The sequence below is a fragment of the Nyctereutes procyonoides genome, unplaced genomic scaffold, assembly GCF_905146905.1.
Source record: "Nyctereutes procyonoides isolate TBG_1078 unplaced genomic scaffold, NYPRO_anot_genome, whole genome shotgun sequence".
Classification (NCBI taxonomy): Eukaryota; Metazoa; Chordata; class Mammalia; order Carnivora; family Canidae; genus Nyctereutes; species Nyctereutes procyonoides.
This window is the reverse complement of record NW_026575048.1, coordinates 36,633,608-36,705,232: the sequence shown is the minus strand read 5'-3', so window position 1 is coordinate 36,705,232 and position 71,625 is coordinate 36,633,608. Positions and strand designations below refer to the sequence as shown.

Here is a 71,625-nt window from a genome sequence, read left to right as displayed (position 1 = left end):
TATGGAGTGCCAAGTGGGACTAAGGAGTAAATTACTGACACATGCAAGACCCTGAGTGGATCTCAGGGGAATTGCACTGAGTAGAAAAGGACAATTTCAAAAGATCACATACTGTATGATTCCATTTATATAGTATTCTTGAAACAACAAAAATTATAAAGATGGAGAACAGATTAGTGGTTCCCAGGGGTTAAAGATGGTGGATAGGGTTGGGGAAGCTATAAAGGGAAAACATGGCAGAGCCCTGTGGTGTGGAGTAGCTGTGCATCTTGATTATGTTGGTTACATCAATCTGCACATGTGATACAACTGAGCAGAACTATACACACATATACAAATGAGTGCATGTAAAAATGGTGAAATAGGACTAAACTCTGAATTGTCCCAATATCAAGTTTGCGAATCTGTAAATTTTAAAAAGCAAATGATTTCACTCATATGGGGAATATAAGAAATAAAACAGATGAACATGGGGGGGTGGGAGGAAGAGAGGCAAACCATAAAACAGACTTTTAACTATAGAAAAAAACTAAAGGTTGCTAGAGAGGAGGCAGGCAGGCAGGATCATTAAATGGATGATGGCTATTAAGGAGGGCACTTGTGATGAGCACTAGGTGTTATATGTAAGTGATGAATCTCTAAATTCTACTTGTGAAACTAATACTATACTGTATGTTAACTGGAATTTAAGTTAAAACTTGAAACAAAGTTAAATTTTATTACCATTTTTAGTGATCCTAAAAAAATTGGGAGACTTGGAACAACATACCTCCACTATGGGATTGTGATATAGGCAGAGACTGGAATGGGGTAAGTTCACCTGGGATTCTACTAACAGCAGGTGGAAGTATCAACCAAGAGACTCAAAGTATTTTTCCTTTTTTTTCCCCCCACGTTTCATGAAGCAAAGCCAGGATATACTTTTTCCCAGTCTACCCCTATCTGCCTTATATTTAGTAATAGACACCTAAACCCAGACTCAAGAATTATCTTTGTAAAGTTTAATATCAAAAGGCACGTATTCACGAGTGAAGACAATAAGTTTATCTACTGCCAACACTGTTTATAATAGCCAAAGAATGGAACTGCCCAAATATGCATCAGTAGGGAACAGTACAACCATACAATGAAATATTGTACATGAGTAAAATAGCCACTGGATTTTAGAGATTAGTATGAAAAAAAGAATATAAAACATCTCCATAAATTGTTAGTATTTATTACATGTGAAAATGGCATTTTGGCTATATTACATTAAATAAAATATAGTATATGAATATTGTCTCTAAGATACGGAACAAGAAATGAACAAATAGGGATACCTGGATGGCTCACTTGGTTGAGCGTCTGCCATTGGTTCCGGTCATGATCCCAGGGTCTTGGGATAGAGCCACCCTGCTCAACTTTTTTTTTTTTTTTTTAAGAATTTTATCTTATTTTAGTTAAAAAAATAATTGTACCACCAAATGAAGAAGTAGCTTTCTTTAGGGGAAGGTGAGAAGGGAGGAGGAAAAAAAAAGCAATAAGCCAAAGAAAAAGAATTTTTTATATTCATCTGTATGAACATATCTGCCAAGGCAAACAATCCTGGGCCAAGGCTGCTGCACTGGGGTCAGTACCTCCTAATTTCTGCAGGTTCTAAGGCCAAAAAATAAAACCTCTGCAAATCTGAGTTTTGTGGACTCTGGGGGCATTTTACTAAAATAAAGAGTTATCAAGTTTAAAAAGCAGTGGCAGGGATCCCTGGGTGGTGCAGCGGTTTGGCGCCTGCCTTTGGCCCGGGGCGCGATCCTGGAGACCCAGGATCGAATCCCACGTCGGGCTCCCGGTGCATGGAGCCTGCTTCTCCCTCTGCCTGTGTCTCTGCCTCTCTCTCTCTCTGTTACTATCATAAATAAAAAAAAAAAAAAATTAAAAAAAAAAAAGCAGTGACATTGTCATGACACACATGGGAAGTTGCCTAACTGCAGCCTCGACGGCCATTCACTGGGAGCCTGTTTCTCCCCAAACCCCTCCTGCTGGTGCTTTCTCTTGCTATCTCTCTCTCATAAAATCTTTTTAAAAAGAGGGAGAGATGAATAAAGAAGATCTACACACACACACACACACACACAAAATGGACTATTATTCAGCCTTAAGAAAGAGTGAAATTCTACCATATGCAACAACATGGGAAGGACACTGTGCTAAGTGAATAAGCCAGTCACAGAAGCACAAATACTGCATGATCTCATTTATATGGGATATCTAAAATAGTCAAACACCTAGACTAGTATGATGACTAGCAGGAGCTGGTGGAGAGGAATGGGAGTTGCTGCTGGAAAAGTTCTAAGTTACAAGGTGAGTAAATGCTGCCTGTAGCTAACCATGCTCTATCGTACATCCAAACATTTGTTATGAAGCTAGATTGTCATATTCAGTGTTCTTACCAAACACACACTCATAAAGGGCACAAGGAATCTTTTGGAGGTGATGTTTATTACCTTGATTGTGGTGATCACTTTTGACAAGTGTATGCGTATGTTCAAACCCATCAAATTGTATGTTAACTATATGCAGTTTTATGTAATAATTACACTTCGATAGAGCTACCTTCTGTTTTTACTTTAATGTGGATATAAGCAAATATAAAATTACATAAACGGCCTGCATTGTATTTGTATTGGATTGCTCTGTTCTAGACAGGGAAATGTTCGACACTCACTGCCCACTGAAAGTGGGATTCAAAGACCCTGGGGTTGGAAAGACTTCCCTATATATCCTTCTACTTACCAGTAGAATCATTTAAGATATTCATGGAATTTTTGAACAAGTGTACTGAAAATCAACTTTAGTAGTTACTCTACTGGTCAGACTCAGAAATCTTGAATTCTTAGTTGCCAAGTCTTGGTGGAAAACTAACATGCTTGAAAATAACTCCAGAGTAACCAAGTAATATCTTCACTGAGCTAAAGTCACATTTTGTTTTAATCTGATAGTTCTCCTAACCCAAAAAGCCACATCAAGTTAAACGACATCCAATTTCACTTTGATGTTCATAGCTGCTAGTTCAGCTACAAAATACCTGAAAACATAAGGCACAGAAACAGTGTCGATAGTATCACTGCGGTCACACAAAGTACAGTTGTATTTTCTGTTGCGCATGGCAGACCAAGAAGGAGGTGGCTTCTCCAACAGTGGAGAGAGTAAACTACCACACTTGACACAGACATGGGCTACCGATCGATCTGAGCAGTTGAAGAGGCGGTCGTGAAGGAGAAATGATGTACCATGAGCTAAGAGAGCATCCCGCTCCATTTCCCCAAAACGGATTCCACCCTGTACGTTTCTTCCCCCAATGGGCTGGTTAGTGACTTTGTCTCTGGCTCCTGTGGTTCTAACCTGGAATTTGTCTGAGACCATGTGGCGTAAACGTTGATAATAAACCACACCTATGAAAATGTCTGCTTCCAGTTCTATCCCACTGATGCCACTATACAACCTCTCAGTGCCATAGAAGTTGTAGCCAGCAGCTTTTAACAGCTCACCAAAGTATTCTAAGGCCGAGTTCTCTTCTGAAAAGGTGAAGGGTGTAGCATCATGGCAGAGACCGTGCAAAGCAGCAGACTTCCCTGCCATACTTTCAATTAACATACCAATAGTCATGCGGGAGGGAAAACCATGAGGATTGAACAGAATGTCTGGGACCATCCCACTCTCAGTAAATGGCATGTCCTCAACTGGCCACAACCTGCTCAAGATGCCCTTTTGCCCATGACGGCTAGCAAATTTATCTCCAATGGTTGGGTTCCGAGGGACTCTCATCGTGATGCAAACACATTTGAATTTCCCATTGCCAGTGTCATTACTACACACTTTGATGTTATCCACAATGCAATTTTCTTTACTCCTGGGGAAAAAAGGAGACAGAAGGTCAAACTATTATTTTTAAACTTACAAAGACACCTCAGTTTTACTGACATAAAGGATATTTGCAAAATTTATTTTTTCATCTATTCTCCAGTACAAATAGATTTGATATCCCTGAAAGTATTTATGAACAGGGCTACTGATTCGATTTGCTACAGAACTCTGCTCATCTGAAAGAATAGTCACAGAGACTACCAAAACACCATAACAAAGACCTATTGCTAAAACCATTTAACAGATGTAAAATAAGCTAGACAATTTTTTTTTTTACATTTTCAATTTTAATGAGAGGCACAATGAACTTGACATTTTTAGCTAGGAACCCAAAAAAAACCAAAAAAACATTCATGAGAGAGATAGCAAGTTTGAATAACCCAGTTTTCAAAGAAGTCACAGATAACTTATCAAATTGTGTAACAGACTGACAAGAGAAATAGAAAAAGACAGACACAGAACTGTGTCTCATTTAAGAAATACCAATTCAGTTATGACTGAGTAACCGAGCTACCACTTACATTTTTTCCACAACTCTCCTGTTACAAGATAACTTTCACTGACCTTGGCAATTTCACTGAGAAAACCACCTTTAAAAAACAGTACTGGGGCAGGGGGTGGGTACATCTGGGTGGCTCAGAGGTTGAGTGCCTTTGGCTCTGGTCAAGTTCTGCATCGGGCTCCCTGCAGGGAGCCTGCTTTTTCCTCTGCCTATGTCTCTGTGTCTCTCATAAATAAATAAATAAAATCTTAAAAAAAAAAAACAAAAAACCAGCACTGGATACCCAAACTTACTTATAGTACGTCACAAAGCTTTCCCCGGTGTTGAGGTTCAGGTAACTATAATATGGATCTCCATATTGCAGCCGTGCTCCAATAAATGGCAATCCATCATCATCTAACTTCTGCAAACTCCGTGGGTCCCCAGGCTTGACACCAAACACCAGATTATCATCTCCTTGTTTAATTTTTTCAGAGAGATCTATGAACTCGGACTTGTAGACACTTCCATGGGCAAAGCCTCGTTCCCAGGAGGCTTTATTCACAATCTACAAAGTCAAAGAATCGTTAAGAGACTGAGGCCAAATGGGGATTTTCACAATAAAGATGGCTAGAATTAAAATACTTGGTTTAGGATAACTGGCATTCTAATTTAAAAACTCCAGGGAGGGATCCCTGCGTGGCGCAGCGGTTTAGTTCCTGCCTTTGGCCCAGGGCGCGATCCTGGAGACCCGGGATCGAATCCCACGTCGGGCTCCCGGTGCATGGAGCCTGCTTCTCCCTCTGCGTGTGTCTCTGCCTCTCTCTCTCTCTCTCACTGTGTGACTATCATAAAAAAAAAAAAAAATAAAAATAAAAACTCCAGGGATCCCTGGGTGGCTCAGCAGTTTAGCGCCTGCCTTCAGCCCAGGCCATGGTCCTGGGATCGAGTCCCGCATTGGGCTCCCTGAGTGGAGCCTGCTTCTCCCTCTGCCTATGTATCTGCCTCTCTCTCTCTCATGAATAAATAAAATCTTTAAAAAAAATATAAAGACTCTAAATTTCAGGGGCACCTGGGTAGTTCAGTTGGTTAAGGATCTGCCTTCAGCTCAGGTCCTGATCCCAGGACCCTGGGATCGTGCCCTTCATTGGGCTCCTTGCCCAGCAGGAAGCCTGCCTCTCCCTCTCCTTTTGCCTCTCTCCCTTGCTTGTGTGCACACACTTTCTCAAATAAATAAAAAAAATTTTTTTTGATGACAGAAGGATGTTTAAGTTTGATTTCTTGATATTGTCATATGTGTAAAAATATATAATTTAAAGTCAGGGAAATAATCAGCTTGGTGTTGCCTCTTTCCACCCCTTCGGTACAGCTTTTCCAACTGGCCTCCATTTCAGCCATTCCCTTCAAAATCCTGGCATGTGGAAGACAGGGTCACTTCTTGGTAGCTTTTGCCTGGGCTGCCAAATCTGCCTCTTTCTGGGCAGCCAAGAATGTGGCTTGCTCCTTCTGGTAAGCTGCCAGCTCTTCTGAATGGAGGTCCTTCACCACACGAATGCCCAGGGAATGGGCAGAGCCAATGATGGAGTGAACCACAGAGGACAGAGTGAACCACATCCTGCAGGGCGAAGGACTCATCCTGAGCTTTAATTTGGTCGATTTCATACACATGCTTCAAGGTCACCAGGCTGGCCACCTCCTTCCCTGTCTGCCAGGCCCCCTTCTCAATACCAGCAGCTGCTTTCAGGAAGTAGGCAACAGTGGGCTGTCCAATTTGATTTCAGATGTCCTATCAGGCTTCACAAAAATCTTGTGGGCAAAGGAATGCCTTCTTTGATGTCTTTTGTCTTCTTGTTGAACTCCTTGCATAGAACTGGTTGATGGAAACGCCTCTCTGACCCAGGATGGGACCTAGTGGAGGCCCAGATGTGGCCTGGCCTGCCCGCATGATGGTCCGGATCATGCCTCTGGCCTCGGGCTTCCTGAGGGCCTGAGTCGCTCGGTTCAGCATCGACATGATGTGGGGTTGCCAGCCTCAGTTCACCTCAGGGTTACAGAAAGAGTGTTCACCTCAGGGTTACAGAAAGAGTGATGGCCACAGGTATCGCCATCCTGGGACAGTGGTCAAGCGTCTTCACCACAAATAAATAAAATCTTAAAAAAAAAAAAAAAAAAAAAAACCTCCAAATTTTCCAAGCTTTCTATACTATTAAAACCCACTGATAGGGGCACCTGGGTGGCTCAGTGGTTGAATGTCTGCCTTTGGCTCAGGTCATGGTCCCAGGGTCCTAGGATTGATTCCTTTCATCAGGCTCCCTGCGGGGAGCCTGCTTCTCCCTCTGCCCATGTCTCTCCCTCTCTCTGTGTGTTTCTCATGAATAAATACATAAATAAATATTTTTTTAAAAAATAAATAAAAAACAAAACCCACTTATAAAGGGCTTAAAGCCTAATCATGCATAATGAATATAAAAGGTATATATATCCAAAACTACATTCATTCAACATCTACTCATACTATGCACTCAAATATGCACAATATATGCATATCTGAATATTTAGTGAATATCCCTCAGGGCTTACCACTTTCAATGGAGACTAGGAACTAATCATTTAACAGAATACTCATGTGCAGGGATACAGAAAAACAGTAAATGAAAAAGTTAAAAATTAAAAGGAATGGAACTACATCTCTTAGTAGAACTTACCATGGCATCTTCCATATCATACCCAGTGTAAGAAATAACAGCAACGATGGCATTTGTCCCAATTGGATAGTTATCCATGTCATAATAATCATACATGTATGGTCTCACTAAAGGGCTTTGTGGGGTCTGAAGACGATACAGTTTATTATCTGATCGGGCTTGGTAAGTGAGAAGTGGAAAGCCCATAGTTTGCTTCCCTACAAAGGGAAAAAAAAAAACCAAGCCTGTAGCATCTTGTTTTTTCCCCTTGATTATAAAGGTCATATATAAAATTGGAAACAATAAAATATACATCACAGAGAAATAAATCAATACACAGCATGAAAATGAAGCAGACTCACATGTATCTATGCAATCAGACCCTGAAAACAATGCTGAGTGGGGGAAAAAAAGCACAGAATGTCATTTAATGTATGATTTATGTACATTTGTAACACATCCCAGACAATTCTATACCTAGTTTATGGGGACATGTATATTATGTAAAAAAGCATAAAAAAGGAGATAATAAAGGATATATATATATATATAAAAACTACAGGGTATTACTAGTGGAAGAGAAGGGGTGAAAAGGGGACAGTAACTATTATCGAATTAGATTATTTTCTTACACAGCAAAATGCCAGTGTTTGTTAATTCTGGGTGTGGGGTACAGAGGGTAGGGAAGTAAGACTTCTTTGTACTACTTTACATTATAGAGTATCGATTTGAAACAATGTTAAGACTAAATATATATATGCATACATACATAGTGGAATTTTAAAAGACAGAAAAGGAGACTTCCAGTTTCCAGTAATAAAATGCTGCTCCTACAAGACCACTCTCAGCACATAAAATCCAGAACAATATAAAACAGAAAATCACCTCTTATGCACACACAGACACACACACACAAAATCTGAAACCACTGGAAAATAACCAAGAGCTATCAGGTACTGGAGACGAATTTACACTTGAACAAAAGAAGTGGAACAGAGTGAACTACTAGCTTTTTTAGTTTTTAATGTTTTTGCTTTTGCCTGATGGTCCAGTCAGTATAGTGGCTACAACTTAGAGACCTACAGTCTTGCTGGCTTGAAGAACCAAGGAGTAGAGTTCAGAACACAAGAGAAAAAAAAAAAAAAAAAAAAACAGAACACAAGAGCAACTAAAATGTAAGAGGGGATATTTTAGAAAGGAAGGAACAGTAAAGAGCCTGAAATTCTGCATATAAACTGAGTCAAATCTTCGGTGGACTGAACTATGCATGCATGGGACAGATCCGAGCAGCCCACCTCAGGCCAGAAGAACATACTTCAACTGCTCTGTTCCACTACCTAACAATTAAAGATAAGACCAATCCTCTTCAGAGGAACATAATAGAACCCATAGTCTTTTTTTTTCTTTTCCCCTAAGGATTTTATTTATTTGAAAGAGAGCATGCACACAACAGAGACAGAACACGAGCAGGGGAGAGGGGTAGGGGGAGAGGGAGAAGCAGATTCCCCTCTAAGCAGGGAGCCCAATGTGAGGTTCCATTCCAGGACCCTGAGATATGACCCAAGCCAAAGACAGATGCTTAACCAATTGAGCCACCCATGTGCCCCTGATGATATCTTTTAAAACAGATTTTAGAATATCAGTAAACTGCAAGCACAAAGATCATATCTAGACATATCATACTTACTCAGCTACAAACCAGATATAAAGAGAAAATCTTAAGGATGGGAAAATAATACATTATATACAATCAAACAATCACTGACTTCTAGATACCAAGAAGAGACCATGTAGCATCTCTTAAGTGCTAAAAAAAAAAAAAAAGTAACTGTCAAACCAGAATCGTACATCCAGTTCCAAGTAAAGATGAAATAGAGACATTTTTGGAGAAATAAAAGCTAAGAGGATTTGTAGCCAGCAACCTACTATAAAAAATGTTATAGGAAGGTTTTTTAGGCTCAAAGGATGCAACACTCAATGGAAACCTGAATCATTAGGTAGGCAGAGCACCGGAAGTGATAAGATGTGGGTGACTACAAGGGCTTGTGTTCTTCAAAAATCAAATTACAAGATCTCAGACAAACCAAATCAATAAACATTCTACAAAATAAACTATATTTTTGTTCAACAATGTTAAAATCAAAAATGACAAAGGCTAAGGATCTAATTTAAAAGACTAAGGAGGGGATCCCTGGGTGGCTTAGCGGTTTGGCGCCTGCCTTTGGCCCAGGGCGCAATCCTGGAGTCCCGGGATCGAGTCTCGCGTCGGGTTCCCAGCATGGGAGCCTGTTCCTCCCTCTGCCTGTGTGTGTCTCTGCCTCTCTCTATCATAAATAAATAAATAAACCTTTAAAAAAATACAATAAAATAAAAATAAAAGACTAAGGAGAGGGTGTCTAGATGACTGCCTTCAGCTCAGGTCATGATCCTGGAGCTCTGGGATGGAGCCCCACATCAGGCTCCCTGCTCAGGGGGGAACCTGCTTCTCCCTTTCCCTGCTGCTCCTCCTGCTTGTTCTCTGTCAAATAAATAAATAAAATCTTAAAAAAAAAAAAAAAGAATTAAATGACTAAAGAGATGTGTCAACTAATACATTGCATGATCCTGGACTAGGTGCTACACAGAAAAAAATTTGCCATAAACCATATTTTGGGGATGATCAATCAAAATCAGAGTAAGGACTATAGAACAGTATAATGACATCAATATCAATGTCATTAACATCAACTTCCTGATGTTAATATTTGCCCTTGTTATATGTAAGGAGACATCCTTGCTGTTAGGAAATACACAATGAAATATTTAGGGATAAAGGGGCATCGTGTTTGCAATTTACCTCCAAATGGAAAATAGTGCACATGTTAACAGAATCTACATAAAGGGCTTACAGAAGTTCTTTGTACCATTCCCACAACATTTCTCTGAATTTGAAATTATTTCAAAATAAAAAAGTTATAAGCACTTTTCTTCTGTGTGAATCCCACCACCCTCCACTCCATCTTACCCATCTGGCACTGATACATGTTCCGGGGACTCTGGTTGTGATCGGAGAAGGGGATGAAGTTGGCAATCACACTCAGCAGGCTGTGAGGGAAGAGCTCCTGGTGAGTGGTAACTCCAGCCAAAACCTCATCCTCAAAGATGGCAATGTTCATGAAGATCTGGAAGAGAGGAAGGGTGAGGAAGTTCAAGGCACAGAATAACTCACTGCTAACATATGAACTCATCCTCTCTCTGAGTTTAGGACTCAAAGATGTGAATGCAAACGTTCCCACTCCATATCATGAACACTGATGGGATCCACTGGGAAGCACGGAGAAGCTTCCAGTCAGAAATACTGTTTGCCTGATGCATTTCATTCTAAATCTACCCTGGTCCAACTGTGAAGGACAGGAAGAGAGACATTTTGAGGTAGCACAAAGCCCACAGTTTTGCAACTGCAAAGATGTAGGCAAATATTAAGTCTAATGGAATGTTCCCACCTCACCACCTGACTCAGAGTCAGGTGCAAAGGAGCTGGGCGGGATGGGAAGGCAGGTAATGTGACCACCAACTCTCTTTCTCGATATGTAAGCACAGTGAGGGAACATGTGAAAACTGCTTTGTTCTGGTAGGAGGCAGAAAGTAAATTCTGATTTTTTTCAAATGCCCAATTGTTATTAAAGAACAACAACACTTTCTTTATAAAAAGAAGTTTTCTGGTTTTTTTTGTTTTTTTTTTTTTTTTTTTTGAGAGAGGAAACAGGTGCTCATGCAAGCAGGCAGAGGGACAGAGGGAAAGAGAGAATGTGAAGCAGACTTCCTGCTGAGTGCAGAGCCCGACTTAGGGTTCAATCCCATGACCCTGATATCATGACCTGAGCAGAAATCAAGAGTTGGACACTTAACTGACTGAGCCACCCAGGTACCCCGATAACACTTTAAAAAAAGAGTGGTTATTAAGTCTCCGAAAGTTGTGTACTGTAACAGGAGCATATACAGGCATCAATCACAATGTTCTACATACCTGTTCCATAGTTCCAATTAGTTCTTCTTTGCCTAATTCCAAGTTCTGTACAGGCCGTACCAATCTACAAGGAGTGGTAAACAGGAACAATCCTGGGTATAAACTTGGTTTTCCTGTCATGGGGATAAGGGCCACTTCCATCCAGGGAGGAATTCTTTTTTCTTTTAATACCTGTTTCAACAGAGCTCAATTAAGAAGTGATGTGTTTCACATTTATCCTCCTGTCACCTAGGAGGTGGGTAGAATGGGAAAGGAGGTCAAATATAAAAAGCAGCATCAAGATATTAAATTAGTGGGACACCTGGGTGGCTCAGTGGTTGAGCATTTGCGTTCGGCTCAGACCGTGATCCCGGAGGTCCTGGGATCGAGTCCCATATCGGGCTCCTTGCATGGAGCCTGCTTTCCCTGTCTCTGCCTCTCTCGTGAATAAAAAAATAAAATCTTAAAAAAAAAAATTTAAATCAGTTATGCCAGTAATAACTTTGTGTCCTTCCAGTCTCATCACCACACAGAATGCTACTCACCTCATATCCAGAATTGGCAAAAGCCCTACTTTCTGGGGGGGTGGGTGGTACCTCACTATGTGGCAAACTGGTAAAGGGGAGCCTGGGGGAAAGGTAAACCAAGAAGGTGCACGTGGATGCATAAGTAAAACTTTGTCCTCTGATGTCTAGAATGTAGTATATTACTGGTTTTATTTTAAACTGTACTCAATGAAAAGGCTCTTCTACCTGGAAATTAAAAAAACAAAACAACAAAACTTCTATTAACCAACTCCAGGGTAAAATATAAACACACATTACAAAAATGTGAAAAAAAATAACAAGACCTATATATCAGAACTTCAGGGGATTCACAGCTAAACAATCATCAACAAAAACAGATGGATTAAATTCTTAACATAAAAGCTAAAAAAACCCCAAACAAACAGAACACACATACGTAAAACCCCCACAAGTTAACAAAGATAAAACCTGAACTTAATAAGGTATAGTACCGAAAAAGGCTCAAAGCAACAAATCAAAATTCTTGGTTCTTTAAAAAAAAAAACCAACAAATGCCCCTTGTTTAACTTAGTCAAGAAAAAAAGGGGGGGGGGCAGACACAAATGTACTAAGAAATGACAACAGCAAAAAAACTACTGAAACTAAAATTTAAAATTATGAGTATACTCTGCACAACTCCAAGAAATCAAAATAACATGGGTAAAATACAGGCTACCCAAACAGACCTCATTAGAAGTAGAAAGCCTCTTAAACATGGTTATGATGGTAAATTCTGTTATGTAAATTTATTTATTTTTAAGATTTTATTTATTTATTCACGAGAGACACACAGAAAGAGGCAGATATAGGCAGAGGGAGAAGCAGGCTCCATGCGGGGAGCTCGATACAGAAACTCGATCCTAGGACCCCAGGATCACAACCTGAGCCAAAGGCAGACACTCTACCACTGAGCCACCCAGGGACCCCACCATTAGTATTTTCAAAACAAAAAAAGTTAAGATTTCTTAGACTAGGGCCTCGGTGAAACTACCAAAAAAAAAAAAAAAAAAAAAAAATTGTGCGCAGGTCAAAGCATTTGCCCCAGAGCCCGACTTCTGAGGTCAGCCCAAGACAAGATTCTGCAACTCTGGGGAATGTGCAGGCACTTAGGGAATTAGCTTCTGGCCTCCAGACCCCCTGACCACTCTAGACGGCCCTGGGGCTATCTCAACAACCAGAAAAGGACTGACGACTTACGATGAAGGGATAGAACAATTCACAAAGACTCAAGATAACCTTAAAATGTCGGAGAGACTCTGCAATGCTAGGAGCAAGCTCCTTATCCACCCAGCCAACCATGACGCCATCTAGCAGGACAGGGTAGCACTCGCTGTAGGGTCGATGTGGAGCTCCGTCAACTGGAGTGACCCCTGGTGGAAGGGAACAAACAGAAGGCTCACATCTGAACACTTTTTCTTACATTAAAAACTCCCTCCAGGTGGGCTCAACAGCCACTTCATCATTTTAGACATCTAGTTATCTTGTCTCTACACCAGAACATTTTTGTATCGCTTGAGTGTTTCTAAATCATTTCAGCTAGGACACACAAGAAATGAATGACTCTGTCCATCTGAGGGGAGAGCAGCTGGGGGCCAGGGATCTAAGAGAGACTTTCCACTGCACACCTTCTACATTTTGACAAACAGATTAACTCTTCCCCCAAAACCTAACTAACTACATTTAATCCTCATTATTTGTGGATTCCACACCTGTGAATTTGCCTATTTGCTAAAATGTATTTGTAACCGCAACATTAATACTAGTGCTTTTGTGGTCATTCCAGGACATTCAGCCAAAGCAGAGAGAGTGGCTAGAAGTCCCCAGGAACAAAGGCTGTGTCTCTGATTAACACCAGGGTACAGACTAACAACACCTTTTTAACTGTTTTCCTGCAAAAGGACCTTCTTTCCTACTTAGAGGTCCAGGAGTTAAGCCACCAGATGCAGGGAGAGTGACTCCAAATGTTTTTTCCAATATTAAATGCTGAATGCTGCTTTATTTCAAATGCTATGACGTCTTTTGAGGGAGAGAATGTGAAAGAGCAAAATTACAACATTTAATTTCTCCTTCACTTATTTTCAAAAAATGCACCCGACCTACAGAAAAGCCAAGGAACCAGCCCAACTGCTGTGTAGAAGAGGAAACAGAATTCTTGCAGGAATTCTCTGCTCAGCACCTCAAAAAGTCTAACTTAATAGTCTGTACCTGTTAAAACCCACATACCCAAATAAGACTGTTTCAAACCTTACACAACATACCCAAGCTGCAGAGCAAAGTGGGAACAGATGCCGTATACACACATTGTGTGACGACCTCACACACAGCGGTCAAGTGGTTCATCAGGCCACAGGGCTCCCCATCTGGGGTGTGCACAGGACAAAGGAAACCCCAGGACTCTGGCAGCAGCCTGCGTACTGTGGTGGTCCTCATCTTGGCAAAATCAGCCCCTCTGTGCACACAGCGGAAATGGGAGAGATAGCGTATGAAGTTCAGCTTATCAGCCACAACACAAAGTCCAGAATCTTGCAGGAAGCCAAGACCTTAATAAAACAAAAATCATTCAAATACAGGTTCAACTTAAAAAACAAAGTCTATTCTAATTTGAGGCTCTGGGGACAGAAAACTCAGAGCACACTATAAATCATGGAGTTACCATAAAGTTTATTAGCTCTGATGAGTAGGAAGAGTTTACAAAATTAGTAGTAAAAAGGCAGTCAAAATCTTGATTTCCCAAATTATATAAGCCCCATGGGTTCCCTCTCCCCTCTACTACTACCTCCTTTGTGGGAAACATTAAAGGAACATGAAACAGCCAGCAACTAAATGGGATGCATCAGAAGGAATTGGAGAGTATGTAAGAAGCTATTAGTCCTAAAAAAAAGATGGTATCGGGACCATCTGTTTAAAAAAACCAGCAGAGGGCAGCCCAGGTGGCTCAGCCTTCGGCCCAGGGCCTGATCCTGGAGACCCAGGATCAAGTCCCACATAGGACTCCCTGTATGGAGCCTGCTTCTCCCTCTGCCTGTGTCTCTGCCTCTCTCTCTGTCTCTCTCATGAATAAATAAATGAAATCTTTAAAAAAAAAAAAAAAAAACCCCAGCAGATTATCTGGGCTCTCAATGACCACTTAAGTTTTTCAGGCCTGGCTGATGCACCTAGTTTAGGGACGGGCATGTATCTACCCTTCCAAACTGCCTGTCCGGGTAACTGTCACTCACAGATCTACACTGTCGTTAGTACTATGGAAGGAGGCACAGAGATGCATGTGACAATGAGAAATGGATTTAAGCTCTACGGATGCCTCGTCTCAAGCCTTTCAGACTGACACACACTTGTCAAATTTACAATGTGAAATCGAAGAGACAAGTTCACTTTTAAAGAGAACCTATACTGAGCAATTAAGATTTAATTTAAGGGATCCCTGGGTGGCGCAGCGGTTTGGCGCCTGCCTTTGGCCCAGGGCGCGATTCTGGAGACCCGGGATCAAATCCCACGTCAGGCTCCTGGTGCATGGAGCCTGCTTCTCCCTCTGCCTGTGTCTCTGCCTCTCTCTCTCTCTCTGTGTGTGTGTGACTATCATAAATTAAAAAAAAACAAAAAAAAAAACTAATGTCTAAAAAAAAAAAAGATTTAACTTAAAATGAAGCCAATCTGTTTTATTTTACCTGTTTTAGAACGCAGATTCCCAGTAGCAAGAAGATATTCAAATGGTTTTGTAAGGTCTGTTCCCAGATTAAAAATCTTCATCAAATTTTCAGTGTTTATGGACACATTCGTCTTCTGAGACCTCTTATCTAGAGCTATTTTAATAGACACTAACCAAGATTCCATTTTTTCCTGAAATAAAATTTAAACTATTATATTCAGATTATTTGCTTTTTGTATTTACTCCTACGTAATCTACCCACAACAAAGGCCCACAACATATACATTTGACATGGAAAACATGTGGCCTATAACCCTGAAAACCAGCCTTTCAATGCACTATTATAGGTTAGGCTTTTTTTTTTTTTTTAAAGATTTTATTTATTTATTCATGAGACAGAAAAGGAGACAGAGACCTAGGAAGAGGGAGAAGCAGGCTCCATGCAGGGAGCCTGACATGGGACTCAATCCTGGGACTCCAGGATCATGCCCTGGGCTGAAGGAGGCACTAAACCACTGAGCCACCCAGGCTGCCCTTAGGTTAGGCATTCTTAAGACAGAAGCTACAAATTCCTGTAGATCAGAGTTTCTCAACCTTGGCACTATCAACATTTTGGCTGGAATAGCTCTTTGTGCAGAGGCACCCTGCATGCATGTAGGATGTCTAGCAGCATCCCTGGCCCTTAACCACTGGATGCCAAAAGCATCCCCGCAAGCTGTGACAACCGAAAATGTCTCCACACATCATCAAATATCCCTTGGAGTGGGGCAAAGTTGCTCCTAGTCAAGATTATTGACACAAATGGAAAGAATCAAAACGGTTTGCTTTGGTTTTAGAAAAGTTTTTCATTAAAATGCTCTTAATCAAGCAGTCAAAACAGCTTCTACCGGAGACAGGCAACAAAAACAAAGCTTTGAGACCAAGCAGCAGCAGCCCACTGTCCTAACAAAATCAACTAGGAAGAGCTCAGTATCTCAAATGACACCCAACATACAAGATAGTTGACAAGATCATAGGAAAGACTGATGTTTTCTTCTCCTATAAATCTAAAACAAATGGAAAATAAGAGAGAAGAGGAGAGGAGAGGAGAGGAGAGGAGAGGAGAGGAGAGGAGAGGAGAGGAGAGGAGAGAGAGAAGAGAAGAGAAGAGAAGAGAAGAGAAGAGAAGAGAAGAGAAGAGAAGAGAAGAGAAGAGAAAACGAAAGCCACAGAACTGAGGGTCAGAGATACCAGAAGCAGTTCTGTAACCCAAGACAGGAGGCGGCGGGAAGAATGAGGAGCTAACTCTCTCTGCCTACTGCCACTTTGTTGTTAACCTGCTAGGGCAAGCAGCTAGTAGTTCTTGGGTGCATACTGTAAAATGGTACTTTGCTTATTTATTTAATCCTCACAACAAACTTTTCTTCATGAAGCAGGGCATTAGAGGATTGCTTAGGCCAAATGTATTTCAGAGTATTTCCAGAGTTTAGAAAGGTAGCAGGTGCATAAACCTAACATGTAGTATAAAGACTGAGGGACTGGCTTGTAATCAAACACATTTCTACAGTGAAACACACAAAGTGTCACACTAAGTAGAATCAATAAAAATTATAAATAGCGTCATGTCAGGGCAGGTCAGGTTGTCCTGCCAATTCGTGGTTTTTTTTGGGGGGTTCTAGCACCTTTGAGATTTAGAAAAGCAATTGAATGACTGGGACTTGTCTCTATGTAAGGCCTACACACAACAGGGCTAGAGAAGTGAGAGAGGCCTCTCAGAAGCCATCCTATAAGGTTCACCAGCCTTTCCAGTGAAAGGTTTAGGCGTATAAAGCTGAGCAGGGAGGGGAGACCCCACAGAAGATGATGAACAGCGTCCACCCAATCTGCTCTTAAAAAGGGCAGCTCTGCAGTATCTCTAGCTCCCCACCCCCACCCCCCGCCCAATAAGAAGCCCTCAGAACCAAGCACAGAAATCACAGGACACTTCAATCTCTGCTGCAACACTCTGTGAAATAGCTAACGAAGCCTGTAATTAAGATTATGTCAATGTTCTGTACCTTCCTGAAGATTATTATGTCCCAAATTCAGAGGCTCGGAAGCTTAAAACAAAGCTGGTACAAAAGTAAGGAGATCGCACACGTTAGGTCAGTAACATGTTACCGTTAATGTTATGACCAACATTTGATGTTGTCTTTACTTAGCCTCTAAGAAGCATTAAAGAAATTTCTGAATTTGATATAAACTAAGATCTTTGATTAACTCCCTTACTGCTAAACAAACAAAAAGAAAAGGCAAGACTATATAAAATGCCACAACTACAAATCATAAATACATAGGAAACACTACTGCTGGAAATTGTCTCACCATTCCGCAAGCAGGACCACTACCCACGGTGAAAGCAGCAGGTGTTTACCTTCAGAAACATAAGGAAGAGTTGACCAGGTGTGAGGACTTCTTGGTTCACTAAACTATCAGGATTGTCTTCCATGCACTCTCCTTTGGCTAAAGCAAAGAGTTTCCGTGTCATGAGACAAAGCATATAAAACTTCTCAGTATTGGATTTCAAGTGGATACAGATGCACTGGCTGTCAAAACAAAAAATTAAAGCTTAAAACAATTCAGTTGCCACTAGTACTAATCAAGGTTCCCAATTCCTATTTACTTATTCCTATTTACTCATTTTCAAAAAACCGTTTTCATCTTTACTAGCAACATTAGCAAAAGGACTGTACATAGTCACAAAATCTAGAGCTCTGCTGGACAATATGGCATGACAAGCAACATGTAGACATTTTAATTTACATTAATTAAAATTAAATAAAATTAAGAATTCAGCTTCTCAGTTGCACTGGCCATTCAAGTTCTCAGTATGGGACTTGTGGCTATCTACTGGATGGCACTAGTAACTATATGGTGGTTACATAACAGAGTCCTTGCCTTGGGGAAATAAAGGGACACGATGCCCAAAACTTTCAAATGCTGCAGAAAGAAAAACATTTATCTACATGCAAAGAAATTAAGAAAGTGAATGTAGTAAAAAAGACAACTAGTGAATGTAAGGGTCCACTGTACCTTTTTTTTTTTTTTTTTTTTTTTGCAGATCCACTGTACCATTTTTGCAGCAATTCTGGAAGTTTGAAGTTGTTTCAAAATAAAAGCGTAAAAGTACAATAAAATAAAATGAAAGTACCACAAAAAGAAAGGTGAGGATGGCCACAGAAACAGAGCTAGCCCCCACTTCCTTAGACCAGAATCCTACCCACAGGTCCATTCTGAGTCCCAGATGACTCACCAGCCCTAACAACAATCAATATAAACTACCACTGACACCTTCCACCCCACAAAAAACAGTTTAAGCAAAAGCACACATACTTAAACAGAAATTCTGCAGCTTGTTCATTTGGATACCAGTCAGGGAGACTGAGCTTTACTCTGAAGCGTTCACCTAGATAGTTAAGGACCTGTTTTTGTGTGGAACAACCCTCTTCCATTACGATCCTTAACATCTGAGAAACTGAGTTTCTAAAGAAAGAGTCCTCCTCTTTGCCTTTGATGAGCTCCTGAAAAATCTGATAATCGGAGAAACTGACAAGTGCCTAGAACAGAAAAAAAAAGAAAGGTTTTCTTTTTAATTGGTAGTAATAACTAAACGATTTCACTCATTAGGTAACTATTCTCAATTTTTCTAATATCCAAGAATAAGAACTACTCCACTATTGGTGAATCGAAATGAATTCCCCAAAATAAGGCAGGGCTTGTATGTCAAGATAGCAAGATGGCCCCAATGATCCTTGCCTTCTGGTATTCACAGCCTTATATAGCCTCCTCCCATACTAAGTCAGCATGGGCCCATGTGACCAAGACCATGTGGTGAAGAAGTGGATGTGTGACTTTCAAGGACAGGTCATAACAAGGACTGCGGGTCAGCCTTGCTCTTTTGGCTAACCCTCTCAGGGAAGACAGCTGCCTCAAGCAGCCTATGGAGAGGCCCACGCAGAATGGAACTGAGATCTCCTGCCAAGAGACTGTACTGACTTGCCAGCCAAGAGTGAGCACTTTGGGAGTGGATCCTCTGGCTGCTGGTCAAGCCTTCTAAATGACTGCAGCCGCTCTGACATCTCACTGCAACCTCCTGAGACCTTGAGGCAGAAGTGTCCCCGACCACAGGAACTTCCAAATTCCTGACCACAGAAATCCTGAGAGGGAAATGTTGACTGATTCTTTAGGCCAGTGAATTTTGGATAATTTGTTATGGAGCAGTGCAAAGCTGTTACAGCATGAACTCTGCTCTGGAGAACATATTCATTCTGCCCCAAATGTGACTTCCAGTGAAGCTCTTCATAGCAAAATAAATATATTCACTATGTCACACCTTAAGTGCAAATCCCAAAGGAAGAAAAAAGAGTTCTTTCCGATAAATAAAGTTCAACATGACCGTGCCATTTTCCAAGTAGTGAAGGTTCATGTTGACAGCAGAATGTTCCTCCCTCACACAGTGCATGGAGATTCCTATTGAAACAAAGCAAAAAGTAAAAAACTTAGTGATACTGTAACTGCTTCGATCATCATTTTTTTCTGAATTATTTTTAATTTTTTTTTTAAGATTTTATTTATTTATTCATGAGAAACACAGAAAGAGAAAGTCAGACACACAGAGCGAGAAGCAGGCTCCATGCAAGGAGCCTGATGCAGGACTCAATCCTGGAACTCTAGGACTACACCCTGAGCCAAAGGCAGATGCTCAACCACTGAGCCACCTAGGCGTCCCTTTACTCTCTTAAAAACAAGGCCAAGGGATCCCTGGGTAGCGCAGTGGTTTGGCGCCTGCCTTTGGCCCAGGGCGCGATCCTGGAGACCCGGGATCGAGTCCCACGTCGGGCTCCCGGTGCGTGGAGCCTGCTTCTCCCTCTGCGTGGAGCCTGCTTCTCCCTCTGCCTGTGTCTCTGCCTCTCTCTCTCTCTCTCTCTGTGTGTGACTATCATAAATAAATAAAAATTAAAGAAAAAAAATTTTAAAACAAGGCCAAATCACCAAGGTTAGGTAAGACTGGCAACCAAAAATGTCTCCAAACCTTGCCAAATGTCCCCAACAGTGCACCATCTCCCTGGGTTGAAAACCACTCAAAGTAACTGAAGCTACAGATTCAATCAAACTTCAAAGTTTCCTTAGAGGGCAGGGTCCATGTCTTACAACACATTATATCGCTAGCACCCTGCAGAATCTGATCATATAGCATTTTATACCCCCCATACCCTGTGGAATCTGGTCAGGAGACGATGGCATAATCTAAGAGTTCAAATGAGAAAAAGAAAATTTTAGATTTTAAGTTTGTTTCAGCTTTAAACAAAGATTGCTAAGACACTCTGCATCAGTGATGCAAAAGAATAAATGACTAGGCATTTGGACTTGCTGAGATGCTATTATTCTAGATATAGTACGTATGTCTATCATTAGAGGCTGATTTTTAGATTAGAATAAATTATTTAATTGTAAGGTTACCCAAGAATGCAAAATGTCTTATGAAGCCAGGCACTGTCACAGAGAGTGCTCAGAGGTCAGGTGTCTGTCAGCCAAGGACCCCAAGAAGAATGCCATGGTAGTCTGCACCAGAAGACTTTTGAGGCCCACACCTACCTCTCAGTCAGGCCAACCTTCATCTTCATATGTAGTATCATAAATATACGTGTTATTTCAATGTGAACAAAATGATACATAATAGAAAGGGTTTCCCACTATAAAATCCTTTTTTTTTTTAAAAGATTTTATTCATTTATTCGTGAGAGACAGAGAGAGAGAGAGAGAGAGAGAGAGGCACAGGCGGAGGAAGAAGCAGGCTCCATGCAGGGAACCCGACGTGGGACTTGATCCCGGGTCTCCAGGTTCACACCCTCGGCTGAAGGCAGTGCTAAACTGCCGAGCCACCTCGGCGCCCCCCCCCCCGCCCCCTTTTTTGGGAAAGATTTTATTTGGCACCTAGGTGGCTCAGCTGGTTAAGTGTCTGCCTTTGGCTCAGTCATGATCTTAAGGTCCTGGGATCAAGCCCCACATCAGGTTTCCAGCTCAGCAGAGTCTGCTTTTCTCTCTCTCCCCTGCTTGTGCTCTCTCACGTAAACAAATTTTAAAATTTATTTATTTATTTGACAGAGAAAGAGCACGCAAATGCACGCACACAGGCAGGGGGAGTGGCAAAAGCAGAGTCCCTGCTGAGCAGGGAGCCCAACACAGCACTGGATCCCAGAACCCTAGGATCATGATCTGAGCTGAAGATAGGTGCTTAACTGACTGAACCACCCAGGCACCCCCCACTATAAAATCTTAACAGAAATGCTTACTAGAAAAACAAAACTTTTCTAAGAGAACATTCCAAAGATCACTACAACTTACCATACTGAGTATAGCCAGGCCCTCTGGTTTTCCATTTTGGTCTTATCATTGCAATGGGGAAATTCCTCCGAGGCATAATCAACATTCGGATGACTTTTTCAATGCCATTAATTATAAAATAGCCTCCCATTTCCTGCCAAAGAGATGAATTATAATTTGTTAAACAAAGAAACATTCATTGTAAACATGACGCTGTCAGATGCAGTGCAAGGTGCAAAAGAGGCACAGAGGCAAAAGGGTCTATGGATCCCTTGGAAACTATCTGGAAACTATCAGTTTGTGAATTAACAGTCTTTTTCAGTGCATTAGAAAGGTTCTAGGGACCTGGGAGAAAAGTATGGAAGAAAATCAGGGTACTCTCTTCCACTGGACAAACTTGACCTAACTTGCCCTTTGTCCCCTAAAATGATTTGTCTTCAAATGATATTTATTTAAAGATTTTATTTATCTATCTATCTATCTATCTATTTATTTATGAGACAAGAGCAAGAGAGAGCGAGAAAGAGCAGAGAGGGGAGACAGAGGGAGAAGCTGACTCCCCTCCAAGCAGGGAGCCTGATGAGAGGCTTGATCCCACAACCCTGGGGTCATGACCTGAGCTGAAGGCAGATGCTTAACTGACTAAGATACCCAGGTGCCCCATCTTCAAATGATATTTAAAAAACAAAACAAAACCAAAAAAACTTACTCTAAAGACATGAAAACAATAGCCATTTTCCTTCTAGGCAAATAAGGTTTTCTAAATAAGTTTAAAAACTTTGTGTAAAAACTTTGGAAACCAGAAATTCAGATGAGCTAAAGAGGAAAATATTCTTAATACCTCTAGTATCACACTTCTGTAATAAATAAAATGCTACTACACACTGATTGCCCACTATGAAGCAGGTATAAGTTCTATGTCACCATTCCATTTAATCCTCATAATAATGAGTGGCACAGTTGTTATGCCCCACAGAAACTAAGGCTCAGAAAGATGGAACATGCCCCAAACCATGTAACTGGCAAGTAGAGCAGTTTGGTGTCAAACCCATCTGACACCATAACCCTCATCCCGAGACGTAACACAGTCTCTCTCTGTGATCACTTCAACTCAATACTGCAAAACCACATAATGCAGCTGAAAAAGATGCTGAAGGGAAGGTATGGGAAGCATTTAGTATGTTCACAGAATCTTAATGCTCGTAAAGCAGACATCTCTAAATGTGTATTATATAGAAAATTCGGGAAAAATCAACTCTTCCTCCATAATAATGTTCTCTAATTGTGTGGCCACTTTTTATACACTCCCTTGTTTGAGACTCATTCTGAGCCCTACACAGGATGCACACATGGTAGTAAGACCCATTTTCCTATCCAGAAATTGAAGCACAGAAAGAAAAACTGACTCCAACTGACAAGTGTCGTTATCTTCTCACTCCCAACCCAAGCCTTTTCTAGCATCACGTGGCCTTGAAGCATACTGGCTATAAGTTACCTCTACTTCTTCATGGTGCTCAATGAGGGCTTTGGGGGGAAGACTGTGTAAGTTGCAGAGCTTAGACTTCACCATGATGGGAATGTAGCCAAGAAACTGTTTAATGATTCCTTTTGAGATTCCATTCACTGCCCAGCTGATATCAGCCTAAATAAAAATGAGAGAGAGAGGGAAAAAAAAATTAATGGAAAGAAATTATCTGGATCTATAAGAACAAGAATTTTAAAAGAATAAGGAAGAAGATCATAAAGTGAATGATTTTATGCTTCAGATATAGAAGACAGGGTCTCTTAGATGGCAGTACTAAGAAAGCAGAAATCTGGTATAAATTTTATTAGGTATCAGCCTTTTTCTAAAAAATGTACAGTCTGAGAGTCACGCACTGTCACATGTACTCACTGTCAACTTGCCACGGTAGGTACTCCTCCGGCCCCGGCATTCTGCTGGATAAATGTTGAGCTCTTTGCAGATGTTCCCTTTTGGAACCATGGGTGGACTGATGACAGCATCCACAATAGTAAGAGAGATCCGCTCATCTTTGAAAGCAAATTCAAAGGGAGGTATAGCCTGAAAGACAGTTCACACTATCAATTGCTTGCATTTTTCTTTCTTTCTTTCTTTTTTTTTTTTTTTTATTTATGATAGTCACAGAGCGAGAAAGAGAGAGAGGCAGAGACATAGGCAGGGGGAGAAGCAGGCTCCATGCACCGGGAGCCCGATGTGGGATCCGATCCCGGGTCTCCAGGATCGCGCCCTGGGCCAAAGGCAGGCGCCAAACCGCTGCGCCACCCAGGGATCCCAATTGCTTGCATTTCTAAGGTGCATTTCTCTAAGAGTCTTCCAAACCCCACACGTTCTACAAGCACTGATGCCCATAATGCTAAATGTGACACATCTAAGAAGATGGTTAAAGCTACATCTATTCTACTCATCCCCTAAGTCCCTAAAACTCTAGCACGCTAATTCAGATTATAAGTAAGTGTCTAATGCACGTCAAATTCGTGGTAGGCTCTGGAGTACAGTTGTGTCTAGAACAAAGCTGTTCAAAGTGCCTGACTTCTCTATTATACCTGGTGTCTGCTAAGTACATAGCAAGATAAATGGGACTGCTGCTAACAGGCAAGGATACGGAAACATCCTCCTGATTTAGGAGCAGACACTCTAACGCCATTCTTTGATATTTGTACATTTCATTCCACAGTGGCTTCGCACTGCAGCCAGAGCCATGTGGGTGATTCTTCCCATTCCTAACCATTTCTCCTCTGCCCTACCCCCTGGGGAAGCTCTATTGTTCAGAGGAAGGGGCATCACTGAGCTCCCCTACAGGTTAACTATGAACAACCTCCTAGCCTTAGCGTTGGAACAAGAATGCCAGAAATGATGCCAAGAATATAAAGAAGGTTCTCCCCCTCATGTCAGTTCAATTGACCTTTTCTAAGTTTTAAAATTTTATCTAAAGCTGTCATTGTTACAAGTTTAATATTCTATAATTTTTTTAATCTATACCCTATTTAAGGATGAAGCATTAATTTTTAAAAGGGAGAATATTCACTTTCTCAAGCCACAGCTGCACTATCTATATCTCAACACAATCACATTACTTGAGACGGTTACGATCTATAAAGGAGTCATGAACACTGAATTAGTGAATACTGAACCACTGTTCTTAGGGGAAATACAAAGTTAGGTTCCTGTGAGTCTCTGATCACACTTTGTCAACTGATCAGTACATAACCCTGTTTGAAGGACACTTTATTTAATTCATATTGTTGATTCATTAACACTGAACTCAGAACCAACAGCACTAACTCATGACTGAACAAAGGTTATCTCACACAGATTTTCTCTAAAGGGGTACATCACAGCCTTTCTACATTTAGAACACTAGACAGCACTTTAGCACTGTGTTTGAGAGCAATGTTAAACAGTTAAATCACCAACAAAAAGCACCAGAACAAGAAAAACTGGACAGACTTCAAAAAGGATACTTATTAGTATGAGAGCTTGAAACAGGAAAGCAGAGCATCACCTTCTTGGACTTCAGTTGGGACCATGCACATTGGGCAATTAAAATTTTTCACCATTCTGCACATGTTGCTGAGTATTGATTTGGGGGTTACAAATAAATTTTAGTGAGTAGGCAATTCACAAACATGAATTCCTGAAAAATGAGAATTGACCGTAATTCTGAAAAGCCGCCTGTGAGGCATCAATTTGGACTCACAGAATGAAGGAATCCACCCTCCCCCCTCCGAATTGGGCAAAACTCTAAATAAACAAAAATGACAAATGCTACTCTTCCCTTGACTTTATAAATGGTAGTCATTTACTTGACTGTGTTTTATGTAACAATATTTTCACAGAGTATTATGGTACCAGCTAGGGTGCAGCACCTTGATCCATGTGACTACACTTTCTGCATGTACTTCAATCGAAACAATGTATCATGAGAGACTCCTAACCCTGGCAAAGGAACAAGGGGTGGTAGAAAGGGAGGTGGGCAGGGGGTGGGGGTGACTGGGTGACGGGCACTGAGGGGGTCACTTGACGGGATGAGCACTGGGTGATATTCTATATGTTGGCAAATTGAACATACATACATACATACATACATACATAGAAACAATGTATCACGAGGGACGCCTGGGTGGCTCAGCGGTCGAGCATCTGCCTTCAGCCCAGGGCATGATCCTGGACTCCCAGGATCGAGTCCCACATCGGGCTCCCTGCATGGAGTCTGCTTCTCCCTTTGCCTGTGTCTCTGCCTGTGTGTGTGTGTGTGCGTGTGTGTGTCATGAATAAATAAATAAAATTAAAAAGAGAGAGAGAGAGAGAGAACCTCTTCAGGTAAGTTTCAGAGAAGTAAATCTCCCAGGGATGTGAAAGTCTGTGCGTGGTGAATGCCTGGGAAGCCCACCAACCACGGGGCACTTCCTCACTCTCACCCCACCCCGCTGAAACTACAAAACATCTACAAAACAGGTGTTCGGCCTACAAAACACCACCGTTCGAGTCGCAGAGAAATCCCGCAGACGCAGGTTCACCCAGTATTCCCCTAGTCCGCTCGACTCCACGCCCGGGCCCCGCGCGGAGCCTGGCGCGATCCAGGAGTGCACCGTGACCGCCCAGCATCTCTCCGGGACCCCTGCCCCACTCCGCCCAGGCCCCGCTCGCCCCCGCCTCCCCCGCCTCCTGGATCCTGATCCTACCCCCACCCCGCAGCCCCCAGCCCGACCCCCGGCGCAACACGCGCAGCCTCCCCGCCAGCCCCGCCCGGGGCTTCGCCTCCTCGCGGAAGGCGCAGGACCCAGCGGCGCTGGAGAACGCAGAGCCCACGAGCCCGCCAGGACCCCGCGCTCACCTGCACCGCGTGGCTGAGCCCCTCGCGGACCGCGTAGTTGAAGGACTCGACGTGCGCCCGTGTCAGTTCCTGCAACGCTGGCTTTTGCTGCTCCTGCGGGATTCCGTAAGACGGGTCAGTCAAGTGCTTTAGGCTAGGCCCGCTGGGCAGATTCCGCCACCGGCCGGGGGCATCCATGCGTCCGCCTGCACACGGGGAGCCGGGGACCGCTCCACACGCGCCGCCGGGAAGGACGGGCACTTCGGAGCCCACGGCCTGCTGGGAAATGTAGTTCCTCTGGTTCCGCCGGATCTTGGTCCCTCCGTTTTACAGGGTCGACTTGAATCCTAAACCGGGGAGTGAATGGGCCGGGCTAACACTGCACGGAGCCAGAGCGCGGCAGTCCCACCCGCGACTCCCTTCCCGGAAGGCAGGTGGAGCCCCGCCTCACGCCAGCTCCACGTCCGGCTCAGCGTGTGATCGAGCCGTTTAGCGTTTGTTCGCTCAGTTGGTTATCCCCGGAGGAGAGGGGGGTTCCGAGATTCCTTCCCTTCCGTTCCCCCCTGACGCCGACCGGGGCTCGGGGAATACAGCAGATGCTGGCGCCAGACCCACGGCTTCCACCCAACTCTGGGTCGGGAAGACTTCGCTGGTTGGTGAAGGAGGTTGTCCTGGCCAAGCTCCTGACCTCTGACAGACCCGAGTTCTAGGCGCGTGGGAGGCCCGAACATCCGAGGGGACTTCCAGCCTTTAAGATACTTTGAGTTTCTTGCTTTCTCTTTCTCTTTTCTCTTCTCTTCTCTTCTCTTCTCTTCTCTTCTCTTCTCTTCTCTTTTCTTTTCTTTTCTTTTCTTTTCTTTTCTTTTCTTTTCTTTTCTTTTCTTTTCTTGGGACGCCCGGGTGGCTCAGCGGTTGAGCATCTGCCTTTGGCCCAGGGCGTGATCCTGGGGGCCTGGGATCAGTCCCGTGTCGGGCTCCCTGCCTGGAGCCTGCTTCTCCCTGCGCCTGTGTCTCTGCCTCTCTCTCTCTCTCTCCCTCTCTCTCTCTCTCTCTCTCTGTCTCTCATGAGAGGCACAGAGAGAGGGGCAGACACAGGCAGAGGGAGATGTGGGACTCGATCCCAGGACCCTGGGATCAAGACCTGAGCCAAAGGCAGACGCTCAACCACTGAGTCCCCCAGGTGCCCGTCAGCTGGTAGTTTTCATTCTTCCTATACACTTTGAAAAGTTATCTTCTGTTTCGATCCTATGCTGACACCGTTGAACCTACCAAGATGTGTGGAGCTGTAACCTAAGTTGTGGCGCCTCCCGCTTCATGTCGCTGCTCCTTTTTAGGAAAACTCTTCATTTCCTCTCCCCTAGTCGAGGACTTCTAGAAGGCAAGAGGATGAGGGGATTATTGCTGGAGCAACCATTCCCATCAGCATAAACAGTTGCTGGAAAACGGTTAAAACAAAAACAACTCACTGATCCCGAATCCCTCTTTAACTACCAGGTCTCCCCTTCAGAATGCAAGGTTGATCATCCTCACTGTTGCTCTACCGCTTTCAAGGTTCATCCATTTTAGAGCAACTTTCAGTACTTCTTTTCTTTCGTGGCTGAATAAGAATGCATGGTATGGATACATTACATTTTTAACATTTCATAAAATTCATCAGTGAATCTATTTGATCCTGGGCTTTTCCCTATGAAAATATTTTTTTATTATTAATTCAATCTATTTTTAGGTCTGTTCTGATTTTCTGTATCTTCTTGAATCAGGTTCATCAGTTTTGTTTTAAGATTTTGTTTAATCATGAGAGACACAGAGAGAGAAGCAGAGACACAGGCAGAGGGAGAAGCAGGCTCCATGCAGGGAGCCCGATGTGGGACTCGATCCCAGGACCCCAGGATCACACCCTGGGCCAAAGGCAGGCGCCAAACCGCTGAGCCACCCAGGCTGCCCTCCTTAAACATTTTAAATGACTGAATTAAAAGTCTTTGCATAATAAGATGAATGCTTGGGCTTCCTCAAGGATGGTTTCTACTGATTGCCTTTTCCCTTCATATGCCATACTTTCCTTTTTCTTTCCATGTCCAATAGTTTGTGTTGAAAATTGGAAAAATCTAATATGATGGGGCAACTTTGAAAACCAGATACTCTATCCTCTCCAGGATTATTATTTTCTGAAACCATACTGTAAAGCCTTTATTCTTTGATGCGTGTGACCACTGAAGTCTCTATTACTTTAGTGATCAACTAATGATTGAACAGATTTCTTTAAACACTTGGATCAATAAGTCTCCCAGTTTTTGCCAAGGGACTCTGTGTATGGGTGTGTGTGTTGAGCATGCCAGGGAGTCTTGTGTAGATCCTCCTGGTCATATAGAGGTAAAAACTGAGGGAATTCAGGGTGCCTAGGTGGCTCAGTTGGTTATGTATATATGACTCTTGTTTTCAGTTCAGGTCTTGATCTCAGAGTTGTGAGTTCAAGCCCCACGTTGGGCTCCGTGCTGGGCATGCAGCCAACTTAAAAAGAAAAAAAAAAAAAAAAGATGGGAAATTCAGGTCTCCCCAGGCATGCACACAGCCCCTTCCATGTGTGGCCTTCTATATTTTTCAGAAACTTTTCAAAACTTCCAATGGACATCTCATTCCCCATCTTTTCCTAAGTTTTTTTTTTTTTTTAATTTGTGAAAGTACAAACATATGGAATGCTTCATGAATTTTCGTGTCATCCTTGCGCAGGGGCCATGCTAATCTTCTCTGTATTGTTCTAATTCTAGTATATATGCTGCCGAAGGGAGCACTTTTCCTAAGTTTTTTTAGACAGCTTGTTTTTTGTTCCAACTCATAGCCATCTCAGGAAGTTGAGGTATTAAACAATTGCTAGTGATTATTTTTAACAAACTCACCTAGGGAAAAGGTTGTTCACACTGGGCACACTTTGAGAGCTGTTAAAGACAAGCCCTGGGATGCCTGGGTGGCTCAATGGTTGCGTATCTGCCTTTAGCTTAGGGTGTGATCCCCGTTCGGGGATCGAGTTCCATATCAGGCTCCCTGTGAGGAGCCTGCTTCTCCCTCTGCCTGTGTCTCTGCCTCTCTGTGTCCCTCATTAATAAATAAATAAAAATCTTAAAAAAAAAATACAAGCCCTGAGAGGAGGACTTACATGGAACCTCCAGACAGGTCAAATGACAATTCACTGGGAATGGGGCTTTTTGGAGGAATCCAACCTCACTCTGTACCCTCCTGTTGTTGTTAGACTCCTGGGTTTTACCATAATTATGGGGCTTTTCTTTTCCAAAGTTTCTGTGGAGCTAGGAAAAGGGAGATGAAAATAGGGTGAATTAAAATATCACAAAACTTACTGTCCTTACCAAGGTGGAACTATTTTTTCTTTAATAAATGTTTCTGGACTGTTGCAAGTCTTTGGTTAATTTCCATTTTTGTCAGTGTTTCCACTGCTTTCATGGAGAGGATTTTCAGAGGTTTTACCCTGCTATTCTTACTGATACCCTCATGTGAATTTGCTTGCAGCAATCAAGCTGTGTCACCAAATATCCTATGAAACAGGGGCTTATTTTCTTTGCCCTTAGGGATGCTTTGGGGGAGACATCTTTAAAATATCACTGGACCTCCGAGGTTATGGGATAACTTCAGGTTCTTTAAGGAGAAGGGGGCAGCAGCAGGACCAGCCTCTTAAGAGAAGTCCTCTAAAAGCTATAAACCTCTCCACTCTCAGGATCTTATATAGATTCCTGCTTGGGTCCATGTCTGCTCATCCCTGCACCCTGCCCTCGCAATCTACACTGAGTCTGGTAGGTGTGTGTCATATCATATCAGAAACCTGTCTGGAGTGCTTAAGCCAGGGCTTCTATTTGTGGAAGGCTTTGTGTCTGTGCTAGAAGTTATGTTTATGGAGTGATAGCAGCCATACCTGGCAAAGAAGTCCAAAGCACCCAGCATCATCACACAGGAAGTTACAAGTTAACTACAGTTTACATAAATGACACTAAATGCCTGAGGCGTGTGAGACTTACAGATATTTATATACCTGGCCTTAGTGAACTCTTAAGACTTCATGGCCTTCTGGCTGATTGTAGAATCATTTCAGAAGCCCCTCTACCTTCTCCCTATGTTTGAAGCACACATAATGCTTTCTCACAACTATGGGTCTCACCTGACCATCTGTATCATGATTCAGACAATACACAAGACATGTAAGATGGACTGGATTTTGGCAGCTGAAATTGTTCAAATGCTTACCTTAGAGGAGCTCATCACAGTTTCAAAGGACAATCTGTCGGCTTATGTATTGAGTAATATGCTACGTCAGCAAACAATGGCCACATCTGGCTTGTGTTTGGCCTCTGAACGAAGTTTTTTTTTTTTTTTTTAAGTGTTGGTTTAAAAAAAAAGAATATGCAACAAAGAACATGTTTGGTTTGCAAAGCCAGTATTTACTAATCTGATCCTTTATGGAAAAAGCCTAACTACCTCTCAGTAACAGAATCATGGATTTAAGTAACCAGTGATATCCTAGGACAGTCAACCACCATGATGAGATGACAGAACCAAAGGGCACAAAAAAACTTGAAATATTACTTTAATGCTCTGGGCATTTTCAACATTCATAAAATCACCTTATTTCAGAGGTCATCTCCTCTTAGGTACAGATTCTGTGTCCAGGATCAGAGACAAGGGTATCACTGAATTTTCTCCACAGGACCCACATGCTGCAGGGGACCTACTCTGGCACCTTGTCTTCTCTAGCAGAGTCCCCACCACACCCACAACAGGGCTTGATCCACACCTGCTTGCCACAATGTTGGCTGTCAATGAAAACACACTCTGTAGCTTCACTGCTGCTTGCAGATTCTGTGGATCCCATACATTTCCAACACTACCAGATATTCCAAGTCTGTGATCATTATCCTGAGGCGCTAGTGAAACAGCAAGTCAGCCAGTGAGTATGCCAGAACCTGTTCCACTGTATCATACAGACACTGAGGCACTTCAATGTTCTGGGTAAAATTGAGTTTATAATTACCACAGGAGTTAAGAGCGAGGGAAGGAGTTTTCTCTCAATAATTCATAACCTTAACATATACTTAGCAGATTTATACATTCCTGTCTGTTTACATTTGTTGTCAAGGCTTCACAAACTGTTGAAGTCAATGAGAGTACATTTGAGTTTACAAATGCTGGGACAAGAAGCAAAGAGAGAACATGCTTTAGACAGTAGTTGCTTGTATCCTGAAAATGTAGGTCAACACATTGACCAACAACCCGGTCATTCTTAAAGAAATGCCTGTCCTTCCAAAAAGAACTTTTTTAAAAAAAGCCCTAGGCCTTATTTGATTATTCTCAGGTAGTAATGTGTTTGTCCTTTCTTCTCAAGCAGTGGTTCAAGGCATCTCAAAGCATACTGACACCTGAGGTTCTGATTTAATTGGTCAGAGGTGGGAGAGAGGGAGGGTGGTGAAACTAACATTTTTCAAAAGCTTCCCAAGTGATTCCAGCATAAAGTCAGCACTGAGAACCTTGGTACCACAGGTTCTCGAGTCTTCCTAATCTTACCTGTCCTCACTAAAAGTCCTTGAGGTAGTCCCCAGGCAACGATCTCTTCCATGAGATCAAAAACTAAGGCACAGAGAGGTTAACAGGTTCATCTCACACTGTGCGGCCAAATGATGGGACCAATATAGGAATTAACATCTCTAAATAAACAACACCTCCGCCCCCTCAATGGGCGACACATCGGCAGACTGCATATATAAAGACTAACTGAGGAGGAAGGAATGATCATCTGTGCCCAAGGTATCATGGAAGGGTGTGGACACAGTTCTGAGCCAACCATCCCAATCGAAAATAAATGCGTAAAATAGATACTTAATTGAAAGCATGTGAGGAATGAAGTACAACTTTCTTTCTAAAGCCTTACTTCCCTCACATATATGCTATTGATTTGTTTCTTAAAAAATCCATCAAGATCCATGGGCTTGCAAATCTAAATTTAGTTCTGTCATTGTAAGAGTTGGAAAACTCTCAAATGTCCCTTTAAATTAGGTCCAAAAGGTCATTACAAATCTGCATTCACATGTGATAGCATGATAAAAACTTCCATGCTTTTCCCATCAACAGTCCACAGAGACTTCCCAAGGACTCAGTATCTTAATACTTTCTAAATGGGTCATGATCTGCTCAAAGTCCCCAAAGACTAATCCAATAGTGCTGGACCTCCAAGATTGACTTTCACTGCTGACTGTTTTATTTTGCTCTGGACACAAACTTTATCATCTGTATTCTGGGTAACCATCAGGCCTTTTATTTTGTAATTCCAAATTTGCAGAAGAGCCAAGCCAGTTGGGCCTTTCTCCTTTACCCTGACATTATGTCATCACATCCTACACCCACTGCTGCATCTATTAAATACTCCTTATTTCTTTCTTCACTGTGAGCTCCCACATCTCATCATGTTTGAGGAGGCATTGCTCTTTTCTCTTTTTAAAAATGTTTCCACAATGGCAGAACTGTTGTTTGGTGCCACACAGAAATAACAATGGAGCACACACATACACAAAGGAAGAACACAGCAGGTACTGGACAGGAGGCCTGTGGTGGTTCCCAGGACCCTCTAAGAAGGACCTGTTCATTCAGCTCACGCTGAACACAAGAAGCATCTTGTTCTTCCCATGGCTAGTGATGTAACCTCCTGAAAAATCTGCAGAATGTTTGACCAGCAAGTGGAAATTACACCTAACAGGACACATTAGTTGACTTACAAGATGCTATGTGGAGCTCTGAAACCACATCTTTTCCATTTTAGGAGACTCTCCCATTTGGGCTAGACATACACTCATTTAGACCCTTGCCCTGATGTTAAGAGGCACAAGCAGGCAGAGAATCCTCCCTGGAACAAAACCTGCCCTTCCAGCTCCCACGGAAGATGTTTCGAGAGCAAGAAAATGGAGGAAAGCTACCTGTGCCTGGGGCAGTGCCACCTAGTGGTGGTGATGGTGGTGGTGGTGTGTGTGTGTGTAATTCTACTCCTGCCCCAGACAGGGGTTTTTACAAAGTTTAAGACAACAACAAAAAAAAGGGAACTTTGCAAAAGTGCATGTAGAATTCTGGTTAAAATAAAGATAACTGAGAATCATATTTCAAAGACCCACCACACCCAACTATTAAGTAAAGCAAGACATTGAGTTTTTTCTCTCTCATGCTTATTTGATGCTTATGGGTTTGTGGCAGACTTGCTGCTTGGTTTCTAAAACATGCACAGAGCAGATCGAGAGCAGCATTTGCCGTTTCGGTGCCCAGCCCACATCAACCCTGATGGGTGACTGATCAAACGCCATCAGAAACATGATGAGGAAATCCCCCTCCGCTGTGAGGTGGTGCCCAGCATGAAACCAAGGACTGTTGGTGCATGCTTGTCCGGACTTTTCTGGGCAGGGTGTTGTGGAGAGGGATGGGCAGGGAAACACTGGCAACCTCCCAAATTCTATAATATCCAATGCCTGTCCCAGACGGAAGGGTTGCAGCTGGGCATAGAGCTAAGGCACTAAGGCTGTAGCAGGTGGAAAGACACCAACCAAAGGTCCGACAGTCTCAACCCCCAGGGAGGAAAGGCGCTGCTCACAATGCTGCCTTAGGATAAAAATTGGATTTTTTGAAGGATAAGAACATAAAATACTCAAATCCCTGTCTTTTCCCCTTAGAAGAATATTTTACTCCCCCCTCAGAGAAATTTGCTTCAGTTTTCACATCTTAATAGCAATGCTGAGAGCGCCACCTGGGAACCCCTGAGCAACCACTCTTTGGGGAAGGTGCCTTTTCCTCTCGTGTTCTCTCTTCTACTGTGTTCTCTCTTCTACCGTGGCTCTGCAGGTTGCTTCTCTTTCTCCAGTCCTGGCTTGGTAGTGAGCAATCCTGACCTTTCACCTTCCCCTGGACCAGGAGCTCGTGGTTCTTCTGAGGCAGCTCTGAGCACCTCCCTCGGTCACAGCTTGATGAACGCAGCCGGCTGGATGTGCTGCGGCTCCACATCTGGGGGTGGGAAGACACTGGATATGGCAATGTCCACGATGCCCTGGCACAGTTCTGCATAAAGCCTCCTGAAATGTTTTTCAAAAAACATCACTGACAATGTTCATCAAAGTACATGTGAAAAGTCAGTTTTTTTTTCACCAGGACCTGCCCTAGATATTCCATCTCATGACCAAATTTATAAAATTGGTTTCCATGCTACGTACAAAAGCTGCATGAAGATCAAGCATCACCTTAACAAATATTTCTCAAAGGTCTCAGGTGAATAGACAACTTCTGCTCTCACTGGCAGAGAAGAGGGGCAATTTCAATAGAGTGTAAGAGCCATCTTGCCTGTCTGTGGTGGGTATACTTGGAGGGAAAGCACCTTCTCATTGTGGCTGAGGAGATTCTAGGAAAGGCTCTCAAGGGGTGACAAATAAGCTGAGACCTGGAGAATGAGTGAAGTGGATGACAAGACAGTAGTAGATGACAGGGTAGAAAAGAGGACAGAGAGGAGAGACAGACCCAGGAGATAGAAGGAGGGGAAAGAGGAAAAGGAGGAGAAGAGAAAGAGAGTATGTGTTGGGGGAGGGGGAGAAGAGGGGTTCCACCAATGGAAGGAGCAGAGAACACTGAGAATGGATTTATTTTTATTTTTTGGATTTTTTAAAAAAGATTTTTATTTATTCATGAGAGATACAGAGAGAGAGAGAGAAGCAGAGACACAGGCAGAAGGAGAAGCAGGTTCCATGCAGGGAGCCCGATGTGGGACTCGATCTCGGGACTCCAGGATCACGCCCTGGGCAGAAGGCAGGCGCTAAACCGCTGAGCCACCCAGGGATCCCCGAGAGTGGATTTTATTGGAGCAGGAGCATCCCCATTAGAAGGCTTTCTGCAAAAGCCTCCACATTGGGGGTGGACAGTAGAGGACTGCTAAGGCTGGAGGACAAGGTCCCAATGGACAGAACTTGAGGGTAATGGAAAGGAGGAGGCTGGATCTTGGTCAGAAGTCCAGCTTGGATTCTGTGGGGAAGGGAGGTGGACATTCACAGGGATGGGAGAGTCTGGGGCAGGGGGTGCCTCTCAGACATCCACAGACATCCTTGCAGGACACTGGGCAGGCAGGTGCACACACTGGTCTGGAACTCTGGACTGTGATGCAATTTGGTGGTCTTAAAATTATGAAGTTGAATAAGATCACATTCAGAGAAAGTGCAGGGGAGAGAGAAGACAACACCCAGGACTGAGGCACTGACACAGGTCCACTGATGAGGAACAAGAAGCCAACCTTGCCCACATTTCCTCAGTCAAAACTTCCCAGTACAGATTGTGCCTGAAGCCATGATAGAAGTGCATCTCAGCAAGGTGTGAGCAGCTGCCTCAAAGGCTGTTGAGAGGTGGGATGTCCACACAGAAAGGGGCCACTGGACTTGGCAATATGGACTTGGGTGGGGACCTTCAAAGAACAATTTCTATTGGGGGGAGGGGATGGTATACAGCCCAGAATGGACCGCAGTACAGGTGAGAAGAGAGGAAGAGAAGACAGCCTGAGTAGACACTGCTTTCCAGAAGTTTGTCTGTGACAGGAGCAAGAAGAAGGAGTCACCAGAGCAGGATGAGGCTTCAAGGGAGGGCTCTTTTTTAACAGATGGGGAGATCTGCTGCATATGCACATGCTGATGGAAACCATATCCCAAAGAGGGGGAGAAGGTGATACTGTGAATGAGAAAGACAAAGAGACATGGGACAGGGTAAGGAGGGGATAGGGTATAGAACACAAGGAAGGACTGAACCTTTATTGGAAGGACAAGGGAAAACAGGCATATTGCTGTGGATTTGGTGAATGGAAGATGTGAGCCATCCTGTTCTCCTCTTTGCTTCAGGTGGCTTACCTCTCCTTCTTCCATCCCACTCAGTTCCAAACACCACCCCTCAATAGCAGCCCTTTGCTCAATGATATTATCTTTAGCATCCTTTATCAAAGATAAAGCATGTCCCAGTTTGTGACCCAGGCCCCATTATGGGGCCTCGCAGGTTGGGAGTACTAAGAGTACTGGTTAGCTGAAAGGACTGCCAAACAAGAATAATCACACCTGCCATGTTGTGGCCATGGAGCAGGTGGCAAAGGCCTGGCTCCTAATGAAAGAGCTACTTGTATGTTAACACTGCCCCTTATAGGTCCAGGACTTTCTCCTGAAACGTGGAAGATACCTCAACTCCTCTAAGACATGGATGTGTGAAACCTGAAGGGTCTTGACCTGATGAAAACCATCTTTAGAAGAACCAGCAGCATTTAAGGATCTTACATCTAAGGCCTCCATGATGCTTCTGAGGGTACGTTCTGTTCATCTGTGCATCTCCCACAGAGCCTGGCACAGGGCATAGTCCCACTAGATGCTACATCCCCCTTTTCGCCCTTTTGAAGGCTCTCCTCCCCTCCTCTCCATGGTATATGTGACACTCTTCTCTCTATCCTAGTTCTAGCTCCACTGTGTCTACAACGCCTTCTCAGAATACTTCCTGCCTGAGGAGGCCCTCAATTTCTTGGTTATCAGTGTCCCCTCTCCCCTCTCCCAAACTCACAGGACCTCCATTCCCTGAACTGGTCACACAAAAGGGTCTCCTCTGACAGTTATTAGCTTTGCTTGAAACCCTCATTCATAGCACCTACCTGAGTACAGACTACTACTGCTCAACACACATGGGGGAATTGGGAAGGACTGACCCAGGAAGCCCCCCTGCTAGCCAGGGTCCTGCCAAAGGACATCACCCTAACAACAGTTAAACAGTCTAATGCTTGAACACTCTGGTAATGGGAGCTCACCACCTTGCCAAGACAGACTATCCAACTGTGGAACCAACTTCCCATTTGTTAAAACACAGTGATGTTCAGGCTTACTGAGCACAAGCAGGGGCGCCATTGACCTCAATGAGCCAGACCTTCAGCGTCTCATCCACCATGAAGTCGAAGCCAAAGAGCTGGAAGCTCTGGTAAGGGAGGTACCTGGTGCTGATGGCAGGCTCCACACTCATGAGGCAGCTTCTGCAGGGCAAAGGAAGAGAGCTCACTGAGAGTGGGTTGGTTGAAGCAGAAGGAACATGGAAAATGTGCTTGGCTGATTTTATATCAAAAGTGATGATAAAATATCCACTTGGACTTAATTATCTCTTTTATTTATTATATTGTATTTAAGATTTTATTTTGAAGTATCTCTACCAATGTAGGGCTCAAACTCACAACCCAGAGATCAAGAGTTGCAAGCTCTACCAACTGAGCCAGCCAAGTGCCCCAATTCTCTTTCAAATTTGTTACTAATAGGGGTACCTGGGTGGCTCAGTCAGTTAAGCATCTGCCTTCTGCTGGGGTGTGATCCTGGGGATCCAGCCTCCATCAGGCTCCCTACTCTGCAGGGAGCCTGCTTCTCCCTCTCCTTCTGCCCCTCCCCCTGCTTGTGTTCTCTTTCAAATAAATACATAACATCTTTTAAAAATGTATCACCAAATAGAGTATTTAAGACAATGTTATTTATGAAGCTATTTGTTACAAAACTCTGTAAACACTCATGTTCTTACAAGTAGGGCCTGCTTTCCCAGCACAGGGCTAAGTCACCACAGCCCTTGGAAAGGTGGATTCTTCCAATAGGAGGCTGCACCATGTTTGTAATAAATAAAACACTCCCATGCATTGTTGCCATATAAAAGAAATGGACTACCATTTGGTGAAGAGTAGAATTTGCAGTGAAGTTGGCCTAATCGATTGCTTTGCTTTCATTAGCTCCAGTTCTAATGCCAAATTATTATTAATTAAAAGATTTAAATATTGAAATACAAAATAGAATTGTTAGTAACCTCAACTACCATTCAAAAAATGGGGAAGAAACACAAAAAAACTGAAAACACAAAAAAGTTGAAAATGAACCTCAGAAACATATTGAGTTATTACATAAGATCTAAGGTCAGGGGCCTAAGACCAGAATCTTGGACAAGTTTTTTAACCTCTCTGAGCCAAGCTTTGATTTTTTTAAAAAAATATTTTATTTATTTATTCATGAGAGACACACACACAGAGAGGCAGAGACACAGGCAGAGGAAGAAGCAGGCTCCATGCAGGGAACCCAATGCGGGACTCGATCCCAGGACCCTGAGATCACAACGTGAGCTGAAGGCAGACACTCAACCACTGAGCCACCCAGGTGCCCCCAAGCTTTGCTTTCTTTATCCACAAAGGAAGAGGTAAAAATAATACCTAGTCCTAGTGCTGGGATGGTTCAATTAAATAATTACATAAATAACTTACTAGGGTACCTGGGTGGCTTAGTAGGTTGGGGGTCTGCCTTCAGCTCACGTCCTAATCCCAGGGTCCTGGGATCAAGCCCCATGTCAGGCTCCCTGCTTAGCAGGAAGTTTGCTTCTCTCTCTTCCTCTGCCCCTTGTCTCCTCCCACCACCCTGTTTATGCTCTCTCTCTTAACCTTACTACTTGATGGGATGAGCACTGGGTGTTATATGTTGCCAAATCTAACTCCAATAGAAAAATATATACGAAACAAACAAAAAAACCTTACTACTAATAAATCAGTTTTCTAGAATAACCATCCCAGAAAACCTCTGCCATTTCTGTTTTATAAAGATCTTTCCTGCCTTTTCCCCTCAAAAGAATGTTGGGGCAAAATATCTATTTCAGTAATAAAATATGTTGTAATGACTCTAAGATTACCAGAGATAGCTTTCCTCCTACACAACTGTATGTTTACAAGGAAAAATTAACGAACTAGCTTTCACGTGACTAACTCCAAGATGCACCCATACAGGTACGTTTTGACTCATGACTTTAAAGAATTGAGACCTCTCTGAAATTGGAGCCAGGATCTTGCTCCTCCAACCTACCCTCTACCGCTACACCCCCAGAAAGGAAAATATTTCTATGCATATGTTTAAACCTTTAAAAGTAATTTTGAGCAGTTAGCTATTTAAGAATCAATTGGAATAAAAATTTCTTCCCTCATTCACCTTTAACGTGAACTGGTAAGCCACATACCACTTTTTTTTTTAATAGCTTTATCTCTATGAGGAAATACCCTTAACTTTTGTTTTAATTAAAATACCCTTTCCGATATTATAATTTTTTTTAAAGATTTTACTTTTTTATTCATGAGAGATACAGAGAGAGAGAGGCAGAGACACAGGCAGAGGGAGAAGCAGGCTCCATGCAGGGAGCCCGATGTGGGACTCGACCCTGGGACTCCAGGATCATGCCCCGAGCCAAAGCCAGACGCTCAACTGCTGAGCCACGCAGGCGTCCCTCCAATATCATAATTAAGAAAACTTTTACACTTAATAGAGGCTCATGGAAAAAAAAAAGAGAGAGAAAAAAACCCTAACAAAGTGAAAGAAACACTATGTTCAAACACATAAAGGAAAAGCTGAGAGCCAGAAGCAAATAAAAATTAAATACTATTTTTTTACAGCTAGAAGCTCAAGATTAATAATACACTTTTTCAAGAATTTTTTTTCATCAGAGACTTTATACAGTACATCTTTTTTCGGCAGGAGTGGGAAGTTAGGGGGAGGCTAGCTGGGGAAAAAAAAACAAACCATGAGAGCTGTTAGGAGCATTTTTAGCACCAAAGCAGCAACACTGTCTGAACTGTACAGAACAATCAGGGAGGGGGGGACAAATACCCAATAAATCTTTTGCCTAAAATAGGAAATCTTTCTTCAGCATACTTGATTTATCCAATGTCAGAATTCTAAGCACCTACAATCCCTGAAGAAATGGGACTCTAATTATTCTGCCAGATTCTATGTAAGAATACATTAAGGAAAAAGTCTTAGTCATTGTGGTAATGTGGTAATGACAAAATGGATGACAGACTAACAGAACAGAATGGAGATTCCTAACATAAATGGCTACCTGATTTATAACAAAGGCTCACCAAAATGCAGTGGGAAAAGGCCAGCCTTTCACACAAATGGTCCTGGGTCAACAAGATGCCCCATAGAGAAACATGAAACCTGACATAGAACAATTCATAGATTATAGGTCTAAAATGTAAAAGATAGGAACGCTGGGTGGCTCAGTGGTTTAGTACCTGTCTTCAGCCCAGGGCATGATCCTAGAGTCCTGAGATCAAGTCCCACATCTCTGCCTGTGTCTCTGCCCCCCTCTCTCTCTCTCTGTGTCTCTCATGAATAAATAAATAATTTTTTTTAAAAAAAATGTAAAAGATAAAGACCAAGATGGCCATCAACTATAGAAGGATAAACCATGTAATAATCACACAAATATTGCACAGCAATAAAAAAGGAAATTACTGCCATATGCAACAATATGGATGAAACCCATAGATACAACTGTGAAAAAACATTGAACGTGAAACAGAAAATACAGTATAATTCCATTTATATAAAATGTAAGAGTAAGCAAAAGGAATCTATAGTCATGAAAGCCAGAAGAATGGCTATATGTGGCATGAAGTATATATTTTGAAGGAGTCCAACAGAGTATTGTGTGGTGCTGTAAATGTTTTATATCCGATTGTGTTATGATTAGCAAAGTGTATGCATAGTTAAAAGCTCACTACACTGTACACTTAAGATTTGGGGACTTCACCATATGCATGTTGTACCTCAATTTTTAAAAAAATCTCTATTGGATTTAATAAATTAATAATAACATAAAAATTATTTCCAGGCTTATTAGGAAACAGAACCAAGAAAAAAGAACAGACAATAGAAACAAGATCTGTAAAAGTCAAGGGGTGGCAAATTTTTTTCTACAAAGGATCAGACAGTAACTATTTTAGGTTTTGAAGGGCTACATGTGGTTTTTGTTACATATTCTTCTCTTTCTAAAAAACCTTTAAAAAATGTGGAAACTATTTTTAGCTCATGGTATATATGAAAACAAGCTTTAGGTTGGATTTGGCCCATACGCAGTTTACTAACCTCTACTACAAGTAATTTAGATTTCAGACTAATCAAATAAACATGTTAAAGAATTACCATTAACATGTTCAAGAAAATATAAGACAAGTGGGAGATTTCACAAGAGAACTATAAAAAGAGTGAAATGGAAATTCTAGAACTGAAAATTACAATACCTAAAATCAAGAATTCAACAGATGAGTTTAACAACAAATTTTAATGGTTTTCCTTTTTCCTTTTTAAACAGGTTTTAGTTACTGAAGTGAGAGATCAATGATACACAAAAACCATGGGAGAAATGTGAGACAGTGAAAGGACTGGTATCCAGAATCCCAGAGGAGAGAAGAATGGGACAAAATCCGTAAGTGAAAAAGACAGTGGTCGTGAGTATCCCAAAACGAATAAATGACCTGAAGCCACAGATTCAGGAAGCACTATGACACCTATGTAATGCAGGCCAGAAAACAATGGTAAGCCATCTTCGAAGGACTTTAAAAAAAAAAAAAGGAAAAAAAAGATTCTGCTGATCTAGAAATCTGTTTCCAAAGCAAGTGTCTTTTTTCTTTTTCTTAAGAGATTTTTATCCATTTATTTGACAGGGAGACAGAGAGAAAGTGAGCACAAGCTGGGGGAATGGCAGGCAGAGGGAGAGGGAGAAGTAGGCTCCCTGCTGAGCCAGGAGCCTAACATGGGGCTTGATCCCAAGACCCTGGAATCATGACCTGAGCTGAAGGCAGACGCTTAACCAACTGAACCACCCAGGCACCCAGCAAGTGTCTTTTTTTTTTTTTTTAAGATTTTATTTATTTGAGAGAGAGAGCGAGAGCGCGAGAGAGAGCTGGGGGAGGGACAGACACAGAGGGAGAGAGAATCTTAAGCAGACCCCCCCACTGAGCAGAGAGCCCAACACAGGGCTTGATCTCACAACCCTGGGATCATGACCTGAGCAGAAGGCAGAAGCTTAACTGACTGAGCACCTCTATTTTTAATCTTTTTAAGGCCACTTGCTTTGGGGTCACCTGGGTTGCTCAGCTGGTTAAGTGACCGACTTTTGATTTCACCTCAGGTCATGATCTCAGGGTTGTGAGGTCGAGCCCTACATTGGGTTCTGCACTCAGCTGGGAGTCTGTTTGAGATTTTCTCTCTCTCCCTCTTCCCCTGCTTATTCAACCCCCCAACATGTTCTGTCTTAAAAAAAAAAAAAAAAAGAATAAGGAAACTTATCCTAGACAAAATCAAGAAAATATATGAAACTTCAAAGAGAAGCAACATGAAGGGTAAAAATGTATGGGGAAATCTAAATGAATGTTAACTATATAATAACAATAATAATAATGTCTTGTGAGTTTACAACATAGGTAGCATTAATAACACCCATGGACCCATAATCCAATTCCATTAAGCCCCTTTCTTGGGTCCCTCCTGTTTCCACTTCAAAAATAACCACTATTTTGAATTTTTTGTTTTTCATACCTTCAGTTCTCTATTTTTATCATATATGGACATTCCTCTAAATAGTTTATTTAGTTCTGCTTGTTTTTCAATTTATATGAACAGAATCAATCTATATACAGCTTGTAAAAAGCTTATATTTTTTGTAATTTTTGCTTGACATTATTATGTTTGTGTAACACCAGTGAAAATATCCTTCAGGAATAAGGTGAGATAAAGACATTCTCAGATGACAGAAAATCAAGAGGAGTTATTATCTATAGAACTACTCTACAAGAAATGCTAAAATCTGAAGGGAAATAATACCAGAGAAACTTGGAACATTAGGACTGATGGAAGAGAATTAAAAAGGGCAAGTATTTGGGTAAATAAAAAAACAGTATTTTTCTCTTTTTATATTGAACTCGAGTTTCTTGTAGGCAGCCTACCATTTGGTCTTGTATTTTTTTTTAAAATCCAACTGGATTGTCATATATATAAAAAATATATACGACTATTGATAGCAAAAATTATAACATTATGCCGTAAAGATTTCAGTGTTTATGAATGTAATATACACCACAACTATAGAGAGTTAAATGAACCATAAAGTTGTAAGTTTTCTGCATTTTATTTGAAGTGGTGAATTATTAACTCTAGGAAGGCTGTGAAATACATACTAGGTATATAAATCATAATCCCTAGAGTAACCATTAAAAAGAGAAAGGGAGCCAAATACTCAGTAGAAAAATTAAAATGGAACTCTAAATTTAAATAATTTTTAAAAGGCAGGAAATGGGAAAATAAAAAACAAAACCAGAGGGGGCAGATAGCAAATAATAAAATAGTACACATATATCCAACCAAACCAATAATTAAATTTAAATGATAAAGACACACCAATCAGAAAGGTAGAGATTGCCATACTAGATGTTTTGTTATACAAAACAAAAACAAAGCCTAACTATATGCTATCCACCAGAAGCCCACTTTATTATTTTTTTAAGATTTTATTTATTCATGAGAGACAGACAGGGAGAGATAGAGAGAAAAAGAGAGAGAGAGAGAGAGAGAGAGAGAGAGAGAGAGGCAGAGACACAGGCAGAGGGAGAAGCAGGCTCCATGCGGGACTCAATCCTGGGACTCCAGGATCATGCCCTGAGCCAAAGCCAGATGCTCAACTGCTGAGTCACCCAGGGATTCCCCCATAATGGAATTAAAGTAAAAATCAGTAATAAGAAAACATCTGGAAAATCCCCAAATATTTGGAAATTAAGCAAAAATTTCTAAATAATACAAAGATGAAGTTACAAGAAAAACTAGAAAATATTTTAGTAAAATGGAAATGAAAACATAGCAAAACTTTTGGGATGCAGCAAGTGAGTGCTTAGAGGGAAACTGACAGCATTAAATGCATTTAAAAAATGAAATCTTTTTGGTGCCTAAGTGGCTCACTTGGTTAGGCATCTGCCTTTGGCTCAGGTCATGATCCCCGGGATCGAGCCACAAATTGGGATCTCTGCTTGACAGGAAGTCTGCTTCTCCTCTACTCCTTGCCCTGCTCATGCTCTCTCTCTCTCAAATGAATAAGTAAAATCTTAAAAAAAAAAAAATGAAATCTTTCAAATCAATGATGTAACTTTTCACCTTAAGGAAACTAGAAAACAAATTAAACCCCTCAAAAAAGCAGAAGGAAAGAAGTAATAAGGAAGAAATAAAAACAACAAAAAAATCAATAAAACCAAGTTTTTAAAAAGATTAATTAATAATATTGATAGACCCCCTAGCCAATCTGTCCCAATAAAATAGAGAGAAAATATAAATTACCAATATAAGGAATGCAAGCAGGGACATCATTACAGAATCTATAGATACTGAAAGGATAATAAAGGAATATTACAGGTAATTTTTGTCCTTAAAACAGACAGCTTAAATGGAATAATTCCTTGAAAGGCACAAACTCCCAAAGCTTCAAGACATATAACCAAAAAAGATACAATTAAGTTACCTTATTATATGTTTAATTTGTAGTAAAATACTACTTTCCAAGGTAATGTTCAAAGCACTTATAAGGTACTGATTGAACTCCTCAAAGAACATTTCGTTCCCTTCTTCATACTTTCCATAGTTCTTTGAGTACTCCTTTTGAATGCAATGATTGGTCAAATGGCAGGTTTTGTCTTGGAAATTATCAACATGATATGGTTCTGAAGCAGTCCGAAGCACACCCTCTTTATAGAGGTAGATATTATACTGATGATCCACCAAGACCCAGCTTCTGCAAGTCAATAAAAACAGTTTCACTCAAGTCATCCAAGGTTTCTCCATAGTATATACATCATCCCCACACCTTAACGTTTTTGGAGGGAAGTAGAAGGAGGTAGGTTCTAAAATTATATGAGGCAAGCCAGGACAATTAGCTAAAACAGCAGATTATCAATGTAATGAGGCAAATAAAACTTTACCATAAATGACAGGGAGTCCTTGATCTGTTTAAAAGATAGCATTTTGAAGAGATTTAGATGGGTTGAGTCCTAAGGTTTATCCATGAAACCTTCCATTTACCATGTTTGCTCTACTAGTAATCTTAAGAGGAAGATTATTCATCCTGAAGCTGATCTGACATAGGATTGGTGTTCAAGAAGCAAGCCATCATGAAGACATCAAGAAGACAGAGTCCTCAATGAAGAGATGTCAGCAAGGCCACAGGAAAGCTGGGGAGAGGGCTGTTTAGCTTTTGACAGCACGATACAACCTCTTACTCTCTGACAGGCCTTTTCCTCAGAAGGTTAAAATCCAAAATGGTGTATAAGGTGTTTATGAAATCCTTAAAAAATAGAGGCCTCAAATAATTAAGCAAGGGCATATTATTTGTCGTGTCTGGATAATGTGTTTTCTCTTCACCTCTCAGCTTCTTCCATAAGCAACCACCATACATTTATATCCTCCTCTTTGAAGCCACAAGTCATTTTGATTAAAGAGAACATACTAAAAAGGAAAATCCACAATTTTAGTAGTGTTTTCTAAAAAGAAAAGAGAAATACTGAAGGAAAAATACAAAATTAGATACAGAAGCTCAGTTCTATTCAGCTGTGCTCAATTTTGGCTACATATTAAACATGGTCAAATATCTCCTCACATTCCATGTTACCCTTATCACTCACCACTGCATTTTTCTCAGATTAGTAATAAAAACTCTGGACACTGATGCATTACCGAATGTCAAACTTGCGGTGACCTGGCTCCAGAAGCAGAGGGTGCTCAAGGTATTTCTGGATCACATGCACCTGACCCTGGTTGTCAATGAAATCCAGAAGCTCTGTAGCCTCCGAGGAGATGAGGATGCCTTCACCTAACAGAAAAAAATTGTCACAGAAATAAGTCCAGTTTGTCCCAAGGGGAAAAACTCTCTACAAAGCCCGAAGGGAAATACTGACAGCAGAAGGAAACTGAGAGGAGGCTTCTACTGGCCTGCTCACCCTTCTTCCTCCATCCCATCACTTCCTAAATCTCTCACATTCTCCCTTCTGTCCACAAGAGCACCAGGGCCATCTAACTCTTTTTCCAGGTAAGACTGTAAACATGACCTTGACAGGCTCCAACTATGGAATTTCATTTTTACAGATACTCAAAATATCCAAGCATCCTAAATAAATGCCACTTTACTGCTGGCCACTGGCTGCCCTGACAAAGACTTTAATAAACCCAGCTGTCACACTATAGCTTACAGAAATATCCAGAAAGTTAGGGCATAAACACAACTGTACAAGTCAATTCCCTACAGCATTGTAATAGGAAAAATTTGAAACATGTAAAGTACCCACAAACTTTAAGTAAATGATGCAATGTCCTTATCAACAGGTTTGAGATATATGTTACACACCATAAGATTTGCCCTTTTAAAGTATAAAATTCAATGGCTTTTCCTATATCTAAGAGATTTGCAACCACTACTAACAATTTCAGAACATTTTCATCATCTCCCAGCAAAAACCCGTAACTATTAGCAGTCTACTCCCCATTGCTTCCTTACCCTATACTGACAACCACGAATCTACTTTCTGTCTCTATGGATTTGCTTAGTCCAGATGATTCATGTAAATGGAATCATATAGTATGTTGCCTTGGTATCTGGCTTTTTCATCTAGCATAATATTCTCAAGGTTCATGTTGTAGCATATATTACTACTTCATTCTTTCTTTCCATTACTAGTTAATATCCCATTGTATGGATATACCATTTTTGTTCATCCATTCATCAATCAATGGAAATTTGAGTTTTTCCCACTGTTGTTTGGCTCTTACGAATAATGCTGCTAAAAAGATCTGCACAGGGGCAACCCGGGTGGCTCAGCGGTTTAGCGCCGCCTTCAGCCCAGGGCCTGATCCTGGGGACCTGGGATCGGGACCTGGGATCGGGTCCTGCGTCGGGCTCCCAGCGTGGGGCCTGTTTCTTCCTCTGCCTGTGTCTCTGCCTCTCTCCTTCTATATATATATCTCTCTCTCATGAATAAATAAATAAAATCTTTTTTAAAAAAAAGATCTGCACAGAAGTTTTTGTGTGGACAGGTTTTCAATTCTTTCGTGAATATATCTAGGAGTGGAATAGTTGGGTCATATGGCAATTCTACGTTTAACTTTTTGAGAAACTGCCAAATTGATTTCCAAAATGTCCACACCATTTTACATTCTCAACAATACATAAGTATTGTCCAATTTTTTCACATTCTTGCCAACACTTACTGTCTTCTTGATTATAGCTATCCCAGTGGGTGTGCAGTGGTCTCTCATTGTGGTTTGGATTTGCATTTTCCTAATGACTAACAATATTCTTCTTTCTTTCTTTCTTTCTTTCTTTCTTTCTTTCTTTCTTTCTTCTCTTTCTTTCTTTCTTTCTTTCTTCTTTCTTTCTTTCTCTCTTTCTTTCTTCTCTTTCTTTCTTCTTTCTTTCTTTCTTTCTTTCTTCTTTCTTTCTTCTTTCTCTTTCTTTCTTCTTTCTCTTCTTTCTTTCTTTCTTTCTTTCTTTCTTTCTTCTTTCTTTCTTTCTTTCTTTCTTTCTTTCTTTCTTTCTTTCTTTCTTTCTTTCTTTCTTTCTTTCTTTCTTTCTTTCTTTCTTTCTTTGAGACAGAGAGAGGTAGAGACACAGGCAGAGAGAGAAGCAGGCTCCATGCAGGGAGCCTGACGTGGGACTCGATCCCGGGTCTCCAGGATCATGCCCGGGGCTGAAGGCGGCGCTAAACCGCTGAGCCACCGGGGCTGCCCGTTCTTTTTCTTTTTTTTTTAAGATTTTTTAAATTTACTCATGACACAGAGAGAGAGACAGGCAGAGGGAGAAGCAGGCTCCGTGCAGGGAGCCCAACGTGGGACTCGATCCCGGGTCTCCAGGATCACACCCTGGGCTGAAGGTGGCACTAAACTGCTGGGCCATCAGGGCTGCCCATGACTAATAATATTGAGCATGTTTTCATATGCTTAATGGCTATTTGCATATCTTCTATGGAGAAATGTCTATTTAGGTTCTTTGTTTTTATCTTAATTAAGTTGTCCTTTTATTATTGAGTTATCAGAGTTCTTTACACATTCTGGATACAGGTGTCTTATAAGATACATGATTTGCAAATATATACTCCCATCTTGAACAGTTCCATTATAATGGATCCCTCAGTGTTGCTATTTTTATTTTTTTTATTTTTAAAGATTTTATTTACTCATGAGAGACAGAGAGAGGCAGAAACATAGGCAAAGGGAGAAACAGGTTCCCTATGAGGAGCCTGATGTGGGACTCCATCCCAGGACCTCAGGATCATGACCTGAGCCATAGGCAGAAGCTCAACCACTGAGCCACCCAGGTGCCCCAGTGTTGTTCTTTTCAAGTCACAACTACTCCCTCCCCATAACATCCTCCTGACAATTACTCATCTATTCTCTATTTCCATAGTTTTGTTATTTCAGGAATTTTATATAAACAGAATTATACAGTATGTGATCTTTGGGGATTGGTTTCTTTCACTTGGCATGACTCTGGAGATTTCATCCAAGTTGTTGTATATATCAATAGTTCATTCCCTTTTATTGTTCAGGAGTATTCCATAGTATTGATTTGGCTTAATTACTCAGCTTCTGAAGGAATCTGAGTTGTTTCCAGTTTGGGGCTACTACAGATAAAGCTGTTATGAACAATCAAGTGCAAGTTTTTGCATAGACATAAGTCTTCATTTTTCTGAGACAAATGCCCAGGTGTGTGCAATTGCTTAGTAGTTACAGGTTTAGCTTAATGAGAAATTACAAGACTTTTTTTCCAGAATAAAATGTACCATTTTACATTCCCACTAATACCGTCAGATTGATCTAGTTTCTCATGACTCTTGCAGCATTTGCTGTCATTACCATTTCTTGTTTTAGCCATTTTAATAGGAGCGTTGTGGTTCTAATTTGCATTTCCTTAATGATTAATTAAAAATCTTTTCATTTGCTTATTTTTTATCTGTAGAATCTTTCAATGCATTCACATGTCTTCTGCCTTTCTAACTTGATTGTTTTTTTTTTAACTGTTGAGTTTTTGAAGTTTTTTATATATTATATAAAGTCTTTTATCAGGTATGTGTTTGAAGGTATTTTCTCCAAGCCTGTAGCTTGTACATTCAGCCTCTTTAATAGAGTCTTTCTTTTTTTTTTTTTAAGATTTATTTATTTATTCATGAGAGACACAGAGAGAGGGGCAGAGACCTAGGCAGAGGGAGAAGCAGGCTCCATGCAGGAAGCCTAATGTAGAACTCGATCCCGGGACTCTGGAATCATGCTCTGAGTGAAAGGCAGACTCTCAACCACTAAGCCACCCAGGCATCCCTTTAATAGAGTCTTACATAGGAAAAAAAAAAATCCTCATTGTTGAGGTTTGACTTATCAGCTTTTACTCTTATGGTCATATATGTGATACCAAGTTTAAGAATACTTTGCCTTAGTTTTATATTTTAAGTCCAAAACCCATCTTGAGTTAGTTTTTGCCTAATGTAAGGTTAACGTTGAAGTTCAGTTGTTTTTATCTATGGACATTCACTTGCTCCAGCCCCATTTGTTGAAAAGTCTGTCCTTCTATTGTTTTGTACCTTTGTCAAAAATCAGTAGTTATATATGTGGGGTCTATTTCTGAGTTCTTGCTTCTATAGATTTATGTTTCTGTCCCCCTACCAATACTGCAGGGTAGTGACTACTGTAGCTATATAGAGTATGCTTTAATATGAGGTACAGTGATTACTCCCAAGTGATTCTTCTTTTTCAAAATTGTTTAAGCTATTCTAGGGCTTGTACCTTTCCATATGAATTTTAGAAGAAGCTTCAGGTCTGTACAAAAATCTGATTGAGGTCTTGACAGCAGTTGTATTAGGCCTATAGACCAATTTGGGGGTGAACTGACATCTTTACTATGTTGAGTCTTGCAATCCATGAATATGGTATGTCTGTCCAATTACTTAGGTCTTTTTCGACCTCCTTCACAGTTGATTTGTAATCTTCAGCATTAAGATCCTATACGTGTTTGCTAAGTTTATACCTAAGCATCTCATTTTCTTTGGGGTGACTATTAAATGGTATTGTTTATACCTTTAGTTACAATATATTCATTGTTAATATACAGAAATGCAATCGATTTTTGTGTGATCTCATATCGTGCAACCTTCCTGAACTCAGTTTCTTAGTTCTAGGACCTCCCACCTATGCTTTAGATTTCTAGCTCATCTCTATTTGGGTCTCATGCTTTCAGTACAAATTAATTTGTTACTTAATTTAATGATTCAATTTTCCTAAAACCCAGCCCCTTTCTCAACTATCTCATTTCTGTCACTTGCTCTACCATGTGGTTATCTCTTAAACAAGAAACTGCAAATCAACTTGGAGAAGCTCCTTCCTCTCTTTTTGTAGGAAGAGGATTCTTTCTGTCTCATCTCCCTCAGGAACCACTCTCAGATATCCTGGTTCCTCTTTATTTCCACTTGCTAATTTTTTAATACAGACCTTAGTTTCTCTTCCTTTTCACTTCCAAAATAGTTATCCTAAAACACCCCTTCCTACTAATGCCCTAGAACTGTACCACCTTTGATGCATTGCTCTCCATAATCTGTTCACATTCTCTCCTATTTGCTCTAACTTTATTTCCTTTATGCTATTTCCTTATGTACACTATTATTGAAAATATACCTAATGCTGATAGGTGGGGAAAATAATGGAAGTAGAAAGATACATCTCGATAACTTTAAAAACCTATTATCATTGAAAAAAGATATGGCATTAAAGTGAAATAGAAAAGTTACCTATAGTCTTATTTCCTAATATAATTATTTTTCTCTTTTAATATCACCTTCCTTTCCATAACGGCAAAGACTGGCTCATTCATAGTGAACTCACCGTATGTTGTCATTTTTTTCGTTTCTATGTTAACATCACAATGAAGTTAGCAGCTGAAAAAATATCTCATTGTATATATAATCCCAAAATTATATATTGTTTACTGACTGCTGGACAGTGGGTTTGTTTCTAAGTAATATGCTGCTGTTATAGGTCACATAGTAGTAAATGTCGTTGCTTTTAGAATATTTCCCTGGAGTTAATTTCATAGGAATGAGAGTAGTGGGCCAAAGCCTATGCACTCTTTATGGCTCTTCCTTTGTATTATCCTGTTGCTTTTTCAAAGGCGTGTATTACAACTAAGAGGAAGTAGTTCATAACAAACTTTCAGCAACAGTCACTGAAGGTCTTATTTGGTAGATATAAAATGATACATAAAATCTACATTCATTTTGTAAGTTTTGGATACAATGTAGCATGTTTCCATGTACTTCTTAACTGTATTTCTAATATTATTTCTTTAAATCTTCACTAACTTAACCTGAAGAAACTATAAGGAAACTCTGTAATTCTTTAAGGAGTTTCAAGGTGGTAAGTTTTTTTTGTTCTTTGTTCTCATCTCAACTATTTATCTGGAAATAGATGCATCACTAGCCTTCTTTCTGACTAGATTGGGTCCATGTGGGCAAGAGATCATGTCTGTTTTTTTTATCCCTGTATCTCCACTCATTACTTCATTCATTCATTCATCACTCAATACATATATTGAACTTTGGTGGGTTCCATGTGCTACCCTGGCACCAAGGAGACAGCACTGAACACAGATGTGACAAGGTCTGACTGTGCTTTAACAGGATCTCTGTCTGCTGTACCGTGTGTAGATTCTGGAAAATGGCCAAGAGCAGGAGGACAAGGAGCAATGCTCCAGGTGAGAGGTGAAGGTGGCCCAGATCCAAGACTGGTAGTGGAGGGGTGAACAGGGGGTCTTTATACGGGATATAGTGTGAAGAGCCAACTATTTCCAGCATGTGGTAGGTATTAAACACTTATTTAACAAGAATAAAAGCCATTTATTCATCCTATTGGTTTTATTTTATAGTTCCCAAACAAAACAAATGCATACCACTTAACTCCCTAGAGCAAAATTTCTTCATTTTTTTGGCATTTTATCCTTTTTTACCTCTCTCTAATGTTGATCATCAATCTGTCTTGGCAAAGGTTCAGACAACACCCAATGGAATCACTGCCATGACTGGACATGCCCTTCTCCAAGGACCTTGCCTTTCTCCTGGTTCTCACACCAGCTAAGGCTCCATGATACAAGGTGTTCTTACAATGGCCATCCTGACTCAAGCCCAAGTCCACAGAAGGAATATGGAATACTGTAAATATCTATTTCCTCTTCCAATTCCCCCATTTATCATTAGAACCAAACTAGGGGATAGTACTTGAGAAGAGGTCACAAGAGGGGAAAGAGAAGTAGGTGAGGTACCTGGCTTGTGGCAAGAGTCCAACTCTCCCACTTTCAGAAGATTCCAGGTGATGCCCCCTTGTCTCATGGTTGGTAGAAAAGAAGGTGAGGTCCACTGGACCGGGGATAGAAATGAGTACCAATGGCCAGATGGTCTTCCAAGGCAATAAAAGAAGAAGTAAGTTCAAAATAGAATGGTTTTAAAAGGAGCATATGATGGTAGCTATAGAGACAGACCATGTTTATGTGTTCATTACATTGGGAACTGCCTGTATTTTGAGCTTGAGTCAATATTATAAACCTCATTCCTTCTATGCATTCATTCAACACACATTTACTGAGTGCCTCTGGGGAGTGTAGAGATGAACAAGATAGAAAATCTGTGTTTACATGGAGCTTATGGTATGAGAGAGGAGACAGGCAGATAAACAAATATGTAATGTAAGTGCTAGGAAGAGGTTAGTGCAAGGAGGAAAAATAAAGCAGGGCAAAGGACAGAGAGCAATGGGCATAAAGTCTATTTTAGAAAAGAAAAGGCTTCTCTGACAAGACAATATTTGAGCTGAAATAGAAAATAATCCATAAAGACATTTGAGATACAAAGACAAATTTAGAGAATTTGTAGGACTCCAGGCAGGTGTGGCTCTAGAATAGTGAGGAAGGCCAAGAATAGGAGATGGGATCAGAGATAGGAGCAAATGTTAAATGGTATAAGCTACCAACAGCAATCTGGAGTTTATCTGAACTGCATTGGGAAGCCAGCTGGTAAGTCTTGAGCAGGGAGTAACATGATCAGATTTACAATTTTAGTCACTGCTCTGTCTTAGAAGGAGAACTAGCTCTGAGCAGACACAGCAATTACACAGACTAGAAAGAACAGTAGTTTTGACTTCAAGTGAGAGCAGTGGAAATGGCAAGAAAAGGTCTAATTCAGAATATATTTTAAAGGTAGAGCTAGCAAGATTTGCTGATGCATTAGGTATGTATTATAATGAAAAGAACAGTCAGGGATGAAGCCTAGGTTTGGGGCTTCAGAGACTAGGTGCAGAGTGGGATCACATACTATGTGGGAAGACTGAAAGAGGTAGGTTGGAGTGGGTTACATTGGGCAGGAAATGAGTCTATATCAGACACGTTACATTTGAAATTCCTGTCATACTGGATCTGGAGCTTAAAGGGAAATACTTTGGAGATATACATTTAGAAGTCATCATTACCTAGGTAAGTATTTAAAACTATGTAATTAGTCATGATCTCTACCTTTGAGGATTCAGATTAGAACAGTCACTCATCTAAAGATATCAGTGAATTCTAACACACAATTGAACAAACCCATGGGAACCTACAGGAAAGGAAGAAAGGGAGAGCAATGCCAACTTACCTTTGGCACCGGCTGATGACTTTGCAATCCAAACATTGCCCTCTCCCTCTTCTTTCTTTCTATTGTAAGAAGCCAGGAAGAACTCTCTTTCATCTGTCCTTGAGTTATGGATCGGTGGATGGATTCCATTCTGTGCTGGAGCAACTGGGGTCTTGAGATTAGTTGGATAAATCACATAGGACTCTGGAAACCATGTGCAGGACTCAGCCAGGTCTGGGCTTGTCTTGATTAGCCTGACAGATGACAGAGGGTCAGTTTCCCTTCTTAATTCACCCTACCACTCCATTCAGAAAAGTCAGTGCTGGGATCCCTGGGTGGCGCAGTGGTTTGGCGCCTGCCTTTGGCCCAGGGCGCGATCCTGGAGACCCGGGATCGAATCCCATGTCGGGCTCCCGGTGCATGGAGCCTGCTTCTCCCTCTGCCTGTGTCTCTGCCTCTCTCTCTCTGTGACTATCATAGGTAAATAAAAAAAAATTAGAAAAAAAACTGAACTCAGAAAAGTCAGTGCTTTCCCACAGAGCTTGTCAAGGAGGCAGGGCAATACCAGGGCCAGGAACTAGTGTTTGTGGGGGTTTTTGTTTTTGTTTTTTAAGTAAAGATTTTATTTACTGGGTGTCTGGGTGGCTCAGTCAGTTGTGCATCTGTCTGCCTTCAGCTCAGGTCATGATCTTGGGGTTTTGGGATCAAACCCCATATCAGGTTCCCCGCTCAGTGGAGAGTCTGCTTCTCCCTCTCCCTTTGCCCCAGCTCATGCTCTCTCTCTATCTTGCTCTCTCAGGTAAATAAATAAACTCTTTAAAAAAGTAAAATAAAAAAACATTTTCTTTATTTAGGAGCTGGTCTTTTTATCCCACTCTTTGCTCTTGGCCTCCTTGAGCTGACCTGTAATGTACTACTGGGCAGCACCCAGCTATTACATGCAACCCTAAAGCCACGCTCCAAGTAGTTATGAAAGAGCTTAATATACAGGATTTTAGCTCCTTTTAAAATACATTTCTAGGGACGCTGGGTGGCTCAGCGGTTGAGCGTCTGCCTTCAGCTCAACGCAGTGATCCTGGTCCCAGGATCAAGTCCCACTTGGGCGCCCTGCATGAAGCCTACTTCTCCCTCTGCCTGTGTCTCTGCCACTCCCTGTGTGTCTGTCATGAATAAATAAATAAAATCTAAAAGAAAAAAAATTTCTAAGGAAAATGAACTTGAAGTAATTCTGAGATAATACTTTTTCAATGTATATGTTGTGGTTGAGCTAGACCCAAGCAAAGAAAAAAAAAAAGTAGAGAACTTAGGAAATTATTTGGCTTACTAGAAAAAATACTATCTTGGCCCAACTCTCTGGAGAGCAAAGACTACTGCTTAGGAATCTCAATTATCTGAAGACTTATTTTAGTTCTTAATTTCTTGCTTTTAGCTCAACCTTATGTTAATGACAGATACAGGAGGAATCTAATGGGACACACGACCCCAGTGGTCATAACTAAACATCTCCTGCCCCCAAAATAATATAACATGATGGAAGATAAAGTCAGGCTGTAGGCAAGGCACTTAATAAACACAAGGGCTTATGAAGGGCTTCCCATTGCATTTTCCCTCCAATCAGACCTCCAGAGGGGGAGGTACTAGCATTCAGTTTCACAAATTAGCTACTGGGTCACAGAGAAATAAATTTCCCAAGATCATAAAGGTAGTAAAAAATAGCCCTTATGCAAGCTCCAAACTTCCAGTCCTCACTCAACATTTATTCTTACTCTGCAGGTCTCAGAGCCAGGAGGGAACTGATCCAAAGACATCTGCAGGCCTTCCCTAAGCTATGCTCCCTTCTCTATCTAGAACAGAATTATTCATGCTAAGCCTGTGTTAACCTGCAGAAACCAGTCTATGAACAAATGGCAGAAATAATGAAAAGAAATGTTTAACTGAGATTTATTTTTTAATTTTATTTTAAGATTTTATTTATTTAACAGAGAGAGAGAGAGCATGCTTGCATGCACAAGTATGGGGAGCAGCAGAGGGAGAGGGAGAAGATCTCCACTGAGCAAGTAGCCAGATGCAGGGCTTGATCCCAGGACCCCAGGATCTGACCTGAGCCAAAGGTGTAGACGCTCAACCAATAAGCCACCCAGGTGTCCCAAACTTTGATTAGTTTTGATGTAAAAACTGAGGTACTGTAAAATATTTTTCCATTAATCACAATTGTACTCTTTTGGTAGGATGACATTAACCACTACATGATCTAAGATATTTTTGTGGTACTGCGGCATGCATGTCAGGCGCGTATGTTTCTACTGTATACATAAACATATCACTGTTCTACTCAAAGACAATAGACTGATTCAGCTCAAGTGGCTTTATCTCCCATGCCCTGATGGAGCATTATATTGTGTTTATTACACAGACACCATGAGTTACAATGACAGCTATGTAAATCATAATTGGTAACTAATGTAAAATGTAACTATCTAGTTAAAAAGTAATTATGAACAAATTTTTAAATTTAAAACAAAGGCATACTACTGATGCTAAATGTTTTGTCAAGTTAATGTGATAGCTTCATTCCCTTTGAGTTTGTATATTATCCACATTTGCATTGCTAGGATTCCCTTATCAGCTCTAAACCTGACAACTACAGGAACACATCCTCCAGCACATTCCTAGTGCATAGAAAACACTCATTTAGCATGGTTTTGTTAGTATAAGATATTCCTCTCTCAGTTTTTTATTCTTCTTATTTTTTTTAAATCAAAGACTGATGCAGAATTGAGTGAGGATGCTAAAGCTAGAACTATGACTAAACAGTAAAGAAAAAAAAAGAACTGTCAGAAAGTATGTCAGAAATTTCATAATGAATGGCAATTGGAACTCGCTATAGCAGAGTAAAGTGAAAAAAAAAAGTTTACTGTACAAAGGAGGAATTTTCAGCAAATACATAATGAATTTCATAACCCGTTTCCTTCAACTACCAAAAGAAAACAAAAATAAAACAAAAGACTGAGAGAGGGAGATAAACCGAGGAACAGACTCTTAACTATAGAGAATAAACTGATGGTTACCAGAGGGAAGGGGGATGGGTTAAATAGGTGATGGGGTAATTAAGGAGTACACTTTCTGTTATGAACACCAGGGGTTGAATCACTAACTCGTACACCTTGAAACTAATATTACACTGTATGTTAACCAACTGGAATTTAAATAAAAACTTAAAAAGATAATCAGTGAAATTTGAGGTTGAAATCAGAATTAAATACCTAACAAAAAATGATAAATAAAATTTTAACAGGCTCTGAGCTTGTAACTTCAGTCAGTTACAAAATGGCATGGATTCTTAAACAAAAAAGAAAACCATTTTTTAAGAGATTTATTTACTTGGTTTTAGAGAGAGTGAGAGAGAGAGAGAGAGCGTGTGAGTGTGCAAATACACAGGGGGTGAGAAGGAAGAGAATCTCAAGCAGGCTTCCTACTAAGCGCAGAGCCCAGTGCAGATTTTGATCTCATGACCCTGAGATCATGACTTGGGCCGAAACCAAGAGTCATATAATCAACTGAATGAGCCCCAAAAGAAAATCATTTTAAGGGCATGGGGGTGGCTTAGCCAGTTAAGTGCCTTCAGCTCAGGTCATGACCTCGGGGTCCTGGGATAGAGTCCTAAGTCTGGCTTTCTGCTCAGTGGGGAGTCTGCTTCTCCCTCTCCCTCTGCCCTTTCCTCTCACTTGTGCACACCCTTTCTCTCTCTCTCTAAAATAAATACATAAAATCTTTAAAAAAAAACATTTTAGATAGAAATACAGTTAGACGAAATATTTTGAGGAAAAGAGTAAAAAAGATATTTTACAAAAAGTGAACAATCTTTAGCTAAGTCATGAACATAGCACAAGGAGTACAAGACCTTTCTAATAGTATCAAAGACTGATTCAAAAGTAAAAAATCTTATATATTTTTCTATAGTTAGTTCTGTGATATGAGATGTTGCCCAATTGATAGTTTACATACGCTCTGTTTCAAAGAATTTTCAAATACATGAAAAAATATTATCAAATTGCAGTCTTAAAACTATCAATCTTGTGGTGCAGATATTTTTTAATCTTTTACATCTGTCAAAGAATTTCACCTATGTGTGAAAATTTCTATTGTGACAGTAGTTCAGCTAGGTTGGGTTGAACTCTGACTTACGAGGATTTTAATAGACTGATGCTTCTTTAATTGCTTCATTTTACTATGTGTTACATATTGGAAACACTTGCGCTCAGTTTTCTGAAGCCCACTCTATGAAATCTATCATGGATACAGTTGTTGAAATGGTTTAGTATATACTTGCAAATGCTACAATGATTCTCCAGTATGAACTGTTGAAAGAAACAGAAGACAATGGATTTAATGACACTGTGTTCCCTGCCTCTGTTCACTGATTGAGAGATAAAGGAGCTCTACAAAGACTCACTATATTGTCAACTCCAAATCAGATTTCCTTGAAATAAAAGAAAATGCTTCTCAAATCAATAATTATTTCACTCAATAATCAAAGATAGGGCAGCCCCGGTGGCGCAGCGGTTTAGCGCTGCCTGCAGCCCAGGGCGTGATCCTGAAGACCCTGGATCAAGTCCCACGTCAGGCTCTCTGCATGGTGCCTGTTTCTCCCTCTGCCTGTGTCTCTGCCTCTTTCTCTCTCTCTCTCTCTCTCTCTCTGTGTCTCTATGAATAAATAAAGTATTTAAAAATAATAATAATAATCAAAGATAAAAAATGGCAGTGGGATTGACATTTTCTTGCCGATATCCACACTCCATATAATCAAGCTAAATTCAAAGCTCCAAGGAAGGGAAAAGAAGATCTTATTTAGGACTTAACCAGACAGGTGTAAGAATTTGTGTTTCAACCTCATAATACAAGTTAACAATAATGATTTTACATATTTTTATAACATGACTCAGTGTGTAGATTTAAATTGAAATACACAGCATTATGTAAATTGGCTGCAAAAACTAAAGAAAAGCACTGTTGATATTGTTAAATTTAGAATTTCTTTTCAATTTATTCAATATTTCTTAAGATTTTATTTTATTTATTTGACAGAGAGAGCAAGTGAGATGAGGGAGGGGAAGAGGGAGAGAGAGAAGCAGACTCCCTGCTGAGCAGGGAGCCTGATGCGGGGCTCAGTACCAGAACCCTGGGATCATGACCTGAGCTGATAGCAGCTACCCAACTGACTGAGCCACCCAGGCACTGCTATTTGAATTTGATATTTTTTGTTTTGTTTTTTGTTTTTTGTTTTTAATTTTTTTTTTTTTTATTTATGATAGTCACACAGAGAGAGAGGCAGAGACACAGGCAGAGGTAGAAGCAGGCTCCATGCACCGGGAGCCCGATGTGGGATTCGATCGCGGGTCTCCAGGATTGCGCCCTGGGCCAAAGGCAGGCGCCAAACCGCTGCGCCACCCAGGGATCCCGTGAATTTGATATTAATAATACTGTGTTGACACAAGAGTTAGCAAATTTATTTAACTTGGACACAGTTTTGAAAAGTCAATTATTCTAAAAATATGAACCAGTTTTGTCAATGTACATGCAACTATTACAGGAAAATGATTTTTCTTTCAGTCACTGAAAAAGTTTATGTGGGAACAACTTCAGTATGTAAATCTACTTTTTCAATCATAAATTTTTATGAAATAGAACAAGGGTTTCAAATGAAACTTTATTGTCTGGATTAAGATGTTACAAAAATGTAAAATGCACACCAGATTTTGAAGACTCAGAATGAAAATATATAAAATATCTCACTGACTATTTTTTACATTAATAACATGTCAAAGTGGTTATTTTGGATTTTTCTGGTCAAATAAAAAATATTATTAAAATAAACTGCACCTGTTTCTTTGTACTTATTTTAATATTGCAACTAGGAAGTTTAAAATTGCACAAGTGGCTTTCATTCTATTTCTGCATTCTATTTCTGCTGGACAGCATCCTTTGCAACTGTTGCATTTCCTCAGAAGCCCATTTGGAAAGATATCACAAATGGAGACTTATTTATATATACAAGGGAGAAAAACTCACAAGAGGAAAAGAAAGCCTCTATCCTGGGTCAGAAGAAAAGAAGAAAAGGGCTCTGTGACTACAGCCTCAAGGCCTTGATGAATTTCTTAAATTCCCCGAAGTAACAGGAAGAAGGGACATGCTGTAAAGGGTCCAGTGGAAAACCCTATTAAGGTTCTGGGGAGTCCTGTGAGGGATGCCCAATCATATGGTCCATGGGTCCCATCTGTACAGATGACAACTGTCTTAGCTCAACACTAAATGCTATGGCGATGGTCAACCCAGTTGTCCTCTAGGAGCTGCCATTTTGTCCTACTTTAAATGAGAAAAATTACATTTTTAACTCTCTGGAACCCTTTCAAGCCATACAAAATTATGAGAGAGAAACAAAATGACAAAGGGAATCATCAATTCCTGGAACTACTACAATCCCTTGCAGGATACCTGACAGAATGAAGGACAACTCCCAGCCTGCATAAATCATGTCACCATTTACAAGGTGCCATTAAAGACCATGTTACACGCCGCAGAGGGACAAAGAGCAAGTATGATCACCACCATCTACATTTACAGATGGGTCACTGGGATTCACAGTGGTGTTGCCCAGGGTCATACCTACTCAGACCTGATCAGGACTCCAGCCATGTACTCTCTCTACTTTATTATAGATGCTAACTATGCAAATATGTAGGATGTTTTATATATATATATATTTTTTTTACAGTATCCTCTGTTCATACTTATAAAAGCTAAATTCTACCTTTATCTTCAGTTTTTAAAATCATAGTAAAGACTGAATAAACCTTTTTAAAAAATTTCTAAATAATCTGGATAAACAATCACGTCCCACTTCTACTCTTAGTTCTAGTGAAACAATCTTTTGCATTCTAAATATGTAAATATGTAACAACAAGGGGCGGCTGGGTAGCTCAGTCGGTTAGACATCTGTCTTTAGCTCAGGTCATGATCTCAGGGTCCTAGGATCTCAGGTCCTAGGAGCCCCACATCGGGTTCCCTGCTCAGTAGAGAGTCTGCTTCTCCCTCTCCCTCTGCGCTTCTCCCCCATCCTGCTTGTGCATGTGCACACATCTGTCAAATAAATAAAATTTTTAAAAAATGTTTTAACAAGACTTCACAAAGCCTTGCTCACCTTTAGGGGTAGCTGGTGAATCATGAAAAACCATCACAGAAAGAAGTGGATACGTTTGTTACTGGAGCCAGTGAGTGTTAAGCAAAAAGGAGAAAATGATGCCATGAACACCCAACCTTGGAAATAGATGGAGCCCAGAGAAATGTGAAAGGGGAAAAGAGCATGTGCACTGAGTCATTTCTTCCAGTGTCTTCTTCCCTAAATGATTTGTTTGGCTACACACACCTGTTTACCAATCATCATGGAAAGAATACTGGAGATCCATTAAAGCCCCAATTTTAGGGGCACTACCCAGTTTTTCCCAACTGAAATGAAAACAGTAACAGCCATAATAACAGCAATAACAAGAGCTTTTACTTATGTAGTGTGAACTCTGAGACAGACATTACTCAAAGCCAGTATATAAATTAACTTAATTAATTCTAATAACTCCAAGGTGGTTACTCTTATTATCACCATTTTGTTTATAAAGGCGATTTCTCCTACAAAGAAGGAAACTGAGGCATAGAGTCAAATACTTACTGTTTACCACTGTGCTATACACTTTACACGTGTTGCCCTATTTAATCCTTACAGTTACCTTATGAGGTAGATTCTGAAGCTCAGAAGGATGAGGAAACCTGCCCCAGCTAAGAAGAGGAAGAGCTGGGATTGAAACCCAAGCTGCTGATCCTAGCTTTTAATCACTGTATAATACTGCTGCCTCTACCTTATGGTATCATTCTTATGACACTGCCATAACCGCACTGCTCAGAGAAGGGCAGTGTAGCGGATAGTGTTACCCAGCCTGGGTGTTCCTTTTGAGGGGACCCCTGGCTGCTGTGAGCTGGCTGCCAAGACCTTATGCATGCCTTTTCTCCAGGGTCTAGCCCCTGCCCAGAAATGGGGAAGCTACATTTTCCACTTCCCCCCACAGCCAGAGGCTTCCTGATATTAAAGGACAGAAGCCAGGTCATCTTGTCTCAACTCTGAGGTACCATTAACTCTTGAGCTCTGTGGAGAAGCAACTTGGCCTAAAACTGTTATCTTTGCTTGGCTTCTTCTCCCACTGTCTGTCCCCCAACCCCTTGCTCCCAAGTGAGTTTCTCCCAAGAGCTTCCACCTGCCCCCCCCCCCCAGTAAATAACTCATACAAGAAACCTCGTTTCCCCTTCTGCTTCTAGGGAGCCTCATGTGGGCTTTATTAAGCACAAACAGCAAAGTTTTAGATTGCAATCAAACTAGCACAGAGGATGCACCAGAATTAATACTGTTGGCTTTTTAGACAAAAGTATTTTTATCTTTAAAAAAAAAAAAAACCACATTTTTGCTTAAGTGCTTCAGGATGAAAGCTAAAACATTTATGTAATACATCAAATGGATCTTAAACACTTACTTCACTAAAGAAGCTTTGCGACACAGTTTGTCAGCCCCCCTGTAGTAATTCACCAACTGCATCAGCCCAGGCTCGTGACCTATAAAGGAAAGAGGAGGCTCAGAAGGGAAAGAGGACAGGTGGGAAATGACAATGTCAGCACCAGCATGCTGAAGAGAGAACAGCTGTGTCATGCCCAGCTTTCCTTTCTCCCATTTCAGGACTGGTTGGTGAAAATGGAACAATTCCGTTGCCCACCTGTACTCCTCTTTCACAGCATGGCACTGGAAACCCTCCCTCGCCCCATGGTGGATATTAGGGTATCAACATCCTAGCTCTGCCAAAGACGCTGCTGCCTTTATCTTCCTAGGGTGGAAGGGTACTTTCTATTTCTCTTGATCCCCACCACACTCTACTCTTCGCTTAACACAGAGGGACTTAATAATTTCTGTACAATACAGCTTTCATAGTCATGCTTTGACACCCCAACCTTGGTTTTCTACAGCCATCAAGGAGAAGGCAAAAGAACTACAATATTGCTGTTCTCAAGCATGTCTACCTCTGCAAGAGTCTAAGAGAGACACAAGACGTAAACGAAGGTGGAGAAGCCATGTCTATAAAATCAAAAGCCCTGAGGATTTTCTTTTGTGTATCCTCCACAGAGAAACTCATCCTCAATAAATCTTATTGCTTATCCCCTCCTCTATAAAATAGAGCAGAAAAGATACATACAAAAACAAAAGCCTCAATTTTTATTTGAAATCCTAACAAAATGTATTGACTTTCCAGCAACAAAAATAAAAGTAAAACCAAAGGAGTTTGAGTAGAAGATGCCAGAGGTAAGAACATGTCTGAGAAAAGCATATAATTGCATAAAAATATTTAGGTACTAACTAGCTCTCAGGGTCTCCCTGGGGCAGATGTACCTGGCTCACACCTGAACCACCTACCTTCTCATCTCCATGGCACCAAGCATTCCTGACACTTTACCTTGCTCTATAAGCCATCTCATTGGGTTTCACACAGTGCACTTACAGCAAAAATTAAATATCTCTAACACCGAAGACACATAAATATATGGGAGTAGGATTCTGTTTTCTTTTCCATAAAAGTCAAATGTTTACTTATCATCTGCTGACTCTGTGGTCCTGTTTAGGATTTGGACCCTATAAATTTCTGCTCCTTTTCCCTCTAGTCCTGAGCATCATAGCAATGCCAACCACCCCTGCTTCAGCCCCAGTAGAGACAATTTGGTCTGTTTTTAATATCAGGATTCCCCCTAAACTTTTACAGCCAGGCATTGACCAGTCCAGGGAAGAAGGTAAGTCAGTATGGCAGGGAAGTGGACAGAGCAAGAAGGAAATATATTTTCTCAACTATAAGTATTTCTTCTTTCAGGAAAGGTATCCTCTTTGCTGAAGGTTTCCTGGAGAGACAGGTTAACAAAAGCGAATCTCCAGACACATTCCCTGTAGTCTCAGAGTTCTGGGGGTTGGAATCAGCCCCTCCATGGAGTCCCCATCACGCATACATTCTAAAGTTGTATAACAATAAAAAGCTGTCCATGGTACCATTCCAAAGAAAAAATTCCCATAAGGCTATGCAACACCCTTCCTTCCTGAAATTACTACAACTATACAAGCCCCTCACGGAAGAGCTGTCATGTAAGCTCACCAGGAGCCAGTCAGTTCCAAATGGCCTGTTTTCAATCTGCCCATTCAACCTCTCTACCCTCTGACCACACCTATTTCTAAAGACTGTGTCTTCTGCTGGACACTGAACACCACCCTCTCTGGGTTGCCTTCCAGGGCAGAGATGACCTTTCCTCATCATTGATTTTCGTCTTCTGTCTTTGGCAATTCGATTTGGTCCCCACCCCAGGAGAGTTTTGGAAAGGGACATAGCTACTCTGAGAGAGGCTGCATCTCCAGGATGACTGCGCAGTGCCGAGAAGCCACGAGACTGTCCAGGTCAACGGGAGGTAAGTTGAAGTGATCTGCACAACTTCTCGATGACGTCATCCAGAAAGGCGCTGCCGGTCCTCTCCTTTCCCCTGCTCCTCCCTACAGGCGAGGATGTGGACATGACGATGCCCAGCCAGCATCAATCATGTGAGTGAGGCTAACTCCCTCGGGATGGGCAGGGCAGAGAAGTGGAACACAGGGGGAAGCCAGTGTCATGTAAAATCCTCGGGGAAGCTAAGGAAAGGGCTAAACCAGACACCCTTCGGCCCTTCCCCGGCCGGGCTCACTTCTGGAACTCCTGCCTTTGGGTTCTAGAGGTCTTTTGCAAATCCCCAGTGTGTGTGAGCCCTCGGGGAGCTGAATCGGCAGCGTTTTCACCACGCACGAGGATCCCCCCCGCGCCTACACCAGGCGGGGTGGAATCCGCCGCGCAGGAAATCCGCAAGAGGACTCAGCCTGAGGCGGGTCGCGCGCCGGCTCCGCGGGGCCTGGTCCCGCCGCAGCTCTGCGGTGCGCGGTGCGGGGGCGCCCGGCCGGGGCGGGGCGGGAACGGGCGGCCCACGCCCCCCGGGCTGCAGGGACGCGCCATTGTCCGGAGGCGGCGGCGGCCGGGAACCCCGCTTACGGGACGGGAAGGCATGCAAAGCGGCTGGGCTTTAGACCTCTCCGCATCCTTCTGCTCCATGCCCGAGGAACGACGGAGAGGAAGATTTATGACCTTAAGACAAAAGCGCTGGTGCCGAGGGCCGTGGGAGGGGCGGGAGGGCGGGGACCGGGAGCGCTCACCCAGTCTCCCGAAGGGCAGCCGGTTCCTCTCGCCCAGCATCAGGTTGAACCTGGGGTTGTCGCGCCTCAGCCTCTTCCAGTGCCCGGTGGCGAGCAGCAGCCGCGACACCTCGGCGTAGACGCTGCTGTTCTCGTCGCGCACCACGAAGGTGTACATGGCGAAGGGCCGTGCGCCCGGGTCGCCCGGGCCGCCGCCGCAGGGACCAGCCGGCAGGGGGGCGGCTCAGTGCGGAAGCCGCCCGGACGCCCGCCGCCGCGCCGGCTCCCCGAGCCACTGGGGTCCCGGTGGCGCCGCGCCCGGGCGCCCGCGCGTCAGCCCGGAGGCCGCGCCCCCTCCCCGTCCCGTCCCCTCCCCGTCCCCTCCCCGTCCCCTCCCCCGGCAGCTCCCGGCGCGGCCCCGCCCCCCGCCCCGTGATGCCGCGCGGCTGTCCGGAGGCCGCGCCTCCTCCCCTCCCCCTCCCCCTCCCCTCCCCCCTCAGCTCCCGGCGCGGCCCCGCCCCCGCCCCGTGATGCCGCGCTGCCGTCCGGAGGCCGCGCCCCTCCCCGACCCCTCCCCTCCCCCTCCCCGGCCCCTCCCCATCCCCTCCCCGTCCTCTCCTCCTCCCCTCCCCTTGTCCCCTCCGCCTCCCTCTCCCCTCCCCCCTCAGCTCCCGGCGCGGCCCCGCCCCCGCCCCCTGCTGCCGCACGGCCTTCCGGAGGCCGTGCCTCCTCCCCGTCCCCCCTCCCCGTCCCTCCTCTCCCGTCCCCTCCTCCCGCAGCTGCGGGAGCGGCCCCGCCCCCGCCCCCTGCTGCCGCACGGCCTTCCGGAGGCCGTGCCTCCTCCCCGTCCCCCCTCCCCGTCCCCCCTCTCCCGTCCCCTCCTCCCGCAGCTGCGGAGCGCGGCCCCGCCCCCGCCCCGTGATGCCGCGCGGTCGTCCGCACCCCGGCTCGGTTGTCAGGCGGGGGCGGGGGCGGGGGCCGCGCTCCGCAGCTCGCGCTGTTCCCTGCTCCGGGCTCCCGGGGGGCTGGCGGCTGGCCGGGGCGAGCGCGGCTTTGGCGCACCCTTGATAAGGTGCTACTTAGGGAGAACGGAGACGACGCGGCCCCCTGAGTCCCGGGTCCCAGCCAGGGAGCGGTGCCAGCCGAGGATCCCCTTCTGTGCCGCACGTTGCGGCTCCTCCACCCTACTGTTCCGAAGGGAAGATTTGTCGGTGAAGATGAAACGTTCCAAAGCCCAGACCCGTGTCTGCGGATGGAAATCGACAAGGCAATTCTAAAATGTATGCAGAAACGCAAATGTCGAAGAATAACAAAAGCAATCTTGATGAAGAAAGTTGGAAGACTTAATACTCCCAGATATCAAGACCTATAAAAGTTACAGTATTTAAGCACAAAGCTATCGTCATTAAGAAAATGTGGTTTGGGCACAGGAGAGACAAGTAGACCAAAGGAAAGATACCTATCTACCCATCGATTGATAGATATAGTCACTTGGTTTATAACAAAGGTGACATTGTAGATCAATGGGGGGAAAACGGACTTTTCAATAAATGAGGCTGAATCAGTGGATCTACATTTGGAAAACAAAATTAATCTTGACCTGTATAGTACACAAAATCAGTTGCAGATTCATTGTGAGTTGATGCATCTAAATATGAAGGTAAGGCAATAAAGCTTTTAAAAGAAAACGAGAAAATCTTTATAAACTTACATTAGGTAAAGATCTTAAAGAGGACACAAAAAAACCTCTAGGGATAAAGGAAGAAACTGATGAATTAGCAACCTTGAAAATAAGAACGTTTATTTATCAAAAAAAACACCATCCAGAGAACGAAAAGGAAAGCCACAGAATAGGATATGATGTTTGGCACATGTGTGTGTGTGTATATATATATATATATATATGACTGAGGATCCATATTTAGGAAATAGGAGGAATTACAAATTAATAATTTAAAAAACTGGCAAGCTAATTACGAAAGAACTGAGCTGGGTATTTTAAGGGAGAATCCAAAAGGTAAACTCTCAGTGTAAGAGAATATTTGGAGAAAAGTCATAGGAAGACACTAAATAAAGAATATGTTGGGCTAAGAAGCAAGGCCACATCTAATACTTGTAGGGCAATAGTATAAATGAAAGCCATATGTGTAAATGTCTACCATATGTCCAAATATTTTGAAGCTATAAACCATGCCCATAAGCTGCTAGATAAAATATCTTCCTGCCTTACAAATACATAATGATAAGGATGACCTGGAAAGCCAAGATTTCTAGAATTTTCGGATTCATGGAAGTTCAATGCCAGAAATTGGAAATACTGAAAGAGATGACACTGGCCTCTGTCCATGGCCTGCCCCTGTTTCTTCCCTTCCTTGATTCCATCCAGCTCCATGAGGGGGCCATGCCTATATGCATGGGGACACTACAGCCAGGAAATTCAAGCTCCATCTACTTACCCAGAACCTTCCACAAACAGCTGCATTTTGGCAACTGCCCAAGCAGAGGGGTACACAAACCACCAATGTCATTGACCCTTTGGAGACTAGACCCTGGGAACAAGCCAGTGCCGGATCAGAACAAGAGCTGAGGTATTTGGATCATGAATTCTGGTTCTCAGATACTTAGCATAGTCTAGAAAGGGGAAGGGACTATATCCCCGGACTATATCCCCTTGGCCTCACAAACATCTCATCCATAGGGAGGGACATGGCTAAAGGAGGGTCAGACTGGGAGTCTCTAAAGTAAGGGTCTTTCTTACATGGGCCTAAGGGTCATATTCCTAAGAAATAATCTTCAGAATCCCCCTCTATCCTTTCCCTTTCTCTGCTCTTTGTGTCCTATACTTGGACACCAAACAACTAAAAATTGTTTTTCTCTCATTATCTCTCATGTTACCACAATCACGTTATGCTTTGGGTTTTGCATCTGTCTTCTTCCTTTAGCCCCTTTACCTCTCCAGTCTTCCCTGAATGTCACTACCAAATTAATCTTTCTAAAACATAGCATTCCTCATATCTACCCACACATCAAAGACTGCAACAGTGCATTGAAGCCAGCATCCTCAATTTCAGAGTCGTAGCCTTTTATTAAGTCTTTCCATTGTACCTTTATTGCCACACTCACCACACTAACCAAAGTCTTTGAAGTGCCCTGATCATCATCAAGGTCAAATGAAAGTGTGTTAGATAGCTTTAATGTTGAGTGTGCATTAACCTTTCCAAAACTGATGAATCATATGCCAGATGGATCATAAAGTTCCTATTAAAGCCTTTTTTTTAAGAATTTATTTATTCAGGGGATCCCTGGGTGGCGCAGCGGTTTAGCGCCTGCCTTTGGCCCAGGGCGCGATCCTGGAGACCCGGGATCGAGTCCCACGTCAGGCTCCCAGTGCATGGAGCCTGCTTATCCCTCTGCCTATGTCTCTGCCTCTCTCTCTCTCTCTCTGTGACTATAAGAAAGAAAGAAAGAAAGAAAGAAAGATGCCTATGTCTCTGCCTCTCTCTCTCTCTCTCTCTGTGACTGAAAGAAAGAAAGAAAGAAAGAAAGAAAGAAAGAAAGAAAGAAAGAAAGAAAGAATTTATTTATTCATGAAAGATACAGAGAGGCAGAGACATAGGCAGAGGGAGAAGCAGGCTCCCTAGTGGGGAGACCCATGTGGGACTCGATCCTGGAGGCATCCCAATCAAAGCCTTTACTTAGCTAGCATTTTCTACCTCAGAATTGGGCTAAATAAAATAAGACTTACTATTTCTTTAGACCGAGGTCTTGGTTGCTCTTGAGCACTTTGGAGGTAGGATTGCCTCTTCCTTCAATAGAGCCTTTTGACACCCCTCCCTGAAATAGAATGCAACTCATACTCTTCTACTCTAGAACACCTGTGTTTAACAAGTCCTTGTTCCAGACCATGTTCAAGGCGTGGAGGACACAAGTCCTTGTCCTCACAGAGCTCCATTCCTGGGGAAGCTAACATTTTTCTGGATGCTACCTAGAGGAATTGAACTGGAGAAGCAAATATCCCTACAGTTTCTGCTGCTGGAATTCTGGGTTGGAGTGAGTGTGGGGACAGGAATACCTTTTAGAAACACTGACATCTCAACATGTAGGATGAAGCTGGTTATGTCCATATGGCACCTGAGTCATTTTCTCCTCTATTTCCTGTTCTTCCTAGATGCAATAGCTCCCACACAGAGATGAAGGAAAATAGAAAAATAACTCAGTGTGTTGTACTCAAAGGGCATTGTGAAATCTAGAGTTACAGGGTGTCAGTGACTGTGAGGTTTTGTCCATGCCTCCTATCCAGAGGCCTCTGATGGAGCCCATACTCTCTTTCTATGGACCATGTTGCTACAACGTGATGCATGCTCAGAGTTTGCACACAGGGTAACAGGCCCATTGATGACCAACTTAATTAGATATTGGTAGCATCTTTTCTATTCTTGTTTTTTTTAAAAGATTTTATTTATTTATTTGAAAGAGAGAGCACAGTTGGGGGAGGGGCAGAGGCAGAGGGAGAAGCAGGCTCCCCACTGAGCAGAGATCCCCATAGGGGGCAGATCCCATGACCCTGCGATCCTGACCCAAGCCAAAGGCTCGTGCTTAACCAACTGAGCCACCCAGGCATCCCATGACATCTTTTCAAAGAAATGAAAATATTGATACATTTAAGATAATTTTCTCCATCCTGTAAAATTATGATAACTAGTAGTGCTAAGGAGCTAGGAATACAAGAGGCATTTGAGAGGGGAGAATCATGGGATACCTGGGTGGCTCAGTGCCTGAGTGTCCGCCTTTGGCCAAGGGCGTGATCCTGGAGTCCCAGGATCAAGTCCCACATCAGGCTCCTTGCATGGAGCCTGCTTTTCCCTCTGCCTGTGTCTCTGCCTTTCTCTCTCTGTATCTCTCATGAATAAATTAATAAAACCTTTAAAAAGAGAGAGAGAGAGAGGAGAATCATTAGGGAAAATTTCCTAGAAGAAACCAGTTTTGAAACCAATCTAGAATGGAAGGAAACTGAGTCCCATCTGTATTGACCGAAGGAAAGGCCAAAGGCTACATCTGCCTCTACCCAGTTTATACCTCATCTGACTTTGGGTATCACTACGAATACCTCAACAAGAAACATCAAGGTTTTACTAGTTCATTCCTTCACCTACATAACTCCTGAGGCTGCCACTTGTGAAATTCTCTTTTCCTCATATATTCCTGGGAGGGGGCTTTCCTTCTCATACCAAGCCTCCTCTGTGGTTCTCTGGCCTGTAGTGCTCCTCAGGGTGAATCCTACCCTTCTCTGGTGTTCTCCCAAAGCTGGAAAGACCATCCAAGTGTCCCTGATGTTTCTACTGAAAGGAAAAGACAACCCACCCCTTCATAGAGTTCCCAGTCCTAGAGTAGAGCGAAAGAGTGATTCTTCTATGTCTTCTCAGTGATCCTACTGAAATTCTCATTTCAGCTCCAAGCCTCCACTCCAAAAAAACCAACCTCCTGCTCCTCTAGGCAGATCACCTCTCAGCCTATCTGGAATACTGGTTGTGGCCCAGCTGAAACAGCATGCTCCATCTTGGGTGGATTCCTAAGAATTGAATTGCTGCCTCCTCTGATAAATTTTATGTTTAACTTTTTAAGATACTACCAAACTGCTTTCTAAAGGGGATGTACCATTTTACATTCCTGCCAGCAATAAGAAAGGATCTCTTTGAAACCTTGTTAACACTTGGTATCATTGTTTTAATTTTAATTTTTAAAAAGATTTTATTTATTTGTTTGTTTAGAGAGCACATGAACAGGGGAAGTGGCAGAGGGGGAGGGAGAGAGAGAGAAAGAGAGAATGCTCAAGCAGACTCCCTGCTGAGTGAGGAGCCCAACTTGGGATTCAGTTGCATGACCCTGAGATCATGACCTGAGCTGAAACTAAGAAAGCGTCACTCAACCAACTGAAACACCCATGCCTCAAGAATTCTTTATATACTTTGGATACAAGCCTTTTGTCAGATATATGACTGGTAAATATTTCTCCTAGTCTGTGGTTTATCTTTTCATTTTTAATGATATCTTTTATAGTGCAAAAGTTTTAAATTTCAATGAATTCTAATTTACTGATTTTTTTCCTTTTATGGATTTTAAAGCTATAAATTTCCCGCTAACTACTGCCTTGGCTGTATCTGATATGTTTTGATCTGTTGTGCTTTCATGTTCATTCAATTCAAGACAGTTCCTAAGGTCCCTTGTGATTTCTTCTTTGATCTATAGGCTATTTTTTTAATGTGTTGTTCAATTTTTAAATATTCAAGGATTTTCCAAATGTCCTTCTGTTGTTGATTTCTAATTTAAGTCTGTTGGGATCAGAGAACATACTTTGCAT

At 42.0% G+C, this 71,625-nt stretch overlaps 2 protein-coding genes, 1 non-coding gene and 1 pseudogene across 4 annotated transcripts; all 4 read right to left on the bottom strand.

The window, feature by feature from the left end:
* Positions 1 to 1,203: 1,203 nt before the first annotated feature.
* POLR1B (RNA polymerase I subunit B) lies at positions 1,204 to 26,815 on the bottom strand. The gene is made up of 15 exons (XM_055327470.1): positions 26,464 to 26,815; positions 23,502 to 23,669; positions 23,103 to 23,249; positions 21,629 to 21,761; positions 19,617 to 19,753; positions 18,617 to 18,840; positions 17,658 to 17,829; positions 15,285 to 15,456; positions 13,878 to 14,159; positions 12,856 to 12,989; positions 11,075 to 11,245; positions 10,073 to 10,229; positions 7,090 to 7,286; positions 4,699 to 4,952; positions 1,204 to 3,889 (listed from the first exon to the last, which is right to left on the bottom strand). Exons 1-15 carry the CDS (start codon positions 26,638 to 26,640, stop codon positions 3,007 to 3,009), a joined length of 3,408 nt encoding a protein of 1,135 aa, XP_055183445.1. The 5' UTR covers positions 26,641 to 26,815; the 3' UTR covers positions 1,204 to 3,006.
* On the bottom strand, positions 4,984 to 6,493 carry LOC129511028 (39S ribosomal protein L11, mitochondrial-like; annotated as a pseudogene).
* Positions 26,816 to 29,124: 2,309 nt separating the features above from the next.
* LOC129511206 (U6 spliceosomal RNA) lies at positions 29,125 to 29,231 on the bottom strand. Its single transcript, XR_008664764.1, has one exon. It is a non-coding gene; the product is annotated as a U6 spliceosomal RNA (small nuclear RNA).
* Positions 29,232 to 31,446: 2,215 nt separating this feature from the next.
* Positions 31,447 to 65,592, bottom strand: TTL (tubulin tyrosine ligase). Of its 2 annotated transcripts, none has more exons than XM_055327422.1 (7): positions 65,289 to 65,592; positions 62,560 to 62,638; positions 54,008 to 54,240; positions 46,032 to 46,167; positions 44,824 to 45,093; positions 37,358 to 37,501; positions 31,447 to 34,544 (listed from the first exon to the last, which is right to left on the bottom strand). In XM_055327422.1, the coding sequence occupies exons 1-7, from the start codon at positions 65,443 to 65,445 to the stop codon at positions 34,430 to 34,432; spliced, it is 1,134 nt and encodes a 377-aa protein (XP_055183397.1). In that variant the 5' UTR covers positions 65,446 to 65,592; the 3' UTR covers positions 31,447 to 34,429. The 2 variants fall into 2 exon arrangements, with proteins under 2 accessions (XP_055183397.1, XP_055183398.1); XM_055327423.1 differs by having other exon boundaries at positions 31,447 to 34,476.
* Between the last annotated feature and the right edge of the window lie 6,033 nt (positions 65,593 to 71,625).

Bases quoted from the DNA above. Each gene is read 5' to 3' on its own strand.
- POLR1B (XM_055327470.1), bottom strand. From the start codon at position 26,640: ATGGATGCCCCCGGCCGGTGGCGGAATCTGCCCAGCGGGCCTAGCCTA. The intron at 23,670-26,463 runs GTGAGCGCGGGG...ACTGTCTTTCAG, and splicing joins GGCTCAGCCACGCGGTGCAG to GCTATACCTCCCTTTGAATT. The intron at 15,457-17,657 runs GTAAACACCTGC...ATTTTATTTCAG, and splicing joins TCTTCCTTATGTTTCTGAAG to GAAAAAATGGAATCTTGGTT.
- TTL (XM_055327422.1), bottom strand. From the start codon at position 65,445: ATGTACACCTTCGTGGTGCGCGACGAGAACAGCAGCGTCTACGCCGAG. The intron at 45,094-46,031 runs GTAATGCATCAG...ATTGACTTGCAG, and splicing joins CACCGCAAGTTTGACATTCG to AAGCTGGGTCTTGGTGGATC. The intron at 37,502-44,823 runs GTAACTTAATTG...TTTGCCCTGCAG, and splicing joins CAAATTAAACATATAATAAG to AAGCTGCCTCATGAGTGTGG.